The 72,089-nt window shown below is 39.5% G+C and overlaps 1 protein-coding gene across 1 annotated transcript; it reads right to left on the bottom strand.

Moving 5' to 3' along the window:
• Positions 1-36,422: 36,422 nt before the first annotated feature.
• Positions 36,423-71,856, bottom strand: LOC108711598 (serine/threonine-protein phosphatase 2A 55 kDa regulatory subunit B alpha isoform). Its single transcript, XM_018253483.2, has 10 exons — positions 71,672-71,856; positions 63,441-63,515; positions 55,301-55,392; positions 49,099-49,261; positions 44,549-44,661; positions 42,685-42,862; positions 42,174-42,338; positions 40,544-40,713; positions 38,973-39,064; positions 36,423-37,785 (listed from the first exon to the last, which is right to left on the bottom strand). The coding sequence occupies exons 1-10, from the start codon at positions 71,676-71,678 to the stop codon at positions 37,506-37,508; spliced, it is 1,335 nt and encodes a 444-aa protein (XP_018108972.1). The 5' UTR covers positions 71,679-71,856; the 3' UTR covers positions 36,423-37,505.
• Positions 71,857-72,089: the final 233 nt, after the last annotated feature.

Raw genomic sequence — 72,089 nt, 5'->3', positions numbered from 1 at the left:
AAAAATCACACGATTTCCCTCCCACCCCTAATTTGCATATGCAAATTAGGATTGGGATTCGGTTCGGCCAGGAATAAGCATTCGGCCCAATCCGAATCCTGCTGAAAAAGGCCGAATCCCGAACCAAATCCTGGATTCGGTGTATCCCTATTGTATACACCGTGGATTAAACCTATAAATTACCTTTAAATTACTAGCAACAATGGCACAATTGTTCAAGGTGTTTTATAATGTAATTTGTTAAATAAAAAAAAGGTTTTATGATATTTTTCATTTCTTTGAATAATATTCCTAAAGGATTGTAAAACAAGACATACCCACTTGCAACATACTAAAATAAGGCAGAGAGTAGACTTATTTCTGTTTGTACATGAGCCTCTGAGAGTACAAAGCAGTGAAGTCATATCAACAAATCACGTCATTACTGCATAACAAATAAATAGAATGCAAGATTTTGCACCCTCTACTTACGTATCTAAACTCTTCAGCGTGAAGGGCTGAGATGAGAAACGGATGAAACTGTGCTTATAGAACCAGATAGTTAACGGGTACCAGTCCGTTATGAGGAAATGCTGACGGAGATCAATTTTGGTTCCATATACAAGAAGTGGCCTCTCTATGTACTTTTGAACCACCCATTGATTTCCAAAGGAACATATTTCATTCAGATCATTTCTGCAATGTATCCCTGTAATAACATATAAAACATGAATCAATATCTTTGTACATCAATATTGTAGTAAACCATTTTGTAACACCTAAAGCAACAAAATAATCATGCGTTGGACCAATAACTAAGGTTGCCACTTTGCTCCTACATCTCACACATCTAATTAGGAATTAATTTATATATATTCTGTATTGTGGCACAGAAATAATCATGACTGTGAATTGGCCATGAAGAATGGGAATTTATTATGTGCCAAAATGTATGAGATGAGATGAAGACCCTCATGAATCCTTCCAAAACCTAAATGGAGGTGAGGTCCCTCACCCTTGTATGGATCATATAGAAATAGCTATTACTACATAAGCCCTTGCATGATTTTCTGCTTCAGTTACTGTATGTGAGTCATTTATAAATGTCCTGTGAGGAGCACCCACCAGTAACCTTATCTTTTGTTTTCTCCCTAAACATCACTTGAGTACCCATTTCACAGATTCTCTTACCTCTTCCTCTAGATAGAGCTCTTGGTTTTAAAATCCAGATGTTTTTTTCTCCATCTATATCTAGTTGTGGGTTCACTCTTCTCAGCTTACATAACAATTGGTGGCAGTAATCAACATACTTGTCTGAATTCTGTATGTGCGCACCATGACTGTAACAATACAAGGGCAGGGATGAGAGACAGTTATACATAATACACATCACACTATTGCAATATAATGTTTATGGAGAATATTATATATGAATAGGTTTATTATACACAACAAATATCTGTTCAATGTGATTTGTATTAGGCCTTTGTATTCATAGATTTTATGGTTTTTACACTAAACTAAAAAATCAAGGATTAACTATAAGAAAAATTCATGAATTTGCACAAAAACTATGATTCGAAGAAACAAACATTCTATGAACATTCATAAATCACCCCATAGAGTGTTCACTGTCATTGTTTTCCTATAATCAAGACAATTTCTTTCTAAATTGAAATTTTTATGAATTGTTTCAGCTGAAATTACTTACTGCATAACCTGATAGTAGTCATCTATGAACTGTTCCCAATTAATTATCCCGGAACATATTAAGTCATCTCCGTCCTCATGTGTTGAGTAATACAGATGAAGCTGGCAAACCACAAGGGCTGTTACTATAATATCTTCTGGAACAGTTCTAGCTTTTTTCTTTTTTTTCCGTCTGGGAATAACGTCATTTTGCAAAGACTTCCCATTGCTTCTCAAAACCCATTTTAGGATACCACAAGCCGCAGTCATGCTAAAGTCATCTAAATAAAGGCACATTTTTTGTTAGAATACTCTACTTAACCAAAAGATGAGACTAACTATAACTGTGAGAACAAACAGGTCCAATATTTTGTTTATAAAAAGAGGTGGAACTTTGAATAATATTTCTAAACAGGCAATACCATGGATTTATTTTCCTTTACATATTAATGTATATAGGCACAACTTATAGTAGATACAGAGAGTTGTCATTAACATGCACTATAATATATTTATGGGAACTTCTAATAGAGCAGGGAAATCACACGCACACTCAGGCCCTTCAAACGAATACCGCTGGTGCCCAAAGCCTAAGGGAGACGGCTCTCCCGTCCAATACGAAGAAACAAGAGGCTGGCACACAAATCGAATTAAACCGGGGTCTTACCCCTGGTGTGTTTATTGTGTCAATAAACACACCAGGGGTAGGACCCCGGTTTAATTTGCTTCATGTGCCAGCCTCTGGTAACTTCTAATAGAGCACATTTTATTTGGGGTGGAACATTATTTCATAGGACAGCTATATAGAACCAATGATCTGAATCACTCTAAAACATTTTAGTGACTAGGTGATAAGTACATCAAGGAAAGGGGAATGACTAGTCATGGCCTGGCCAGTGTTCTATATTGGAATGTGTGTTCTGTTGCCTTAAGACATTTTTCAAATGTTATATAAATACATAAAGCTAAACCATAATAACTATTCCATGAAAAAAACATGCAATATATAAAATAACCTTAGAGTTAAACAAGGGGCCCCAAACTTTTTTACCCGTGAGCCACATTCAAATAAAACAAGTTTGGGAGCAATGCAAAAATGACCTAGGGGTGCCAAATAAGGGCTGTGATTGGCCTTGCAGCATACAGGATTCTCTACATGGCAGTACACCTAGTTTTTATGCAATTTAAACTTGCCTCCAAACCTGGAATTTAAAAATGAGTGCCTGTTTTGAGGCCAATGAGAGAAACATCCAACGAGTTGGTGAGCAACTTGGTGCTCATAAGCCACTGGTTGTGGATCACTGAGTTAAATAATACTTTGGTTTTGAAGGATATAAAGCCCTGATTTTAGATACTATACCCAAGACATAATGATATGCTACATTATTTTATACAAACTTACCAATGAATGCTTGTTTTTCATTTTGCTCACTAAACATGTAGCAACGAGGGAAGAAAGTGTGTGGATTCACATCACAGAACAAACGCCATTGCCTTAATGCCATGCACAGACCAATCTAGAATACAAAGAACATATTTAGTTATCCATTTTATAAAAATAAAAAGTCAAAGAAGATTGTAGCAAATTAATATACAAAAATTCTAGGAATTGGAATGCAACAACATCTAGAGAGCCACTGATTGGCCACATTTCTGGCTTCTATATTCCCACCAGGTCAGAAGAAGTTACACTGTAAGTATGACCAGTAACAAGAGGCATCACATTGTTTTCTCTTGGAAACCCTATGTAAAATAATTTCCACTTCCATTTACTGGAAACCGTCTGTGGGGCAAATTTACTAAAGAGCAAAGTGACTATCGCTAGTGTAAATTCAGTCACCGGCATAACTTCGCTAGCAAAGGAGATAGATTCTAGCGGTCGCTCCCTAATGCCTGGCAAATTTGCGCTCTGGCGAGTGGACGTAAAAACGCAAATTCACTAAGAAGTGAACGTTACCTCTTGCACCAGACTTGCCTTCGCCACCTCAGACCAGGTGAAGTGCAATAGATTAGATAGAGTTAGATTAGAGTTCCTACAAAAATAGTTGAAAGTCCCAAAAAACGCTAGCGTCTTTTCCTTTCTCAGGGTGATAGTCTGAAAAAGAGTGTAAAATGTTTTTGGGGTAACCAGATTCCCCCTACATTTCCTAACATATGGCACATAAACTATACATATGCTACAACATATACGTCCAGTGAACTTTAAATTCCCGCCATATGCAAATTAGGCAACGCTAGCGCAACTTTGCTTCGCCTGGCACAGTAATGCTAGGGCAACTTCGTCAGAGTTTGGCACCCTGGATACAACTTCGGATTTTAGTGAATTAGCATTGCCCTGGCGAATCTACGCCTGGCCAAGTGTTGCTCTCTGATCGAAGCCATCTCTAGCGAATTTTTGGTGGTTAGTAAATGTGCCCCTTTGACTTAGAAATAATGGGTTCCAATCATGTTAACTGGAAGCCATATGATTCAGCTGAAAGAAGCAGGCCTGTACAGGCAGACTGTAGACAGGCAAATGTCAAAATGCCATGCACCAGTATTTATTAATGGGCTAATGTTGGGCTATTTGGGCCTTTACACAGTTTAAATACCAGGGCCTACAGTTCAGACATGGATCAAATTATCTAAATCAAGTTGCATTTTATTTTTTGTTGGGCTATTATAATAAAATGGCAAGTGACAAGGATGTGGGGTTGATTTACTAATACATTTACAAGTTGCATTTAATAAACAATTCATTTTGATCAATCTACTGCAAGATATACATTAAATGTGAGACCTAATTGGTTGATATGGGTCATTGTAAATCACTGCAGTTGTCTCACCTTGCTTGTGAAGGGCACACTGTAAAAGTTATTGGTTATCTGATCCTCTCTCAGAAGACTGGGTTGAATTTCACTGAATGACAGGATGAGGCTGGGTTGTGTATAATAAGGACTGCTAAACTAAAAAAAGGAAATATAAATATAAAAGTTTATTCATGGAAGGCAAGTACACTCAAATGATTAGTAAACTTCTGGAGCATTATATTACTTCTTTATCCACAGAAGAAATAACAACTGGCCTAGTAACTGCTAGTTATGCTGCTACCATACTCTGCAATTAAGTTGCACTAAGTACTGTAGCTTGCTAGCTTGCTTGGCTCCTCTCCACCAGTCACATCATGCACTTTAACTGACTAGTAAATGTAGAACATTTATATTTAAGTCCATAGAAAGAAATATGTTTAGCTATAGGAAAGGGAAAGTCATTGTACACTGTTCTGGGTTGAACAATGACAATGGTGTGAAAATAGAAAACCTATAATAGTAAACATTAACAATATTTATCTTAATGCTCAATTAAATTGGCCATATCCATGAGTGGTTAGATTAAGATTACCCACACATTTCTTACATAGATCTTTGTATTGTACTAACATAGATATGGATTTACCTTATGTCCATATGTTGGGTCACAAAATAAAGTTTCCTTGGGACCAGCATCTATCAAGGAAAAAACATTGCATTAGTATCATTATAGCAGTTTATTAGATTGCTCTGAAAGGTTCCACTAGTAGCAGGTTCTGCCCATATATCTTAGGCACATTAGGGAATATAATATACTCAACTGTATAACAAAACCATGGTTTTTGGTGTCAGGTGCCTGCAGAAAAAGTATCCCTTATAAATACTGGCCTAAGGATGTGTTTGCATGGAAACCTTTCAGATCAAAGAAGCTTATCAATGTACCTTAATTAATCAATCATTGCTGTATCAAAAATCACAAAATTGTTTCTAGAATCTTAATGTCCCAATTGTACCCTAACCTTTACTTTGTAAACTCTAATTTGTAGGGCCCTCTAATCCTATTGTACTCTGTAACCCCTTGTTTGCTATCCTCCATATGTTCCTGTTTGTAACTAAGGTAAAGCACTGCGTATCTTGTCGGCGCTATATAAATAAATGATGATGATGATCAGAAAGTCACTGGAAGATAAAGTTGGATGCAACTTTCATGCAATTGTCGCCTATTCCATGAGGTTGTATTCAACTCTACTTCATCAACGTTGTGCTCATGAAACCCCAGGGCAGACATTTATATGCTAGCATGTCGGGAGCTCTAGGTTCATTTTTATCATTAGCAATTCAATATTACTGAAATCCTTGAACAGATATTTTTTAAGCAGACTTACTGAAGGTGGGGGCAATTTTCTTCACCCATCCTCTACTCATTAAGCTGCTCTTCACGTCAATTAATATTTCATTGTCCATCCAGAAAATTTTCTTTTTCTGTGGGATATTTAAAGAGAAACATATTAGAGATTCCAAATATAGAAATTTCTTAAAAGTGGCTTCTACAGAATAAATTGCTTGCGTGGGATCATGTTTCTTATGTGTGATATTAAGGGACACCAATGTAAAATATTTTTAATATTGTAGTTTGCAAAAATGGCCATTACAGGTAAATTCAGAATTTCTATGTTACTTTAGTGGAGTGTGTCTATCTTAGACCCAGGTGACTCCTTCCAGCCAATTGTGGCTCTCACAACAGGACACATGAAGAGCAGAATGTGGCTTATCTGTTATTCACCTGCCACTTCTAGTGTTCTTAAACTTTTCTATGTAAAGTCTTTATAGCCTTGGGGAAGTCAGGCACCAAACTAAGATTATTTACATATTAAGAGATGGTCTCTCTGTGCAATGTCATTTATAGTTTTTTTCCTCCTAATATACTTATATTCACAACATTGGCTAAAAGAATTCCTGGTGCTGGTACATTACTTACCGCAATTGCTGTTTTAACCTGGTCTTCGAAGCATATCTTCTGTCTGGATACACATTTATCACAGTACAATTTATCCCGTACAGGTGAAACTGCATCTGCAAAAGAGATATAACATACATATATTATATTATAATGATTTATGAATAATGATGTATTATTTTAACAAACCATAAAATGAAGATGGCAATTTACTACAAAATTCCCAGGACTGGAGAAATTCAGAATAAAACCATAAACATGTTTTATGAAGCCACATGATAACACAAGACAGTTCTTTGAAATAATCTTGTAGACCATCATGTAGTAGGACATATACAGGGGCAAATCTATTTACTGACAGTTAGGAAAGTGTTAACTAATCACAACACTTTTTCACAGTTGATAAAGGTGTAGATTAGAAGATGAACACATTCATTAATTTGCACATCTAAATCATGTTCTGCCACTATTATGAAAGAAGTGTTGGACTATAAGGTTAAAGATTGGACATGGAGTAGTAACAGGTACCAACTAATCCATCACTAGTAACAGGTAGCAACCGTTCAGCCAATCAGAAGTTAGCATTTAATGCCCTGCTACATTTACAGCCATATTAGAGGCTCTAGTATTTATGTCCCCCACAGGCACTACAACACTTGCCTATTCTGCTTGGTTTTTACTAAATGTTTACTTACCATTAGGCGTCTCAGCAGTTTCACTTTTACTAGATTTATTAGCCTTCTTTCTTTTCCTCTGAGCTTTTCTTTTGACATTAGCAGGTTTTCTTTTCCTGTTGGCTTCAATAGCTGTTTCAATTTCGCTGTTGGCTTCAATAGCTGTTTCAATTTTGCTATTAGCTTCAATTTTTATTTCACTATTAACTTCAGTAGGTTGTTTTTCTATTGATTCCTGTTTGATCTGTTAATATAAAATATTGCAAGAATAAGAAATTGACAAAAGTAAGGTAAAAGTGTAAAGTAAATGCTACAGTTCCACACGTTAGGCCCATAACCCACTGGTGCAATGGGGAAATGTGTCTAATTTTATAGGAAAAACCAAAGATTCATGAGCAGCCAATGTCCTCTCTTGTTTAACTGTGTATATACAAGTATGGGACCTGTTATCCAGAATGCTCGGGACCTGGGTTTTCTGGATAAGAGATCTTTCTGTAATTTGGATCTTCATACCTTTAGTCTACTAGAAAATTGTGTAAACATTTGGGGGCACATTTTGTTTGCTCAAGTGAAGGAATAGAATAAAAAATACTTCGGATTTGGAAGTATTTTTGTGGCTACTTCGACCATCGAATTGGCTACTTCGACCTTCGACTACGACTTTGACTTTGAATCGAACTAATCGAACTAAAAATCGTTCGACTATTCGACCATTCGATAGTCGAAGTACTGTCTCTTTAAAAAAACTTCGACCCCCTACTTCGCCACCTAAAACTTACCGAGCATCAATGTGGGCCTATGGGGAAGGTCCCCATAGGCTTTCTAGCCAATTTCTGATTGAAGAAGAATCATTCGATCGATGGATTAAAATCCTTCAAATCGTTCGATTCGAAGGATTTAATCATTCGATCAAACGATTATTCCTTAGATCGTTCGATCGAATGAATAGCGCTAAATCCTTCGACTTCGATATTAGAACATGTGCCTTTTCAAGAAGCAGCAATGTAGAAGTTTAATATATATATATATATATACACTTGTTTTTAATTTTTTAAATAAGAAGATGTAATAAGGAGGAAAGGGGATTTTGTCTGCATTGAAGATACGTTTAAAACTCCACTTGCACCTTAAACGTCCATTATATATTAGGTCAGTATGTAGGAAAGTTGCTAAAGTAAATCTGTACTATGAAAGGAAAGGCAGTGTGAAGAAAAAAGAATGTTCTGTTTTAATCTACAAATATCTCCTGCCTACCTCAATTTCTTCATCAGGATTTTCTTTTGGTTTCTGATAAAGAAAGAAAATATATATTATCAGTTTATAGTTAAACGCTTCATTTGACAGTAAAGAATATGCTAATACTGGGTATTTAAACATAGCCCTTTGCCAAATTATCCCTATTAATATGGGCCAGGTGTAGAAAAATGGAGTGTAGAAAAATTGCATTAATAACAGCCGGAGGCAGGGGCAGAACTAGACCTCCCCAGGCCAGTAAAACCCATTTGTAGGTCCCCTGCAGCCCATGATTTCCATATACCCAACATGTATACATCTGGCAGCACAAATCAAAGGGGAGGTATCACTGATTCTTAACAGACCCCTGCTGCCTGAAATGCTACACATTGGATATCTGAGGTATACACTGAACATACATATCAACTGTAGCATATTAAAGTATGTTCATGTACCTACATTCTTCACAATATGTGGCCCAATCTGGAGTGGGTGCCAACCAGACCCGGACTGGCAATCTGTGGGTTCTGGCAAATGCCAGAGGGGCTGCTATAAGGTCCCATAGAAAGTCAGTATTTAGGGGGCTGGTGGGAGCTGTTTGGGCCTCTTTGTGGGCTGATTGGGCCTCTGTGTACCTGAAATGCCAGGGCCTATTTTAATTCTCAGTCCAAACCTGGTGCCCACTGGCAAATACCTGAATCCAAATTTTATATGGACTTTGGCTTTTATTTTTAATTATTCATGAATAAACAATATGGCTTATTTACTAACACTAGGGAAATCTGCACCTGTGGCCATAAAAAATAGCAGCCAGTCAGTGACTATATTTGTTCTGCCAGCTACAAGTACAACAATGAAGCAAAAACTCTATTGGATACGGCCCAGGCACAACAATTCCTTGTGTTGGTAAATAAACAACAGTGTGTTTATCACACGTATCAAATTAATTCAGAATTGCTTTGATAGTGATGATTGGAGGGTTTAAAATGCACATCTTTTTGACAGAAAATGATTCAAAGCTTTTTGATATTCTTAAAATGATAGTTTAGCTAATATTATGCCGATAACTGAGATTAGCATTTCTATAAAAGGTAAATAAAATATTTGTGAAATTCTGATAAATTGCCACTGCAGATTTTACAACTTTTGAGACTTTTATTGGTGAGCTGATTCTGATAACTTAACAACATATTGCAATTAATTATAGTATTTGAAATCTTACCTTTTTACAATATGTGAAACAATAAGAAATAGATTTCCAAAGTCTTTTAGTTAAGGTGTTCATTGTAGAATCTAGATGTTATTTGATTTTCTATAAAGGAAGAAAAAAAGAATATATGTTATACTATATATATAATAATATACAAGACCCATAAATATCCTGTAAATTATATCCTTATAATACACAAAAGCCTTGGATATCTTGTGAATTATATCCTTATAAACGGTGACTAGTGATGTCATCAGTTATAAACGTGAGTAGTAATGTCATTTTTGTCACACAACTCACTAAAACTTGTGTATTATAATAAATAAAGTACGCTTTGTTGAAAAATATGAGGATATTAGAAGTAACCTTGGAGTTCCATGACCTGTATAAAAGCATTCGGCCTTCAACCTTATATGGTCATTGAATTGATGTCATTGTTGTAATCCGAGCTTAGTGATGTTATTTCTGTCATGACTCACAAACTTGTGTATTATAATAAATAAAGTATCCCCTGTTGCAAAATATAAAGATATTATAACTCACTTCAGAGTTCCATGGCCTGGAACTCCTCGCTAACTTCTAATATGCTTAAATTTTACAAAGGGTACTTTATTCACTATATATACACCTCTCTCTCTCTCTCTATCTTATTTATTTATTTATTTATTTATTTATATATATATTTCTATCCTTAATATCAGTTTTACTAGTTTTAATATACCTATCTCTCTGCCTCTGATACTTACCTCAGCTGGCTGGAAAATCAAATGACAACTTGGATCCTGTTTCCTGTGCTACATGTACAGAAAGCTTAGGGTCAATTATGACATCATAATGGTAACAAAAGAGGTTCATTATGATATCACAATGGTAACCAACGGCAAGCATTGTGAGGTCATCACAATGGTAACCCATGGCAACCATTGTGATGACATCATAATGGTAACCCATGGCAACCATTTTGATGACATCACAATGGTAACCCATGGCAACCATTGTGATGACATCACAATGGTAACCCACGGCAACCATTGTGATGACCTAACAATGGTAACCATTGCAGCCATTGTGATGACCTCTCAAAGTCTAAAGTCTATTTTGTTGTTATTTTTTGCAGTTGTTTTGAATGAAACAGATTATGCACTTTTGTGAATAAAACCAATAGAATGTTAAGGTCCAGAAATATAGTCAGATAAATATAAATCAGATCCTGATTTAAAATATTTCCAAGAAATACATATAACGCTGTCTGTACTGTATTTCACTGACTCTTCACTTTGTAACCTTTTTAAACCCAATGAAATCTATAGATAGCATTATCTTTGTTCTAATATACACATAAATTACTCATGCTCAATGGAGCACATGGGAATTAAATATATCAACAAATGAGTGATTCGATTTTTCTAGCAAACTCCAGGTAGTACATGAAAGCAAAACTTTAATGGTTGCCATGGGTTACTGCTAGGGTTTCCACCTTTTACCAGGCAGGAGGCACTGGGATGTTGGAGGATGATGGTATAAATAGGCTGGCCAGTGATTTAAAGGGGCAGATCAATGATGTAATGGGGCAATCCTTGCAAATGTATTGACAGGTATATTGTTGTTAAATTTGAAATTCAAGTCCCATTTTGACTGGGCTACTAAAATACCAGCCAGGTGGCAACCCTAGTTACAGCCCAGGTGCAAATTTGCCCATTGAGTTCAAATCATTTATAATCCAGTTTGTGTGCAAGATGTGCAGGGACATTAACAATTCCAATGGAAGCCAGCATTGTTTTGCAGTTATATGTGTAAATATCTAAGGGGTCAGTTGGAATGTAGACTTCCAGATATCTGAGTTATCTCCCAATTAACTTCAAGTTATGGGGAAGAAACACTGGAAGCACTTCTGATTTGTCCATATTGATTGTATAGTTGAAGGGAGCTTTCTAGGAGAAGTAGTCATTGGCCTAGAGGTTAAATGATCAGCCTTGAGGTGGGATCTCATATTAGAGACACTGGTTTGATTCCCTGTTACAACTCCTTAGACCAGTAACTCAATCTCCTGGTGTCCCGGCTTACTCTGTGCACCTATAATGGCTGCATTGCTTGCTATAAAAAGTACTTTGAGGCCAATAGGAGAAAATTGCCATATAAATGATTCCCTTGTGTTTCTGTAGGAAGGAGGGTAATGACTCCAGTAAGTTGGGCATTACAAAGATCAAATCATCAGCAAATACTCTTGTCTGGATACTGGTCAACCATGATAACAACTTAACCCAACTGTGAAGCCTGTTCCATTGGTAATAGCAGGTGGACTTAATTCTTCTCCGGTATAGTGGGCAGTTTGCAGCATACACCAATAATAATTTTCTGTAACCTTAAGTCCAGGTGATTTCTCGACCAAAAAGGATTCTACACCCTCCCCAATTCCATTCTTTTAAATTCATTTTAGTGCATGGCCTTAATTCTGGCTTTACATAAAGATGAACTCCTCTGCCATTCTTTTCTTGTAATAATATAATATCCTCCTTATTTCCTCCACAATAAAGTGATTACTTCTTATATTCTTATTCTTCTCATGAATATTCAGTCTAGTCGTATCAAGTGGAATCTTTTCAGGTCATCCATTATACAGTTCTATCTGTAAGTATGCCGAAAACACCAAGAGGCCTATTTACTAACATTCAGATTTCCTTTATTTACTAATCATGTTTTTTTTGCTAAATATTTGAGTTTTTAAAATTTCTCTAATACTCTACTGAGATTTATTAAGTGTAAAAAACACGACAAACTCTGATACAATACTTTATTTATTATAATACACAAGTTTTAGTGAGTTGTGTGACAAAAATGACATCACTACTCACCGTTTATAACTGATATTTTTAAGGATATAATTTACAGGATATTTATGGCTCTTGTATATTATTATATATATATAGTATAACATATATATATTTTTTTCTTCCTTTATAGAAAATCAAATAACAAAATCAAATAACAAAATCAAATAACATCTACATTCTACAATGAACACTTTAACAGTTAAGTAAAAGCAGTTAAGGTCCCATAGAAGTGAATGGGAGCTGTGCTGATCATATTGGACTTTTTTGGATTTTTTTTTGCTATTAATTATCTGAAAAACTAAAAATTGTTATAGGCTTTAGAGGTATTAATATTTTTCTGCACTTTTCTCCATTCCTATTTTTTATTTTCAGATCTTTAAATTATGTTCATCGCATTCATCATTTGAGAGAAATAGAGGGATAGTTTTGTAATAGATCAGCATCATAATATAACAAAGGAATTGTTCAGTGTAAAAATAAAAACTGGGTACATTTATAGGTTTTGCAAAATAAAAAAAATGTTTTTAATATAGTTAGTTAGGCAAAAATGTTATCTACAAAGGCTGGAGTGATTGAATGTGTAACATAATAGCCAGAACACTACTTCCTGCATTTCTGCTCTCTTGGTTTACACTGACTGGTTACCAGGCAGTAACCAATCAGAGAATTAAGGGAAGGGCCACATGGGTCATACCCGTTGCTTTTGAATCTGAGCTGAATGCTTAGGATCAATTGCAAACTCACTGAACAGATATGTACCATGTGGCCCCCCTTCAAGTCGCTGACTAATTTAGAGTTAGAGAGCTGAAAACGGGAAGTAGTGTTCTGGCTATTATGTTACACATCCAATCACTCCAGCCTTTATACATTACATTTTTGGCTAACTAACTATATTAGAAACATTTTTTATTTTGCACAGCTTATCTATTTATTCAGTTTTTATTGTCACACTGAACTATAAATACGTAATACTAAGCTTTCAGTGTACCACTGCAGTCCCTTTCAGTTGAAGTTAATTAAAAGCCCCCTATACTTCCACCTCCCCAACAGTTATTGGGTCTATTGTCTCCATTGTTACACCTCTGTGTGCTCCCCAGCAGCCCACAGCAGCAGGCAGAAGGAATCCTCCCGGTGCCAGGAGGGTTGAAATAATGCAGGGGGTTCTGGGTTACCCTTGCTATGTTACAGTGGGGACAGGCATAATAACACCGCTGTGGCCTTCTGAAGAGCTGGAGGAGATTGACACGCTGAATTTTTTTTTTAAATTTTTTTGATGTTACTGGTCCTTTAATTTGGTAAAATGAGAGTGTTTTTATCCCTCCTACAACTAACAAGGCAAATCCATAAGCATGGGTAGACAGGAAAGCCAATGATAAGAAGGAAACTAGGTTCAGAATAGCCATTTTAGAGAGGTATTCTAGAGGTTCAAAAATCATTCTCAAGTTGCATGCGACAAAAATAATGTAAGAGATAGAAATGTTGCATGAAGTCGCAGTGTTGATCCGACGTGACGCGACTGTTGGATGCCAATGCTGCACGTAGTGTCTGCATCTGACAGTTGTTTTGTCGCATGCGTTTTGTCACAGTGTGTCGGATCGCGCCAAAAACATTCATGTAGTCCTACCCTAAATGGGTCAGTATGTCGCTTTTGTGTCGCAAATTTACTTGTACTCAGCCTCCAGAGAAAAGAGGGACTCAAAAAGCAGCCCACAGGTAATTATGGCACTCACTAGTGATTTCACTGTAAACGTGCAAACACCAACATTTTTATCTAATAATTGCTGTAATATGCTTTAAACCCTACACTTTCCAAAGACAATTATAACAAGCACTTTGCTTCTTATATTTCCATTGTTCTATACTACAATGATCATTGTGATCACACAGTCCTGTATACAACAGTTCTAAAGTATAGCATTGGGATTCCTATTACTGAGGATCATTTTCTTGATTCAGCATATTATTCTCAACAACAGTTGCCCCTGTGACAGTATTGCCCTAAATCTGCTTCAAATGACAAACCAGACATTTGCTACACAATTAAGTAATACAGTTTAATATGAAGAATTTCCATGTCTGTTTAGTAATGAAGATTATTAAGTTTGAGAACATTGTTCTTAGAAAAGTAATAGGAAAAGCAATAGCCTACCTAACTGAAAATTCTACCTTTCAATTTGTAATTTTCGTTATTTTTGGTGTAAACACGGCGAGAAAATAATCTTTGGAATAATTAAGACTGAAACCAAGACTGTTGCATTGCTTTTCTTAAATGCTTGCAAATTGTGCTGTAAAGTGGCAAGTGGTAAATGCTGGCAACCCTCCACCGCCCAAGATTAAGGGGCATAGGTGTGAAAGGGAACAGACACTTTATACTTATTTTTTTTTTTTTTGTTTAATTGCTGCATACAATTAAGGGTCAGGGCACAGAAGCAGATTCAGGGACAAATTCGGCAACAAATCTCTTCTTCTTCTTCTTGATTTAAAAAGATTAAAATGTCAAATGAGATAGCAGGTGGAGTTGTTCTCTTAGTTTCTATCTAGATGTTTTCTAATCCCTGGAAACACCACAAAGAGGGAGACGACAGAAGCCAGAGGGCTGCAGTCTTAAATTTTAGCTTCTATAAACTTAATGAAGGAGAGGCTATCTTATTCTGAAAAACTGCAAACCCAAAGGTTCTTAGAGGGAACACAGATCAATTAAGAGCAAAGAAATTAGTACCTAAAATTATAAAACCGAAAGTCGCTGTATCACACGTGGTGAATTCCAGCATTACAAAGTTAAAAACAATGAATAGATCTATTAGATTGAAGGGCAATCTAATTCAAATTCCTGTAGCAGGAGGCCATTTACGGGGATGGTATCAGGGGTATATTGTAGCATGAGCTCTGCATATTTTTTCCCAGCAGGTACAGAGATCTCAACACAGATATTAGGGTGCCCCAGACAAATTATTTGCCCTCCCAGATACACTCCCAGGTGTAAAGTATTCTTTATATTTCAAGCTTAAAGGAATAGTTCAGTGTGAAAATAAAAACTGGGTAAATAGATAGACTGTACAAAATAAAAAATGTTTCTAATATAGTTAGTTAGCCAAAAATTTAATATATAAAGACTGGAGTGAACAGATGTCTAATAAAACAACCAGAATCCAACTTCCTGCTTTTCAGCTCTATAACTCTGAGTTAGTCAGCGACTTGAAGGGGGGCCACATGGTACATTTCTGTTCAGTGAGTTTCTAATTGATCCTCAGCATTCAGCTCAGATTCAAAAGCAACAGATATGACCCATGTGGCTCCCCCCCCAAGTGTCTGATTGGTTACAGCCTGGTAACTAGGGTAACCAGTTAGTGTAAACCAAGAGAGCTGAAAAGCAGGAAGTAGTGTTCTGGCTATTATATTACACATGCACTCACTCCAGCCTTTATACATTACATTTTTGCCTAACTAACTGGCCATCCCGCCAGTGACTTACATTCTAGCTGGCGGGAGGCAATTAGGGGAGATTAGTTGCCCCAAAGAAGAGGAGATTTGTTGCTGGGCGACGAATCTCCTGGAATCTGAGTGGGTACTGTCCCTTTAAACTAGCGTTGCCACCTTTATGTCTGGCTGAGACCGGGCGGGGGCGGGTCTGTGATGTCAGTGGGCGAGTCTGTGACATCAGTGGGCGGACCCGTGACATCAGTGGACGGGGCTATGACATCAGTGGGCGGACCCATGATGTCAGTGGGTGGGGCTATGGCACGACGATCTGCGATTGGTCGATCGCTGTGTCAATCAAGGGAATCCCGTCCGGTTTTCCTTATTTGGAAAACCGGGCAGGAAGTATAGACCCGGGCAGCCCCTGAAAATACCGGGCTGTCCGGGTCAAAACCGGACAGGTGGCAACCCTACTTTTAACCGAATACTCATTTCAAAAGTCTCTTTGGATGATTCACACAGATCATTTAGGTGAGTCCAGCACTTCCAGCAATAAAGTGCCACTACCAGCCCCTTTGGATATTCAGATGGAAATCCCCTACTGATACTGGTTTCTCCAAACTGGATTTCTTTCACACTCTATTTCACTCCATGCACAGAGTCTAGAGTCCCTGTGGCAGCCTGATCTGAATGTCTGTTGGTGGGGCCTTCCAGCTCTCTGTGCCCACCATTAGTTCCTCTTTCTCTCTCTCTATACACTGCATGGTTCTCTGTGCAAGGCTTTTCTCTTGTGCCAGGTTCTGCTACTTCCTCTTCAGCCATTCACTAGCTGCTGTGTAATTTCCTGTAGCACTGAGATTGCTGTACAGCTAGTTGCTAGGTAACAGCTTACAGCACACACACAGGCTCTGTGCCTGCTCCTTTACAGGGATAACTATTCCTTTAATTTCTTATGTCCCCTTAAAATTAACTTAACATAAACAGCAATAGTGTTCTAGGCACTGGGTAAATATTTTTTTAATAAAACATATAAATAAGATGGAGCCTTTTAATTCCCAAAGATCTAATTTCTCACAACATTCTCAGATGGCTTTCTTGGGAGAACAGGAGCCCTATGGGGAACTCTATATTTATCTGTCTGTATAAATCTCTTATGTACAAAATCAGTAAACTATTATATAAACACTGCAGAAAGGTTCATTCCAGCATCACTTGCATCACTTTTATTCCAAATGGTTGTGGCCTAAAATACATTTACATGAAGTAGTTATATTGCTTTACTCATGCTAGTTCTTTTCTTTAACAACAATTTCTTTATTTCCTATTTCGTTACTTCCTAGCTCTTTCCTTCAATAACAATTTCCTTTAAATGGCTTTATATGAACTAGTTTTCAGTGTCAGATTTAATAAAACTGAAGCAGTTCATTGAAATCATCTTAAAAAGTGTGCAAGGTAGGTTTTATGATGCAACTGTGCAACTGTCCTACAACTGATATTGGGTTTATTCTAAATGTTCATCTCATTTTGGATATTTTTACCTTTTTGTGAGTACATATGGCCACCCCATTTTATAGCCAGAATACAGCCCAGACTGTAAAGATGGATATTGTTGAATACTACAGTCTTCTTTTCCCTCAACCGCAGAAGATTTCTATCAAATAGATTAATTTATTAACTTGTACTTAAATGCTAGTACAGATCAACACATGTAAAGGTGCAGTTTTAATGATTGAATTCAATGATTTAACTTTTTTACATTTTAGAAAGTATTCTGTCTTTTTTTCTGGATGTTCTCAATCACCAAGTGGCCAATTTATTGAAATTTGAATGCATTTTTCAAGAAATTTATGACAAGAAAATGTGATCTCAAATTCAAGTTTTCCAAACCCACATTGGACACCATAGAAAAAGGGTCAGAAGTTTGAAGGAAAACATTTGACAGTTAAATTCTGGTGAGTTTATTTGTAATTTACCTGGTAATTATACACTCAAGGGCAGTGTATGCTATATCCTATCTATGCCCACTGGTGCTCCGTCTCAACATTATATATTCCAACAAGTAACGCAGATAAGGGGGACAAAGGACAGGATGCAGGATTACTTCCACATTGCAATTTTATAGCGATCCACACGACATGTTTCAGGCATCACAGGTACTTTTTCAAGAGTTGAAAAATGGCCTGTGATGCCTGAACATGTTGTGTGGCAGTAATCCTGCATCCTGTCCCTTTGTTCCCTTTATCTACGTAATTTAGTGGAGGATAAAAAGTTTTTTTATTTTGAGTTTTTTTTTGAACAGGCAGATTTGTAAAAATAACTGGAACAATATTATTTCTATTGCAATCCAGTTTTTCCCCATGAATGAACATGACCAAGTTTTCCAAATTGAGTTCTTCACGAACATGCAGCAAACGAAAAACAAACAACAGACAACTCAGATTTGGAAATCAATACATCTGCATCCCTGTGATGGAAAGAGACTCTTCTAGCTGACCCAAATTATTTATGGGGCTCTGAAAAATAAGCATCAGCAATGTTACCTCTGTGACAAGCTTGCTGCCTCTACACTTTGTTTATGGGGGAAGTTAGCAATGGTAGGCAGGTTTAGCAGAGGATTAGGAGCAAAAGACACGGACACTATATCTTCAGGCAATACACAGGTTTATTTCTTTAAGTCTTTCTCAACATACACACACAGGGATACAACATCACACATTCAAACTTTTCCCCCTCTCTTTGGTGTTCACCATTCAGGGTGGCTTCCACACTGGCTTCTCAATAAACCCTTCTGACTTCCCCCCAGGGACACAAATTCATCAGTTTCTGGCCTGGCTCACCTTCTGACAGCACCACACCTCCCTCCAACACAAGGAGACAAGTAGGTGACCACGCGGCCTCACACCTTCCTCCAGCAAAAGGAGGTCTCCAGGGGCCTCACACCCTCTTTTATTTGCTGCTCACCTGTAGCCCAATCAGACAACTACCTCTAGCTGGGCAGCTGCAAAACCCTAAATGGAGTATGGAATGGAGGGCCCACACTGCTCTCCTCTATTCAGCCCTTTTATCTGGCTCACCAACATCTTCGATGTTGCTCTCAGTGGCCTCAAACCAGGTGCTTATTTTTGAATTCTAGGCTTGGCAGCATGTTTTAATTGCATAAAAATGTTTCACAGGTAGCCCGCACTGTATACAAATCTGTGATTGGGATATCTTGAATAAACCTTGTCTAATGTACAGCAGCACTATAGATATAATTTTAATGGATTACCTGACTCATGGATAACATGATGACCTTGTGCCTATTAATTATCACAACAGTAACCATAATGGATAAAGGTTAGTTTCTTTATTATGATGATTCATTTTTTCACACTTCAAATAATTACAAGGTAAAATATATCAAGAAAACAATATAAATAAAATGGTCGGTGCTTTTCTTAATCCCAACTACTGGCCTAAATTTAAAAAGCATGGCAAACCACATTTCCGTAAACATTTGTCCCCCTTCAAAGTTCAACAGGAGTAACTGGTCTGAACCAGGTATAAACTGAAAGGCTGGGAGTAAAGTTTATTTTTTTCAAGATGTCCACCCTGTGCACACCTTAAAGATACTGTGCACCCCTCAAAGAATGCATATTAAACATGATGGGTTTTGAAGGATTTAGCGCAAATGTTATGATCGAAGTAAAAAACGTTCAAACGATTCGAACGATTCGAACGATCAAAGGATTTTTCTTTGATCAAAAAAAAAAGCTTAGAAAAGTGATGGGGAAGGTCCCCTAACATTGTACCTCGGTAGGTTTAAAGTGCCGAAGTATATAGTCAAAGTTTTTTTTAAAAGAGACAGTACCTCGACTATCAAATGGTCGAATACTCGTCCGAAGGTCGTAGTAGCCTATTCGATGGTCCAAGTACCCCTTAAAAAAACATCGAAATTCAAAGTTTTTTTCATTCGAATCCTTTACTTGAGCTTAGTAAATGTGCCCCCTAGTGTACTGACTCTAGGCAGTCTAGATGCACTTTCAATCTATAGGTTTGAAAAACAAATCAGGCCAAAAGGATTAATTATAATTAATTTTATCGCCTTTGCATGGTCAGTCACATGTCAACATCATTGTGCTGTCTCCAAGGACTCAAAAATGACAAAGAATGAAGTAAGAAACATCACATTACAGACAAAATTCCACCTCCTTGTGTTTCTGAGTCATGAACAATTACAGCTTCTGATCTTCCTTTGGGTGTTATTGATGTACATTCTAACTGTATGTGCAAATCTTATTACTATTGCCCTTGTATGTTTGATGCCCAGACTGCACACTCCAATGTACTTTTTCCTGTGCAACTTGTCAGCCCAAGGCATTCTATATGTCACTACCATCTTGCCAAATTTTCTGGCCATCACTATAACAGGTGACAACAGCATTTCTTTCCTGGGTTGTATTGTTCAGTTAAATTTGTATGCATTATGTGTTACAGTGGAATTTCTGCTCCTGACCTCTATGGCTTATGATCGCTATGTAGCCATCTGTATCCCCATGCGCTACTCTCTCATCATGAAGAAAAGTGTATGTGTTCTTCTTGCCTCTGTTTCTTGGGTCATCAGTGCTACAAATTCATTCATGTTTTCTTGGCTCATTTCTAATTTGCAATTCTGTGATTGTCAGGAAATGAATCATTTTTTCTGTGAACTTAAATCCATTCTGGAGCTTTCTTGCAGTAACACAGAACAAATTACAATTTTAATAATTGTGCTTTGCTTAGTTCTAGGGTTCCTGCCCTTTACTTTAGTTCTGATCTCCTATGGAAACATTATATCTTCTGCCTTAAAGATCCGTACTTCAGCAGGAAAACGCAAGATCTTCTCCAGCTGCTGCTCCCATCTCACAGTTGTGGTTCTGTTCTGTGGAACATCTTTAAGTTTGTACATGAAGCCAGATTCTGAGAATTCCCACGAAATAGATAAGCTGCTGTCTCTACTGTATGTGGCTGTCACTCCACTGCTAAATCCTTTAGTGTATAGCTTGAGGAACAAAGATATTATTAATGCGATTAAAAATATTATGAATGTATTATTCTGACAATCTACAATGTAATTATTAGGGTTTCTATCTAGTACTTTAGTTCTGATTTCCTATGGAAACATTATATATTCTGTCTTAAAGATCTGTACTTTAGCAGGAAAAATCAAGATCTTCCTTAGCTGCTGCTCCCATCTCACAGTTGTGGTTCTGTTCTACGGGACATCTTTAAGTTTGTACATAAAGCCAGAGTCTGAGAATTCTCACAAAATCAATAAGCTGCTGTCTTTAGTTACTATGGCTGCCACCACACTGTTAAATTGTTTAATATGTAGCTTATGGAACAAATATATTACTATTTGCATAAAGAAATCGATGAAGCTATATTTTTGATGTAAGCGTTATCTAATCGAATTTCTTCAAATAAATTAATAGAAACATAGGTAACAAAATCCTATATAATTTGAAATACAAATAATAGGGTCTATTCCAATATAGACACAATTCGTTTGTATGCATAGTGAGTCCCTGCCTTAAAGCCTTAACAATCAACAAGTATAATTTAGAAATACAAGGCCAAGTATTAAATTGCTTTAATGAAAACACAATTTATAAAGGTACATGTACAGTTGGCCTTGTATTTCTAAATTATCCTTGTTGATTGTTATTTACCATTTACAGGAATCCCTTTCTACTAGGAATGCATTACTCACATATCATGTATATGACTATGACTATGTGTTCATGGTCATATACATGATATGTGAGTAATACATGCCTAGTAGAAAGACAGTTTCCTAGGAAGCTTGCACTCTAAATGACACCCAAAGCTAAATCACAATATCAAAGGGATTCCTGTAAATGGTAACTCATCTGTTTGTTTGTTACAGCAGCGATAAATCTCATTTCTGAACGCAAGAGACATGCTCATCCTCATCTGAACAGTCTGGGCATGTTAGCTAGAACTGGGAGCAGGTGCTGTAAACCAGCATAACATTGCACAATAGTGAGGGTGTGCATATGAGGATGACATGTGACTGTAGTGACAATAGCATAATGAGCCAACAGATGATCCAGAGGGAAGGCCTGATGGACCTGCTGGAGAAAGGACAAATAACCTCATTAATTTCATCCATTCTATTACTTCAATGGTAATAATAATGTAGACTGCATAATGAATCTTTCACTGTAAATAATGCAAATATTTATTATGTATTGGTGATATTGTGGCTTTAATAAGGGTAAGTTTCATGCATGCACAATTTCCCCCTTGCCACTCGGACACTGTAAATTTGCTAGTGTAACCCTATTTTGTATGTGTGAAGGTGTCTGTTACTGCATGTAGGGGTCTCTGCCATAACTGGAATGAAATAGCAGGCACATTGTGTGGGAGTAAATATTGGAATGCAATGGAATGCAGTAGTAGTAAGTGTATAGGTGTCCCTTATTTCAAAGGAGGTGACACTATAGCAGTATACATACACAGAATGTGTATCTGGTTCTCTGTCAGGTTTATTGTACTTTGATCCAGGGACTGGTCTGATTGCTCTCCTAGAATCAGGGAGAGATTTTTTCTCCTTTAAGACCACAGTTGTTCACCTTTCTTTGGTTTAACTAGCAGAGCAGTTAGATTAATTTCACTTAGACAAATGTCTTGAATTGATGGTTGGATGTGTGTCTTTCTTTTAACCTCATCTACTTTTAAACTATGTTACTAAAAAAAAAAGGCGTTGTGCTGTGCCCAAATATATACAGACCTAAACTGGCTAAATATTGGAGAGAATGTAATGAGTTATTGACTGAACATACACATTGTTTTCTTTGCAAATATTTGCTTAGCACATATAGGCATTTTTGTATTCGTTTTAAAAGTCTGCTGTTAATGAAAAAAAAGTGCAGTAAAAATCACAATTTTTCACCAAAAAACGACTTGTAAAGCATATCTTAAAGGAACAGTAACATCAACAAAAAAGAAGCATCAAAGTCGCTGAAAGATAAAAAATGTCATTCTAAATTTTGCACATTTTTATTCTACACTTGTATTACAATCCTACACTAGAGGAGCTCTGGCCTAGCATCTGAGGTTAGCAGCTATAATGATTGGGGTGGTGCCTAACAAATTGGCTAGATGTTGGAATATTGTTGCTGGGATTTGTTTCCAATGGTGAGGTTGTGCATCAGGCCTGGCTTACAGTCAGCGTTCTAGTTCATCCCGCAGAGGTTCAGTTATTGATTTCATGGTTCTCTGCAGTCAGGTTCTTCCCATCTCAGCAAGCCCATTCTGTACAGACCCGGCTCTGTGCATGGGGGCATTATTATGCTGAAACAGGAAATAGATAGATATAGATAGATATAGAATCTGACATCACAGTTGCCCCAGTTGCTCTTTCTAAGCAAAAATGCAGCTACTATTTTTGGGCCAAAATATATCTGAACTGTTCTCTCTGTATGTAAGATCCTTTCTATTTGCATATTCATGGTGTTTTATGTGAATGTAGACCAATAAACAAGCATTAGTCCTGGTTTACAGTAATGTTGATGAACAGAATTATTTTTTTATATAATTTTAACATGACACTGCTATACATATTGTTTTCAAAATAGGCTGGACTTTGTCCATGTGGAGTGACAAATGACTCATCCACCCTGTGGGCCCATCTGTTGGTTGCTCTTAAGTGGGGCAAATTTCAGCCTGATAATGCTGGAGTGCACATTAAGATAAAATCCACCACGTGTGTGTGCTCAGTGACAGGTGAATAACAGCTTTTGTCCGTGCCACATAATATGGAGTGAACCAGTTGTTTCTTTGCACCAGGGGCAAAGCAAAACATTAATTGCACCAAAAGGCGCAGTGTGGCACATTAATAGCAGCATTAAGTGTAGGGGTATAATATAGCTACAGCTGATGGATATAGAAGTACACCCTATATTGAATTTTATGTTTGATGAGGTCCGTGATATTCTGATTTGCAATGTGTCTTTATGTAAGATGGGTGTGAAGCATTTGAATTCATATTGTACCTCTTTCCGGCCAGCAGTTCTTTCACACTAAAACTGTGATGTTCAGTCAACTTATCCTCCTAAAGTCCTAGACATACTGGGGAAATTTACTAAAGGACGAAGTGGCTAAGGCTGGCGAAAACTCGCCAGCGTGACGTTATTTCGTCACTTAGCTGATTTACTAATGGAGATAGACTCTGGCGTAACTTCACCCTCTAACGCCAGGCAAATTTTTAGTAGTGTTACTACGCAAATTCACTACGTTTTTGATGTTACTGAACGTTACCTCTATCGCCAGACTTGCCTTCCCCACCTCAGACCAGGCGAAGTGCTATAGAGTAGATGCTAACATATGGCACCTAAACTATACTGTGGGCACATGTGTTGCGCATTATAACAACTTTATATAATTTTATTAAGGTTCCCAGGCTTGTGTAGTGTAATGTATTTGCTGCAGCATATACGGTCATTGTAATTTAACTGCATGTCTTATGCTAATTAGCCATCGGTAGCGTAACTTCAAACTGCTGAGCGTAATTTCGCCAGCGTTCGTTACCCTATGCGCAACCGGATCTTCGTCAATTAGCGTTGTCCAGGCAAATTTACGCCTGACGAAGCGTTGCCTATGTGCGCAAAGCCAGGGCTGGCGAATTTTCGCCGGTTAGTGAATTTGCCCCACTGTATCCAGGAAAGTGATGGAGTTAGCTGGGATAGCAAAAACCCTTCTGGCTCCAAGCTTACTGTATATCTATCTATCTACCTAATATATATATATATATATATATATATATATATATATATATATATATATATATATATATATATATATATATCTCTGTAATATATATAAGATGTATGTATAGGAAATGAAATAATTAAACATCTGCCCTACCTGATCCAACTCCCACCCTCCAGGACAATTTGTTACCCTGTTCTGCTTTGTACCTGGAAAATATAAGTGCATAAGTACAAGGTGTTACACTCCGGCAGTGAAGTCATACATTCTGAGAATAAGGAGATCACTAAGAGAACTATTAGGAACTGCTGTGAGGAACAATTTGTGTGATTTATTGATATGGAAATGTATCAAGTTTGCAGATTCCCAATTATTTATTTCCTGGGAATTTTTAGGTCTTGTCGTACAGATATCTATTGGATAATGTTTCTCACAATTAAAAAATAAACTTTTGCAGAATAAGTTATTAGAGCCATAAAGATGATCAACCATGCAGCTTGTCATTTGATTTATTGGAAACGTAATGTCAGGCAGTTCAGAAAAATGACGGGCTGTGCCATCTGGTTTGGGCACTTCTCTACTGGTGTAGAATTTACCTGAACCTAAACAGGAAAATAGAAAATAAACAAGTCTTAGTGTAACAAACAAATCTTAGTATAAAAAGGCTACAGGACTATATAAATGCAGGGGACATATGTATATTTGTCTCTCCTCTGTGTTGTTTCTGTGCAAAGAGGGGGAGTAGTCTCCACCCCTGTGAGCTGACAGGAAGGAAGTGCTACACAGAAAGGGCTGTGAGAGAGAGAAGCAGCAGAGGGAAAGAAAAGTGTTCTAAGATCCCAGATATTACTGTGTGTGAAAAGTCAGTTGGGAACCCCAGTGGCAGAATAGTGCACTCTGTTTAGGGTGTGGAAGGAAAGGGGGTCCTTGTCAGGGCTCTGAAGAGCAAAGTGTGCTCTTCTCAGGGCACGGAAAGCCAAAGGGAGTCCTTGTCAGGACTTTGAAGAAACTGCCTCATAAGTGGGGATTCCCCTCCGCAGCTCAGAGTTAACACCAGTTAAACAGAGTTAACTGTATCATTCTATGAAGTTGCTCCTAGTTGGCAGGCTGTATGTTTCACAATTATTTAGATAAAGTGATACAGATAAAGTGTCCTGCAATTAAACCCATCAACCTTTCCTGTGTGTGTGATTGTAGATCAGTGAAGTTCCCACAGAGGGATAATACCAGGGCTGGATTTCCTGGACGGGCACCCCTAGGCCGTGCAGTTCTAGTCCTGACCACACGTTCCTAACACCCGCCTGCACTACTCCCCCCATGTGAGCGCACTCACCAGGCACCGAAGTGCTGGGGTAGTGCAGCTCACCATAAAGAGGCCCAGATGTTTGCACTCCATTTAGAAAGCATGTGTCTGGGTGCTAGAATCTTTTACATATATATATATATATATATATATATATATATATATATATATATATATATATATATAAATATAAAATTCCTTCAGTGCATTAACATTTTAACTTTCCTTTTAACTTGAGATGAGTGGAAAAATGAGGGAAGTCTTAAAGTTCTACATATTTCAGTTGACTTTTTAGAGAAAAGAGGTCCCCAAACACCAATAACAGTTGAGGAATTGGTGACATGGGGCAAATTCACTAAGATTCGTAGTTGCGCCAGCGTCCGCTTCGCCGCACTTTGCCAGGCGTATTTTATCCAGCGCTACGCAAATTCACTAAAATCCAAAGTTGCGCTCAGGGGAAGCATAAGGTGGGGGGAAAAATTTCTCGATCTTTTCCAGCCTATCACCCATAAAAAAAGAAAAAACGCCAGTGTTTTTTGGGAATGGTGTCAGCCTATTAATGTGCCCTCTGTAATCTTTTCTGTGCCATTTTAAACCAAGTAATCTGGAAACATATTTGCCTGGAACGAAGTGGTTTATAGCTCATCTTTCCTGCCCTGTATTTATATGGCACAAGACCGAATCTGTTTATTAGGATCAGTGGCCACCAAAAATCTAATTAAATTTCATCTTTCGTTACTTCCAAGCTGCCTCCTGTTTGCTGTGGTAATTAAACCCTGGCAACCAGATAACAATCTGAAGTCTTTACGTCTGAGAGTTTGAAGACTGTAACAATTAGAAACAAATAATCCATTTGGGCTGAAAAAGAAAAAAAATCACAAAAAGCAAAAGGGGTGGTTTACTCATGGTCAGCCTGGCCCATCAGGGTATCAGAAGAAAAATCCTGGTGGGCCCCCAGTTCTGTCGGGCTCCAGTCACCCCAGGTTTGTCCCGCTTACTGCCACCAGTTCTTTGGTAGGCAGGAATCCCTAAAGGTCTGGTTCTTCAGTTGGCCCAAATTACATTGGGTTGGTTGTAGAAATTAGGCTCCAGTACAATGCCCGTCTGGCCAAATTGGGCTGGCCAAGTTCCATTGGATCAGTAAGGGATTCTTTAGAACAGACTAGGACTTCAAGAGTGGTCCTGCTTAGTTTGTCTATCATGCATTTTTTAATTGAGAATCCTTTCACTATCATGTTTTTTCAATTATAATTAAAGGGCCAGTAACATAATTTTTGTAAAAAAAAAATTGTTTCTACTTAACCAAAAAAAAAACACCAAGACAGTTTTAACTTTAAAGTCTTTATTAAGCAAAGTCTTTATTAAGAAATTACTTACCGATTCTCTGCTTGCACTCCTCTTCAGAAACGGCGACAGGGTGATGATCCATCTTGCAGCGCTCGATATCTCCTCCCTGCCTTGTATAGGAGATAGCCAGGGAGGAGAAATTGAGCGCCGCATGATGGATCGTTGCCCTGTTGCCGTTTCTGAAGAGGAGCGCAAGCAGAGAATTGGTAAGCAGTTTCTTAATAAAGACTTTGCAAATTTAAAGTTAAAACTGTCTTGGTGGTTTTTTTTTTCATTAAGTAGAAACATATTTTTTATTAAAAAATTAAGGGTTTCAATTTCAGCCTGGATGTTTATAATATTAAAAAGTTTTTAGAATTAAAATATATCAGTCTACCAGCATGCCCATAAATGCTCTCTGCAATATGTCCCACAAAAATGTTTGATTTGTTTTATAAAATCTGACCTTTAAAAAAATCACAAATTTTTCGGAATTTATTAAACCCAGAGGATGGAAAAGTCTGAATCTTAAAATCCAGCATCTCAAGGTCGAGGTTCCATATAAGTCAATGGGAAAGAAAATTTTCAGGAAAATGTAATAATAAATAAGCGTAAAAAACCCGAGCGGATTTGATCGGAGTTTGTAGCAGAAAATATTGAGATAAATTCGGACTTTGATAAATAACCCCCCTAAAAGCCACAAGAGACATCATATTATATCCCCACTTATATCTATGGCATCACTTGGAAATCCTATGTAAAATGATTTCCAGGTTAGCATATATAATGGAAAATGTATTTTACTTAATGGGTTCCAATCAAGTTAACTGCAAATGATATGATACAGCTGATCTGCACTAGCAATCTAAACATTGGCAGGTGTCAGAAGAGATACTATAAGAAGCCAATGTAAATGAGAATTTATAAATGAAAGCAAAGATCTGATTGGTTACTATGGGGCTGATTTATTTAACAGTGGCTTTTCAGGTCAGGCTTTTTGTTGCCAAGAACCCAAAAAAGTCACAGAAAAAAAACATAACTTTTCCAGGATTTATTTTGTGACAAAACTGCGACAATTCCAAATACAAAAAATACTGCAACTAAAATCTGTCTGAATCATGTAGAAGTCAATGGTAGATGTCTGTTTTACAACTGGAAGATCTTTTTTTGCTTTGTGGTTTTTGAGGTTTTTGTGTGTTTTTGATACTGGCTTTTGTATTACAATATGAATAAGGTGTAGTTACTGTGTGTGAATCAAAATAGCTGTGCCTTTCTCCAATTCCTGCTTTTTCAGTTTGGATTTTTTGATAAATGACTGGCATTAGTGGAAATTAGTTTATATGTGGTTTCAAAAACCTCTAAAACCACTTAAAAATTTGACCTTTTATAAATAGGTCTCCACAAGGCACTGTATGAAACTGTAGAAGTTAGTTGTGAAGTACGTAGTATTTTAAAAACCATCACCATTTCATCCTCTTTCAGCAAACTGTAGTCAATAGTTTGCTTGACCAAAAGAGGCTTGGTTGTACAATATAACAGCATAACGTATGGTATCCAAAAACCCAGAACAAACCCCAAGGTCCGAGTCTCGGTTCACACTTCTGACTCTAACAACCACATTTTGCTTCGGGACGAGCCCTCTGATACTCCGACTTCTCCGGGTCTTTAAGTGAGAGGACCAAGGGGGAAGATCTGGGCAGGCAAGGGAACTGTAATGTATACAGGAACGACAGGAAACAGAGAGCATAGTCATGGAACAGGCCAGGTCAGTACCAATCAGCACAGAATCAGGAACGAGTAGTGTAATCAAGATAAACAGGCTGGGCTCAAAACCAACCGGTGACACAGTACAGAGTCGAGATTCAGAAAAGTGGTCAAAAACAGGCAAGGGTAAACTGTTAATCAGATGATCACACCCAGGAATTATCTGAAATAGACTTAAGATAGGCCATGCGTCAGTGAAGAGTGGGGGGTTTATAACCGGTGCTTAGTGATGTAATTTGTTACATGATTCACGTAAATGTATGTATTATAAAAAAAAAAAACACCTGTTGTAAAATATGAGGATATCAGAAGTCCCACTCTTTCTTGTATAAGTATTGAGGCACCCATGGGGTGTTTGGCTTGCTTGCAGTTGCACCACCAGCTGTCATGGTATTTATAGTACTGCTATCATGGTAAGGGTTCCTTGAGACATCAGCAGTCATGTGACGGCTCAGGATACCACCACCATGTAGTTACACAACATTTAGAGGCCCATTTACTAAAAGTCAAATGTTAGTGGTATTGGAGCTTTTTGAAACAATGATCAAAATGTATTTCCATGAAAGATATTAAAAGATCAGAATAAAAAGAGTATGAATGAAAATAGCTGTTGGAAAAATTAGTTCATCCTCAAATTTTTCACGAACAACGTGAAAAATTTGCAGGAGTGTTTTGCATCTTCTAAAGCCTCTAAAACCAAGAATGAAAGACTGGTCTTTGGAACAAAAGAAAGGGAACTTTCACTGACTTCTAAATGACATCGACAGCTTTTACTTGCCATACTTTTGTATTTATAGATGTTATGGTTTTTACACTGGATAAATTAAGAAAAATCGTGGCTTAAGTAACTGTATGACAATTTTCTTCGTTTGTGCTAAAAAGTACAAATTGGAGAAATGAACGTTTTACGAACTTTCATAAATTGCCCATTTCTTTACTATAGTCTGCTTCTCAAGAAAGCAATGTCAATTTTAAAGCACTAACAAAGCATTTATTAAAAGTACATTAAACTTCATTGATTTACCATTGGAAAAATAACATGGTACACAAGCCCAGACTCCTGGACTAATAAGCCAATTGCTTACTTTCTGATTGGACTGAAATACTGGTTTATTCTCCATTTATTATACATTATAATTAAAAAAAACTTCTTATAAAAGTCTAAAAGTTACAAATATTTCCACATACAATCTAGACGTATGTTTTTAATCAAAAACAACAATATTGGGAGCAGAGAGACTCTTTATTGTCCCCAATGGGACATGGGTATAGACAAAATAATACCATAGAAAACTCCAGATTTGGAATATATTTAAACCTTCCAAAAGTTTATTTTGGGGTATGGCTTTATTATCTAGTAACTGTACCAAGAACACATTCCTATAGTAGAAGGCCATTTCTGGAGATGTTATTGTGGATCTGTTGTACAGCATGGTAGCTCCCAGTAGCTACAGAGATTTCAGGGTGCTCCAAGCAAATTATTAGCACTTATGGCTGTAAAATATTTTTCTTAATTAAACCTGAACCTAGGTATTCTATAACACCTCAATTGCATGATCACCCACTAGTGACCTTACTCAGTTTCCTTTATTAATAGAATTCGAAATAATGGAATTCTCAGTTGTATTAAAATATGGATCTTGTGTTGATTTAATATGTCAAAGTGCAAGTATTAACAATAGTTAAAGACTATAGACTAGAAAAGACAACCCCTACACTGGCAAATTTAAAAGTGGAATGTGCTTGCACAGATTTGAAAGTATAAAGTGTATTGTGCTTTTTAATTATAACAGTAAATAGTGAATTGATTAATTATGTATTGTTATGAATGAATTGATAGCACATTTAAAAAAGGTTTTTCACTTTTAAATTAGTATAATGTTGAGAGCAATTTACCATTAGTTTTAATTTTTTTATTATTTTTGGTTTTTGAGTGGTTTTAGCTTTTTATTCAGCGGCTCTATAGTTTGCAACTTCAGCAATCTGGTTGCTAGGGCCCAAATTAGTTATTATATAACATACTAAAAGTTAACTTATAAGGAAACAAACCCTTTACATTAAAAAAAACCCCACAGGAACCTACAATAAGACCTGCTGCCGAAATCATTACTTCTTTGGCATCACTTAAAAATGGCTCTCATAATTATAAAATTATTTAAAAAAATGTAAAATGTGCTTTTATGTGTGTTTTGCCCAATCTTTATCTGAGCACATCCACATTCAACTAATGTTGTTACATGGGGTTACTGACATAATTATACATATGTGTGCCCATATGAGAAGCCGAGACACAGCCAAATGCTATTTCACGATAAATATCTACAACTGGAATTTAATTGTAAGTCAAAATTGTAAGGTGTAGGAAGTTTTAGGTGGTGTATTTTTGGATTTCAGCTATTTCCAGGGTTGAGGTATAAAAAAAAAACACATCTCACAATTGTGGTTCTGTTCTACGGGACATCTTTAAGTTTTTACAAAAAGCCAAATTCTGAGAATTCCCACAAGATCAATAAGCTGTTGTCTATAGTGTCTGTGGCTGTCATCCCACTGTTAAATGCGTTAGTATATAGCTTAAAGAATAAAGACATTATTATTTTATAAAGAAATTAAAGCCATATTTTTGATGTAAGTATTATCCTAAAAATATAATCTAATCCAAAAGACATAGGTCATAAAGATCCTGTATAATTTGAAATGCAAATAATAGGGTACATTCTAGCAAAAATCTTCTGGCAACCAAAATGTCTAGAGGTTGACCTGTTTCACCAATATTTATTGAAATTGTATATGTAATAGGGCCTCATGGGGTTCCAATACCTCCTGGGCCACCCTCTGTATTTACACCCCTGATTACAGGCAAATCTGTCCCTTTTTGCTTCATGGAAAAATTTGTGAAACAGTGGCAATTTGAAAAAGGCGTATTTTTACATATATTAATTTATTTTGGACTGGTTTTGAAAATTAGACCTGGCAATTCTGTTCCCCAGGGCAGACAACAAACCCTGGTGGTAAAGGACTACATGGTGTTGCTTGTGGCTAACGAAAACCTCAAAAGCAGCTAATTGAACAGTTGTTTATATTGATTCTATATTTAACAGGCTAGTGGTTCATTTAAGGAAGAATTTATGAATTCTTAGTTGTGTTTGGGCAGAGGAAGCAGCATATGAACAGAAAAGGCTGCATTAAAGACTTACAACTCCCAACACCCTCCAGCAGTAGGATACCAGTTGGTGCAGATCAACATCATTTGTTGGGTCCTTTACTGGGTGGGTTAGTAAAGGAGTTGACAGCCGATGGGACTGAATGCTGACAAGAACAAAATAAAGGAAGTTTGTTTTCACTTTCACGTTAGTTTTCCTGGGTGAAAAGATTGGAGGGCTCCATGTATTATCTTCAATGCAGAGCCAGGGATAGGGTTGCCACCTTTTCTGGAAAAGAAATACCTATATTTTTATGGTTCTTCCCTATAAATAAGATTGACACCAAGCAACATTTTTACGAGCCAGGTGGCAACCCTAGCCAGGGACTCAATATGAATACTCAATAGTAACAGTGGGATAATAGTCTCTGGGAAGGGAGTGTGACTGTGGGATAGCAGGTATAATAGGGAGAGATGGTGCCTATAGTAACAGTGGATAATAGTCTCTGGGAAGGGAGTGTGACAGCAGGTATAGTAGGGAGAGATGGTGCCTATAGTAACAGTGGGATAATAGTCTCTGGGAAGGGAGTGTGACTGTGGGATAGCAGGTATAGTAGGGAGAGATGGTGCCTATAGTAACAGTGGATAATAGTCTCTGGGAAGGGAGTGTGACTGTGGGATAGCAGGTATAGTAGGGAGAGATGGTGCCTATAGTAACAGTGGGATAATAGTCTCTGGGAAGGGAGTGTGACTGTGGGATAGCAGGTATAGTAGGGAGAGATGGTGCCTATAGTAACAGTGGATAATAGTCTCTGGGAAGGGAGTGTGACTGTGGGATAGCAGGTATAGTAGGGAGAGATGGTGCCTATAGTAACAGTGGGATAATAGTCTCTGGGAAGGGGACTGTGGGATAGCAGGTATAGTAGGGAGAGATGGTGCCTATAGTAACAGTGGATAATAGTCTCTGGGAAGGGAGTGTGACTGTGCGATAGCAGGTATAGTAGGGAGAGATGGTGCCTATAGTAACAGTGGGATAATAGTCTCTGGGAAGGGGACTGTGGGATAGCAGGTATAGTAGGGCGAGATGGTGTCTATAGTAACAGTGGGATAATAGTCTCTGGGAAGGGAGTGTGACTGTGGGATAGCAGGTATAGTAGGGAGAGATGGTGCCTATAGTAACAGTGGATAATAGTCTCTGGGAAGGGAGTGTGACTGTGGGATAGCAGGTATAATAGGGAGAGATGGTGCCTATAGTAACAGTGGATAATAGTCTCTGGGAAGGGAGTGTGACAGCAGGTATAGTAGGGAGAGATGGTGCCTATAGTAACAGTGGGATAATAGTCTCTGGGAAGGGAGTGTGACTGTGGGATAGCAGGTATAGTAGGGAGAGATGGTGCCTATAGTAACAGTGGGATAATAGTCTCTGGGAAGGGAGTGTGACTGTGGGATAGCAGGTATAGTAGGGAGAGATGGTGCCTATAGTAACAGTGGATAATAGTCTCTGGGAAGGGAGTGTGACTGTGGGATAGCAGGTATAGTAGGGAGAGATGGTGCCTATAGTAACAGTGGGATAATAGTCTCTGGGAAGGGGACTGTGGGATAGCAGGTATAGTAGGGAGAGATGGTGCCTATAGTAACAGTGGATAATAGTCTCTGGGAAGGGAGTGTGACTGTGCGATAGCAGGTATAGTAGGGAGAGATGGTGCCTATAGTAACAGTGGGATAATAGTCTCTGGGAAGGGGACTGTGGGATAGCAGGTATAGTAGGGCGAGATGGTGTCTATAGTAACAGTGGGATAATAGTCTCTGGGAAGGGAGTGTGACTGTGGGATAGCAGGTATAGTAGGGAGAGATGGTGCCTATAGTAACAGTGGATAATAGTCTCTGGGAAGGGAGTGTGACTGTGGGATAGCAGATATAGTAGGGAGAGATGGTGTCTATAGTAACAGTGGATAATAGTCTCTGGGAAGGGAGTGTGACTGTGGGATAGCAGGTATAGTAGGGAGAGATGGTGCCTATAGTAAGAGTGGTATAATAGTCTCTGGAAAGGATAACAGTACAGTAGGGAGGGAGAGCTAATAAGCATGACTCTTGCAGGGTGCTGCCCTGGGTGAAACCACAAAGCTGATGTGATAATTTCATTACTGTGCACAGCTGCCTGGGTGTGAGATCAGAAGCAGAGCTGGTTGAAGAAACCTTTACAACAGGGATAAGACTCAGTGTTTCATGAAGTGGTGCCCATCCCACACCAACTATACAGAGTTTGTGTGGCTTTTTGCTGAGCTTTCCTCCAGACACTGGCTTAAAACACAGGAGAAAGTCTGCACAAACCCTGCTATAAAAGCCTATGAGCAAGGCACCTGAAACATGGCAAATTAAAGGAGTACTCCAGCCAAATAACTCATAAAAACTACATTTATTATTGTGCAATGAAAGAAAATGTTAGTCTAAGCATCTTTTCTGTATACGTGGCAGTGATCTTAACCTTATTTTACAAATTTGTGTAATTATCATATACTTAGAATTACATTTTCTTTCATCATGCAAAAATGTGTTTAAAGGGTATGTAAAGTCTAAAATAGAATAAGGCTAGAAATGCTGTATTTTTTATACTAAACATAAACATGAACTTACTGCACCACAAGCCTAATCAAACAAATAATTTATGCTTTCAAAGTTGGCTACAGGGGGTCACCATCTTGTAACTTTGTTAAACATCTTTGCAAGACTAAGACTGTGCACATGCTCAGTGTGGTCTGGGCTGCTTAGGGATCATCATAAACAAAGCTGCTTGAGTTCTGCATGGCTGGGAAGGCGGGGGCTCCCCCTGCTGTACATAAGTATGATTGTTTCCCTACTCAGCAGTTAGGGACCGTCTGACAATTCCTATCCACAGCAGTAAATGAAGGGAGAATTTCACTGCATACAGTCAGGTTTCTTATAAAAACGGTACACATTTTTTAATTAAAGTATATTGGAGATCGGTTTCTTGTTCATTAAAGAAAGTAAAAATGGGATTTTATTTTTTTGCCTTTACATGTCCTTTAAATACATGAGTGGAGTTTGCCTTTAAACTCGTGTGATGATGTGTAATACAAGATTTCTTATTCAATTTCACAGACTGGAAATGTTTATGAATTGGGATTTCTATCATCAGTTGTCTACCCTGTTGTGGACGTGTAGAAGTGAATTTATGCGGATTAGAAGCGACACAAACAGGCAGTAAATGATAAAGCAATGCTGGCGTGGCCCCAAAATACAGACCCAATTGTCCAGGGTTTGCTGCTGGTTATTCTCTATGGGAGCACATGGCAAGCTGACAGCTTAAAGGGTGATTCACATTTAAGGTAAGACTAATCTACTCAATTTTTCAATTGGCCTTCATTTTTTCTTTATAATTATTTGCCTTCTTATGGCTGTTTCCAGCTTTCAAATGGGGGGGGGTAATTGACCCCCATCTAAAAACAAATGCTCTGTAAGGCTACACATTTATAGTTATTTCTACTGTTTATTACTCATCTTCCTATTCATATTCCAGTCTCTCATTCAAGTCCATGCATTGTTGCTAGGGTAATTTGGAAAACTCATGAATAAGCAGCTTAAACTGAAAAACCATAAATAATAAAGGCAAATTGTCTCAGAATATCACGCTCTACATCATACTAAAATTAATTTAAAGGCGAACGACCCCCTTTAAAACCAATATCTCATGCTTTATGAGCTAAATAAGGCTGTATGAGTGGCCAGTATAAGAACTAATAATAAATGAAGGGGAGCATTTAAAGGAGAACTAAAGCTTAACTAAGGAAGTAGCTAGTAATGTACATTATGTTTTGTGCTTCTGTACCAGCCCAAGGCAACCACAGTCCTTTAGGAAGGAAGATCTGTGTCTCCAAAGATGCCCCAGTAGCTCCCCATTTTCTTTTCTGCTGATTCACTGCACATGCTCTGTGCTGCTGTCACTTACTGAGCTCAGGGACCCACTCACAATATACAGTACACATAGAATAGAAATGTCACAATATAAGGCTGATTAGTAATTAATACAGATAATTACTACATGGCAGCACAGAAACCAGTGCAATTAACATCAGAATTTAATAATCAGCCCTGTAACATCAGTTTATATTACAATTGGAGATGTGACAGCCACCCCCCCTACTTCTAACTACTAATACATTTCTACTTTTTTGATGAATAGACACTGGATTTTTTTGGTGCTCCGTGTTCTTCAAATTGTGTTAAAAAGTAAAATGTTCCCTTTAAATAGAGTAAAGGGCCACGCATACCTGGTTCATCATTCCATTGGCAAGCCAGAGAAACACACACACTTAAAATACTAATTACACACGTCGCATTTCTCCATGGTTTTTATTCAGTAGTTTTTATCCTTCGTTTTTTGGCTTTTTATTATTTTTGTTTGTTTTTTTTTTCTCCTTAAATCCTTTTGTCCCACCCCCTTTCAGTGCCCAGAGAAGGCAAGAAGTGAATACAGTCAGGTTGTCATTAAAAAGTGTGACCGATGCACAACTTTCTGCCATAGAACTTCCCCTCCCACCAATCCCATCAACCCTGCCAAGGTCAACCCAATTCCCTGTGTGCTTTATAGCTGTTGGATTTATACCAGCGCAGGAAGAGGGAAGGGCAGGAGACGAACAAAAGTAGAACAGAGCGAGAGAGAAAGAGAGGGGTATATTTAGCAAAGAGTGAAGTTAGAGATCACCACAGTCCACTAGAGTGAAATTCCGCCACTCTCTTCATTTCTATGGGATGTTGAAAGGCCTATTTATCAAAGGATGAACTTTCACCCATTGATAGTCTTTTAAAAAACCGATAGAAATGAATGGAGAGTTCGGAATTTCACACTAGTGGACTGGTGATCTCTAACTTCACTCTTTGATCAATATGCCCCAGAGAGAGAGAAAGGACAAAAAAAGGGGGTGGCAAATGAACCTGATAAAGCTATAGAATGAAAAAAAATCTAGTGGATAAAAAATTAAACAAAGACACCTTTGTACGGGGAAAAAAATAATATAAGAAAGTAACAAAATTCTTTTCATTAGTACTGCAGGGGGCACCCTACCCCGCCCTACAGGTACAATCCTAAACTATAAAGGCCTGTACTGCATTTGACATCACAAAATAAAAAAAAAATACATATTAAATCTACAAGTCAGGCGAGATGGTTAAAAAGAAAAAAATAATAGAGATACAGTAAACCCAGCGTTAATCCGGCTGGGCAAGAAAATGACAGGAGCAGGGGGGTCTCCCCGCGCAGCTATAAAAAGAATATCGATGGCACCTTAAACACTGGAAAAGTCACACCAGGAGGGACTGGCAAAAAAACGTTTCCGTACTGTTGGAAATTCTCCTCAGATTTGGAACAGGGTTATGAATTCTAGGCTGGACTATTGGAACTAGGCGGAACTAGGGGCCAGTGCTAATTGACTCGGTCCTGGAATATGTACAGGTTATTGGTAGTAGCCACGGCGATGATGTTCTCCTTAGGGTGCCAGGCCGTGTGCAAGATCTTCTTGTTGAAATCGAGACTGTCCACCGTGATCTCGTCCTTCTTCCGCTTGCCGCTGGCGCACACCTTGCGGGGTTTCAGCACCGTGCGGGGTTTGCTGTTCTCCCGTGACGCCTCCAGGGTGATGTCGCGTTTGGTGTTGCGGTCGAACATCCGGAAGAAGTTGTTGTAGGAGCCGGTCATGACAACGCTGCAGAGATAGTGAGGAAGGCAGAGGTGAATACTCCAACAGCGGGCGAATGTGCTACATCTGCATTAAATCTGCTAAAAGGAGACAAAAAGCCCTTCACAAGCAATTAGATGCAAAATGAAGCTGTCTGAAATCAGGCGGTATTTACTGGTCTCATGCCATACACATAGCACTGACTTTTTATTCCATAAGGCATTTAGGGGTGGAGACATGCAAATCACTCCCTTTATGTCCCTTTGGCCAACTATGCATCCAGAACAGCCTATAATACAGTGCCTACTGGCACAAAACGCGTAAGGCTATGTGTTAATCTACTTTCTGGCCTAAAAAAAGTTATTTTACAAGCCTGTTTGTGGGATCTCTGAGTGCCTGCTGTTTTCTCCTTTAGTTGGATACCTCGAACTGTAGGTCAGGGGCATGAGCACCCTGGCCCCACAGATTACTGGTGTGACAATAACCTTTCTAGGTTTTTACATTGGGACTTTTTCTTAAAGTGCATTTACTGGTCTCATGCCATACACATAGCACTGCCTAAATACCAAGTTTAATTCTCCCATAAGGCATTGTGAAGCACTTTTTGGCTCCTTTTAGCCAAGGTTCAGTTTTCTATATCGCTAGTCTCCAAGTCCTATCCGCCATGTTCCAATATGTTGCACTGATGAGATTTAACAAGATGCAAGTTTAGATATAAGGCCCTGAACCATGATTAGGCTGTTTCTGTGCTATAAAACCAGTTCTGGATTCATAGTTGGCCAAAGGGACATAAAGGAGTGATTTGCTTGTTTCCGCCCCTAAATGCCTTATGTGAGAGTTAAAACTCATTGTTGGTATTTAGGCACTGCTGTGTTTATGTAATGAGACAAGTAAATACCTTCTGATTTCAGACAGCTTCGCTTTGCATGATCAATGGCTAACCTTAGATCTAGAAAATCTCCTGTAGCCCTTAGGGTAATGGTACAGGAGACTTGTTGACACCTGTGATATATCTTGGCTGCCGCAGTCTAACATCCCTTGTTTCCTTCCCACAGGCTAAAATGCATATGCGTCTACTTTCTCAAGTAATCGGCATGAAACAAAAAAAGTCAGATGGCACTCACAATAGCATGTGTGCTAAATCCTTTGTGTTTCATTGAGATCTTCACTGTGTGATGTAGCTGTAATGTATTTCTGTATAAAGCAATACTTACTTGTCAGGCCCATTCCAACAGCACTCAAACTTGTCGAAGATGCAATCGTTTTCATATAAGGAGCAAAGCTTACTCCTGAGGTATTCATGTACCTAATTAAAAAGGACAGTCACTTTAGCAAAGTGAAGCAAAGCAAAGTATTTAAACAAGACGCCAGAGGGGGCTTCTCACTGTGTATTGTTGCTGCAGGGTGTTCTAAAAACACAAGTAAAGTAGTGATGAGGAATAGTGAGCAGCGTAGAGATCCAGCCCACCTGTTGTGCCAGTGCAGTTATTAATGTATTTAATGACAAACCCCACTGTAACAGACATTAAGAGGCACATTTATCAAGGGTCAAATTTATGCGAGTTTCTTTAAAACTCCAATGAATTTGAAATCCGACTTGGGGAAATGTATTAATAAAATTTAATTTTTTTAAACTCAGACTAATCGATGCAAAAACTCGAATCAAATTCAATCAAACTCGATTTGAGTCAGGAAGGCTGCAAACATCTCCAAATTGATCCCTGCACCTCTCCCATTGACTTAATAATAGTAATTCGGCAGGTTTAAGGTGGTGAATAGTCGAATTTAAATTCTTAAAGGGCCAGAGTATGAAAAATATCGAGAACCTAATTTGAATTAAAAAAAAAAAAACAAACAAAAAAACTTGAACCGGGTTTGGATAATTCCCTATTCAAATTTGAGAGTTCTGACCATAACGAAAATTTGAATTTCAATTGACCCTTCATAAATCTGCCCCTAAATGACATGTCTGATCTTATTTTAGATTATACGGATTATATTGCATTTGTAAAAAATTCACACCTTAAAAATAACAATATAAATATGATAAATCTTTAAAGAAGAACTACCCCCCCCCCCCCCAGCCCTTATAACTGCTTATCCAGATACACCAGGCCCATGCTCATGTAAGCAGATCATCTACCAGATCATCTAGGCGCATGTGCAGTAAAGTGAGAAATCCAGCTGCCCCTCTAAGACCGGCTTTTACTTTACTGCGCATGTACCTGCCTGGACCGGAAACAGAAAGAAATGGAAAAAGCTGCCAGTGGTGGGCTTCTGCAGCAATACCCTTGAGTTTTCTGCCAAGTATCAGGTAAGTGAACTTTTCCCTGTTATAAAATCTACACATAGAACTTGGGGAATGCCATTGAGAACTATTAGCCTGTACGACGATAATAAGCTAAGCAACAAGAGCACTAAGGTGCAAAGAAGGAATTTTAATGTGGAATTATAAGGGAAATTTAGCATTGTTTCATTTTCTCCAACAGCACCCGATTATGTGCTTACTCAATGTAACTTGGGAAGTACCTTAGTTTACCTAGTTACGGATGGCGGAATAGGAATAAGCACTCTCTGGCAGTCAGCTCTTGCCAACTTCATAAGCAGAACATACAGGGAATTGCAGTTTTGCAACCTCTGTAGCACCAAAGTCTGTCTAGCCCTCCCCTACAGTGAGTGAACTGAATAGTGATTCAAAAATGCACCAGTCAAACCTGCTAAGTGTGCCTCTGCCTAAAATACGTGCACCTACCATCTGGGTGGTAAGCTTAAGGCATAGGCTGACCTGATAAGTTTCCACTGGCCTGTTCTCCATATTCAGGTCCCAGATCTTGACTGACAGATAGTCCCTAGTCATCATGTATCGACCGTTGTGGCTGAATTTCACATCGGATATGGAAGAGATGATCTCTGAGAAGAATGACCTATTGCTGGGATCCTCTGGCTCCTCAAATACTGTTAATAAAGAATATTCAAGAGAGAATCTTAACCCATCGTTTAGTATCAGACTTTAAGCTGTAACTCTGCCTTAAAGGAATTGTTCAGTGTAAAAATAAAAACTGGGTAAATATGTTTCTAATATAGTTAGTTAGCCAAAAATGTAATGTATAACGGCTGGAGTGACTGGATGTGTAACATAATAGCCAGAACACTACTTTTCAGCTCTCTTGGTTTACACTGATTGGTTACCAGGCAGTAACCAATCAGTGACGTGAGGGGGAGCCAAATGGATCATATCTGTTGCTTTTGAACCTGAGCTGAATGCTGAGGATCAATTGCAAACTCACTGAACAGTTATGTCCCATGTGGCCCCCCCTACAAGTCACTAACTCAGTGTTAGCTGAAAGCAGGAAGTAGTGTTCTGTTATGTTGTGTAAGACATCCAGTCACTCCAGCCTTTATACATTACATTTTTGGCTGACTATATTACAAACATTCAGCTTATTTATTTAGCCAGTTTTTATTTTTACACTGAACTGTTCACTGGGTTGTTCACTTTCCGAACACTTTTTACAATTCAGCCGTGATCAGACTGTTCACCAGAAAGACTTTTTTTCAGTTGCTTTCCATCTTTTACTTTTACCATTATTCCCAAAACTGAAGTTTAATGCTCCTGTCTCTAATGTTTCAGTCTGGCAGCTCAGTAATCCTGGAGCAGATTCTGAACAGTTACAATTGCTACATTAGTTGATATGTTTTTTTAAAAAGTAAACATAATTTAAAGCAATTTTGCAATATACATCAATTAAAAAATATGCATGTTTTCATGTTTTTTTTCGGACTACTTTACTGAGTCGTCTGACTACTGTTACTTTGTATCAGCAGCCATCTGTCCTCAGCCTGCATCCTCCAAACCCCACAATTCCCTGCACACACGATGAAGGAAAGGAACATCCCAGTGCAATGCATTGTGGGTTAAGTGCTGTCTGTAAGCTGTGGAGAAGTTATTACAATTTGTAACATCAGTGTTTAGATCTCCCTTTCCCTACCAGGATTTCAAATGATGCAGCATAGAAAATTGCATCTATTCATACTTTTTGAAGAAACAGGTACGGTAACTGTGATGGGTAAATTAAGTGTTTCTGTGTTATGTGGGCCTCTATCAAATTTTGGTTTGGAATCCGGAGTTCCCCTTTAATAAAACTCAGGGATTCTGCTCAGCAGGGATAAGAAATGTATCAACTAAATGTATCAATTTAGAACGGTTTAAAGAGTCGGCAACCCCCCACCCCCAGAGCTGCTTTAGTAGGCGAAAAATTACACTTTAATATTAGAAAAACGGTCACAAATAGAAAGTGATTGAAAAAAGTCTTTATTTCTGCTGAGCAATCTGAAAAGTGTGAACAAGCCCTATGAAAACACTAATTGTAAGCAGGCTGTGGGGGAATTATATATATTACCTGAATGCTACTTACACTTGGAGTGGCGATCACACAAGGCCGACTCTCGCATGTCACACAGGCGGATTGTGCCCTTGCTGCTGCTGTATACAAAAGTGTTACAGTGGTGAGGGTGGAACTCGGCAGCTGTGATAACTTCCGTCAGCTCCTCCATGTTGGCAGGTTTAATATCTACAATATCTGTGACAGGGAGTGAAGGAAACGTATGTAGAAAGCATCAATAAGCATCAGAGTAGTAAGGCTGAAACCAGTGGCGTAACTAGATATTACTGGGCCCCACAGCAAATTATTTTTCAGGCCCCCAAAATGTTTAGAGGTTGACTTGTTTCTCCAATATTTATTGAAATTGTATATGAATTAGGGCCTCATGGGGCCCCTATACCTCCTGGGCCCCCCTGCAGCTGCAGGGTCTGCTTCCTCTATAGTTACGCCCCTGGCTGAAACAAGACTCCCTGCTTACGACTCTTTCCACAAAGTGGGATTAAACATAGTGCAAATGATTTTAACTCCGTGCAACAAAGGATACTAAAGCTCCGATCCGTTATTTCCAGGTGCCACAAGTTGACTCTAAGGTCGTCTGCTGACAGGTAAGTCTCATAGTCACTGTTGACAGAGATGGAGTTGATGTGATACGTGTGGGCATTGGCGAATATCCGTCGTGGACTCGCTTCAACCATCAAGTCCATGGGGCGGAATACTGGCACCTGCGGGGGAAATCGGAATTAAGCAATCATTAGCAGACAGGCGGAGGGCATTGATTTTGGAGAGCTATGTATAGAGTCCACTCACACCTATTTCACACAACTAGAGAATCCAGGATTCGGTTCGGGATTCTGCCTTTTCAAGCAGGATTCGGCTGAATCCTTGTGTGTGGCCGAACCAAATCCGAATCCTAATTTGCACATGTAAACTAGGTGTGGGAAGGGAAATCACTCAACTTTTTGTCTCAAAACAAGGAAGTAAAACATTCTTTCCACGTTTTGCTTTCCCGCCTCTAATTTGCATATGCAAATTAGGATTCGGTTCGGTATTTGGCCAAATCTTTCACAAAGGATTCGGGGATTCGTCTGAATCCCAAATAGTGGATTCGGTGCATCCCTACACAGAACCAAAATAGAAGCCAATGGGTGCCAGAGATAAATGCACCATGTAGGAGATGAACTTCCACAAAAGTAGGGATGCACCAAATCCACAGCCTTTTTCAGCAGGATTCGGATTCAGCCGAATCCTTCTGCCCGGCCGAACCTGAATCCTAATTTGCAGAATCTTTTGTGAAGGATTTGAGGGTTCAGCTAAATCCAAAATAGTGGATTCGGTGCATCCCTACAAAAAAGCACAAATGTTTAGAACCAATGTGCCAGCCCTCATCAGGATAACAAGGACAATGTTTGGATTATACAGCAGGGCCGATGGAGATCCATGGGGAAAAGACAATGTTACTATGTGCTGGTGGGGCCCTTGCCCAAAAGTATTTTTTATGCCCGTTATATAGCTAGTATTTGTATCTAGAATCATCTATTTTCAGCTAGATATCAGAAGGGCAAAACATTGCGAAAGCCCTGTTCAGGTATGGGATCCGTTATCCCCCGAAAACCCATTATTCAAAAAGCTCCGAATTAACAGAATGGCTGTCTTCCATAGACTCCATTTTATCCAAAATAAATAAATATTCCTTTTATCTGTAATAATAAAACAGTAGCTTGTACTTGATCCCAACTAAGATATAATTAATCCTTATTGGAAACAAAACCAGCCTATTGGGTTTATTTAATGGTTAAAGGATTTTCTAAGGTATGAAGATCCAAATTATGGAAAAATCCGTTATCTGGAAGTCCCCAGGTCCCGAGCATACTGGATAACAGGTCCCATACCTGTACCAATAAATCAGCTTTACAGAAGTTAGTTTACAGAAGGCCAAATGGCTGCCTTGATCTAATGGTGCAACTGGAAAGTCAATGGAGGTCATTTATCAACACTGGGCAAATCTGTCCATGGGCTGTAACCCATGGCAACCAATCAGATTGTTGCATTCATTGTTCTACTTGCAGCTGGCTTTATAAAGTTAATCACTGATTGGTTGCTATAGGTAACTGCCCATTGTGTCAGATTATCTGTAGACCTTCGGCCCAGACAGCTCACCCTGTCCATTTAGGTTATCCCACTAAAACGGATACTGTGATATAGTCGGCTCCATCTGTACAAGCCACTAATTGCTACATGCAACTTTGAAGCAATTTGCTGTAACTCCTTGTAATCAATTCACGCTAAACAACCCATTAGGCTCAGTATTTTATCTACAACGCAGAACATCACTTTCAATGAAATCCGCTGCCCCCAATACAGAGGCGAGGTTGTCAAAAAGAACAAGTGTGTTGGCTTTGGGAACTCACCCTTAGTGTGGTCACAGTGGTTGGATCCCTATACCTCCCATTTTCTTCCTTTAGGTTGTAACCCTCTGGTCTCTTGTCACGTTCACTGATTTTCCACAGCTTAATAGTTTTATCTGGAGAGAAATGACAGACACATTAGGCTCAGGAATGACAATACTGCTGCTCATAAAGCCGGGGAACATTGCACATACCCCGAGGCTGAACACAAGAGAGCACTTTTTTCTCTCAGACAGTTAGAATTGTTTGTATAATGTAAATCATCAGCTCACTATTCCTTCTGCAAGATCTCCCCTATCTCCCCTGCAGTTCTAGCTGAGGCAGCCATCTTGGATTTCACTGGCTCCTCCTACCTATATCTTCCCAGCCAACTGCAGCTCTGAAATCTCGCACATGCTCAGTTGAAATTCCTTGTTGCTTATCAACCCTTCTAAGCTATTTTCAAATCAACCAAACCTGTGTGTTAGCTGCTGTTCAGTAGTGCTGCCACCTGCTGGAAGTTAGTGTGTGCCCTTCATTTGCATAATGACTTTACCAGCAGGGGACAAGATAGGGAAATCTCCTGATACTTCTAGTGGAGGAGTTTACTTAAACAAGGCATTCTGGGTAGAATACTCAAAGCAGTGTTACTATCTGAGCATGCTCCTGAAATTTGCATATTAGCGTCTCTGTTATAGTCATAGTATGGCCTCCCTCAGTGAAAGAACCCATTTGACAAAGTAAGGGATTTTTTTTAAAACCTGCAGTTTTTTCAAAAAACTATATATGTAGTTTGATTAAACGTGTTTAGCTTGTACTGGTCAGATTGTTAATATGTGTTTGATTTTGGCTGTGATAGGTGCCCTTTAAGAAAACTTTTCGTATGTAATAGAACGACCAATTCTAAGCAACTTTACAATTGGTTTACATTATGTGTTATAATTTTATAATTATTTGCCTTTTCTTCTGACTCTTTCCAGCTTTCAAATGGGCATTGCTGTCCCCATCTAAAAAGCAAAGGCTCTGTAAGGCTACAAATGTATTGTTATTGCTAATTTGTATTTCTCATCTTTCTAGTAAGGTCCTCTCCTCTCTAGTGTCAGGGGCATGGCACTAGTGCTAACATTTCCTAAGATGATCTTGCCCACTCCCACATCTTGTGTCTTATTCCCTTCCCTTTAGAGTGTAAGCTTGTTTATAACGGGCCTTTCTTGAGTTATTTAGTTTAGCTTTTTATTCAGCAGCTCTCCAGTTTGTATTATAAACAATCTGGTAGCTTGGGTCCAAATTCCCCTAGCAACCATGCATTGATTTGAATAAGAGACTGGAACATGAATAGGAGAGGCCCTGAATAGAAATATGAGAAATAAAAATTAGCAATAACAATATATTTCTAGCCTTACAGAGCATTTGATTATTAGATGGGGTCAGTGACCCCCATTTGAAATCTGGAAAGAGTCAACAGAAAAAAAAATAATTATAAGACTATAAAAAACATAATAAAACCAATTGAAAAGTTGCTTAGAATAGGCCATTCTATTACATACTAAAAGTTTATTCATCCAAATGAGAATTCAACCCTAATTTTTTTTTTTACTTACCTCTCCAGGCAGATTCTGGCCATGGGATTTCACGGACGCCATCTTCTTTCTTCTTTGGAAATTTCAGCACATGCGCAGTTGGAGTAAATTTCCGGTCTAGAACCACTGCGTATGCACCAACATTTTCCTGACTATCAGTACCTGCGCAGAGGGGCCGGAAATTTACTACAACTGCGCATGCCCCGAAAATGCCGTCAATACACAAAGATCACGGGAGAAGGAGATGGCTGCCGTGAGAGGCCTGAATCTGCCGCAAGGGGTGAGTAGAAAATTAGGGGCACTTGCTCGGGCGGGGGTAGGTATTCTGGGGGGGGGGGGGGAGAAGGAGTAAATGGGGTTTTCCCATGGGTAGGGGAGGCTTTTTTTTATAGCGGGTTGAATTCTCCTTTAAAGGTGAACCACCCCTTTAAATTCCAACATCCTTCTAAAATCTAAAAGGCTGCTGAAAGGGCTTTGTGTTAGTTGTCCCCAGGCTTCTTCCTTGCCATGGCCCTTCTAGTCACTAACTTTGGCCCTGTTCCTTAATCAGAACTTGATGAATCTGGGTGCCAGGTCTATGAAAAGCTTTAGCAAACAAGGACTTGCCCACTAGTATTTTTTGACACACCTGAGGGGTTAGGGATCAGACGCAATACCTGACACACACAGATACCCAGGATTTCTAATACCAAATTAAAATGAACCATGTCACAGGTAGTTGCTTTTCAGAATGTACTGAAAATCAGGATAAAGACTTTTTATGCAGATCAAAGCAGATATTTAAAGGAAAACTATACCACCCAAACAATGTAGGTCTCTATAAAAAATATATTGCATAAAACAGCTCATATGTAAAACCCTGCTTCATGTAAATAAACCATTTTCATAATAATATACTTTTTTAGTAGTATGTGCCAGTGGGTAATCATAAATAGAAAATTGCCATTTTAAAAAATAAGGGCCACCTCCTGGGATCGTAGGATTGACTGTGCACACAAACGTACCAAACAAACCATACATGTTAGGTCACATGAGCCAATTAACAGACAGAGTTGTGTCTTTTGCTTCCACACTTCTTCCTGTTACAGTTAGAGCTGTAGTATTTCTGGTCAGGTGATCTCTGAGGCAGCACACAGACCATCATAAAATGGTGGCTCAAGGTAAGAGATGTAAAAGGGCAAGATTTTCTTAAATATATATTCTAGTTTGATAAGATTCTTGAATATGCCACTTAATGTGACGTAAACTGTTGCTTAAGTATTCATTTTGGGGGTAACGTTTTCCTTTAAGTTGTCTGTAAGAGGCACACAACAGTGTTACGACTAAAGGTGGGCCATAGACACACGATTCGTACGATTTTCGGATTGTGTGGCATGTGCCGACATCTTTCGTCCGGCGGAGATTGGTCGTTTGGTCGATCGGTCAGGTTTGATTTTGACCCGACCGATCCCGCCGGAGCTCATGGCACATCGTAATCTGATCATTCGGCCATACGGCCGAACGATCAGATTACCCCCCCCCCCGATATAGCCATGCCTGTTAATGGCATATCGGGGAAAGATCCGCTCGTTTGGCAACATCGCCAAACGAGCGGATCTTTGCATCTATGGCGACCTTTAAGCTGGCCATAGACGCAAAGATTTGATTGTACGTATCGAGGATTTGTACGATTTTTCGTACCGTGTGTGGAGAGTCCCGACATTTTTCGTACCACAGAGATCGGCCGTTTGGTCGATAGGACAGGTTATAAATAAAGCTTTAAATAGATTAAAAAAACGAGCTTTTGTCGGACATAACTTTCGTACGATTGCTGTCAGGAGCAGAACATTGGCCGATTGTTCTTTCTACTTTATTTGATCTGAATGGTTAGTGGCCGGTCGGGAGATTGGGAAGTCCTTGCATCTATGGCCTTTTTAAGGGCAAAGCTCTGCAGCTGCTGAAGAAGCAATTAAAGCTACAGTGCAGTGAGTGATAATGCATGCGCACAGAGAAATAAAGCACTTAAACTCGGGGGGGAGGGGGGGGACTATTTTTACATAATGATATGCAAGTTGCTGTACCAGTACCGAGCTGTATGTACTTTGCATGCAAGGAGTGTGCCAACAGAGCAGATTTCATACATAAACACAGGGGATGTGAAGTGGATTTACAATTCATATTTCTCTTAGACTCTGAAGACTATAAATAGAACCTTGCCCTTCATAATCTACACCTTAGTGATGCCGCAAGAATCTCTACAAGCACACTCCTTGTTCAGCCTTACATAAAAACAAGATGGGTGCATGCCCACAGTGTACACAGTACAGTACATTTATTTAATGTAGCAAGGTGCTTACAATTCAGCAGAAAATTCAGGCATATATTGTATAAAATCACAGTGGCCATTAATCACCATAATATTTTCATTTCTCCAATATAAAAAGTTGCTTGCTATGGGATGACCAATTCCAGCTTTAGACAATGCCACTTTTAAAGGAAAACTATACCCCCCAAACAATGTAGGTCTCTATAAAAAGATATTGCATAAAACAGCTCATATGTAAAACCCTGCTTCATGTAAATAAACCATTTTGATAATATACTTTTCTAGTAGTATGTGCCATTGGGTAATCATAAATAGAAAATTGCCATTTTAAAAAATAAGGGCCACCTCCTGGGATCATAGGATTCACTGTACTCACAAACATACCAACAAACCATACATGTTAAGTCACATGAGCCAATTAACAGACAGAGTTGTGTCTTTTGCTTCCACACTTCTTCCTGTTACAGTTAGAGTTGTAGTATTTCTGTTCAGGTGATCTCTGAGGCAGCACACAGACCATCATAAAATGGTGGCTCAAGGCAAGAGATGTAAAAGGGCAATATTTACTTAAATATATATTCCAGTTTGGTAAGATTCTTTAATATGCCACTTAATATGATATGAACTATCTGTTGCTCAAGTGTTCATTTTGGGGGTATAGTTTTCCTTTAAGTCGCTTTAGAACTCACCATTCGTAGACAACAGGAACTGTGCTGCGTTCTTTTGCGGTAGCCACCGGATCTTGTTGATCTTTTCTTCTATTTCTAAACTTTTCAAGTAATCGAATTCTGGCTCGTGGCTCTGGAAGGTGCTGTAAACACTATACTCCCCCCGGTGATAAGGGCTTTTGCTCTGCAGAAATCATGCATAAAAAAAACCAAAACATTGTTAATTTGTCTGAGTTTCCCCACTGTCTTCACTAGTTCCCCATAACTACGTGCCTGCTGTTCTTAGAACCTGCCACAAGGTGGCACAAACAGTGGGATATGCCAAGAAGGATTCAGAGTATCTCGACAGACTCCAGATTCTGCCCATTCCTACACAGTCTCATATACCCCCTTCTCCTTAGATTGAAAGCTCTTTATCTCCTTTATCAGTATTTGTGCAGTCTGTAAATATTTGAGGTATGCACTCTCTCACACTCTTAGGGGCCCATTCACTAAATTCGAGTGAAGGAATAGAGGAAAAATAGTTCGAATTACGAATGTTTTTTTGGCTACTTCGACCTTCGACTACGACCTTCGAATCGAACGATTCGAACTAAAAATCGTTCGACTATTCGATAGTCGAAGTACTGTCTCTTTAAAAATTTCTTCGACCCCCTAGTATGCGCTTGCTGACAATTTTATGAGCGAAGGATAATCCTTCGATCGATGGATTAAAATCCTTCAAATCATTCGATTCGAAGGATTTAATCGTTTGATCGAACGATTATTCCTTTGATCGAAGGAATTGCGCAAAATCCTTCGACTTCGATATTCGAAAGGATTTTAATTCGGCAGTCGAATATCGAGGGTTAATTAACCCTTGATACATCTGCCCCTCACAGTACTGTGCAGCAGAATATTTGGTGGATTATTTTTGAATCTGTGATAATACCTGCGTCTAGCCTAAAGACCACATAAAACATCCACTATCATTAGCCAATCAACCGGCCCGCATGGTTTGGATTAGATATATAAACTCTTCTTCATGAATACTGCTCTGAAGAAGGTTCCAGTTTAGACAGCGGAAAGGTGCCACCCCTCAAACTTATTTGCATGATATGTGCCTTAACCAGTTGTTTAACAGGACAAATTAGTGACTTAATAGTATAACTCTTCCCCATGTGTCAGATCAAAGCTAAAATAACTTGATCTGCTTTGGTTCAGCCAATCTTTCACACCTTGTAGGTGCCCCATTGGGGAATTATTATCATAGTAATAGGGATTTGAATCTTACAGTCAGGGCACAAATTTCTGCCTAACCCTATCGGTGTAAAAGTCTCATTATAAAAACAAGTAAAACACAGATTAAACAACAAAAAAAAAAGTGTATTTTATACATTTTTATATGTACAAAGTTTTTAACAAAACTTGTGTTGTTTTACTAGTTTTAGTGAGGCAATATTAGCATTTTGAGTGAATGTATTATCTAAAGGAAAAGTAAAGCCTCGCAGGCAGTTTAATTTTAGGGTTAGTTCACATGAGGAGATTTGGGGAGATTTTGTCGCCTGGAGATGAATCGCCTCGTCTTCTCACGGAGGCAACTTCGGGTGACTATGGAAAACACATTGCCACGCGTGCTTTAGCGCAGGCGACTTTTCATTATAGCCTATGGGAAAACACGATGAGGCAGTTCGGGGAGATTGTTGCTCAGAAGACGACAATTAGTCGAAAGGTGACAAATTTTCCCCGAATCTCCTTGTGTGAACTAACCATTAGCAGCACTGAGACACTTGACTTAAGATAATAAAAGATTTCTGATAGAAAACCCTAATTTATACAAAATAGCATTTTTTGTAAAAGCCTTAAGCCTTAAAGGAATCGTATAAAAGTTATATAAAAGTATAAAAAAAAAAAACAAATTAAATAGGCTGTGCAAACTAAAAATTGTTTTTATTATAGTTAGTTAGCCAAAAATGTAATGTATAAAGGCTGGATGTGTAACATAATAGCCAGAACAGTACTTCCTGCTTTTCAGCTCTCTTTGCTTTCCACGGATTGGTTACAAGGCCACATGGCCCATAACTGCTGCTTTCGAATCTGAGCTGAATACGGAGGATCAATTGCAAACTCACTGAACAGTTATGTCCCATGTGCCCCCCCCCCTTTCAGGTCACTGACTAACTCAGAGTTAGAGAGCTGAAAAGCAGGAAGTAGTGTTCTGTTATGTTAGACATCCAGTCACTCCAGCCTTTATACATTACATTTATATAAGAGACATTTTTTTAATTTGTACAGGCTATTTGGCAAGTATTTATTTTTACACTGAACTGTTCCTTTAAAGCAGGTGTCCCCAACCTTTTTTTTACCTGTGAGCCACATTCAAATGTAGAAAGCGTTGGGGAGCAACACAAGCATATAAAAGTCCCATGTGATGCCAAATAAGGGTGGTGATTGGCTGTTGGTAGCCCCTATATGGACTGGCAGCCTACAGGAGGCTCTACTTGGCACTATACTTGGTTTTTATGCAATTAAACCTTGCCTCCAAGCCTGGAATTCAGAAATAATCAACTGCTTTGAGGACACTGAGAGCAACATCCAAGGGGTTGGAGAGCAACATGTTGCTCACGAGCTACTGGCACCAATACCTACATTGTAAGATCTTGCTGAGTCAGAATAATCCTAAATTCTATATACATTTAGATGGGTCACGTGTGTGTGTGTGTGTGTGTGTGTGTGTGTGTGTGTGTGTGTGTGTATACACACAAGGTAAAATAACCTCTTAGGTAACCTGTGATAGTGGGGGAGGCAGCAGGCTTGGAGAGAAGCACGCTAGCGGAATACTAAACTTTACAAAGAAAAATGTGGTCTGTATTTTTATATCAAGTGCCCAGGAAGCTATGCTCATTGTCTACAGTACTTGGTATAAAATAGAAGGAAGGGTGTGTTACACTGTGATACACTGACTAGAGCCACAGTATTTAGGTACAGCCCACATTTTACGCAAATGCCTTTTTAAAATCGAGATATTGCGGGAAGCTCAAGGACCGGCTTCATGTTCTGCATATAACTGCAGCCCTCTTATAGGGAGTATTTCAAGGGGTTGCTCACCTTCCAACACTTTTTTCAGTTCAGTTGGTTTCAGATAGGTCAGCAGTTTTCCAATTACTTTCTATTTTCTATGTATGACCTTTCTTCTAAAAATATTTTTTCAACTTCTAAAGCAGCTCGTGGTGGGGGGGGGGGGCACCAACTCTCTAAACTATTCTAAATTGATACATTTATTTAATACATTTCTTTCTCCCTGCTGAGCAGAATCGCTGAGTTTCATTAAAGGGAAACTCCCCAAAAACATAACAGGCTTTTTGAAAAGTAAACAATTTGAAGCAATATACAATTAAAAAACATGCAGACTTTACATGATTTTTAATAGTTCCCTAAGCCTAGCCCCCTACTGATCTGTCCGACTACTTTGCTGAGCTAACTGACTACTGTTAAGTTGGCCATACACAGGCCGATAAAAGCTGCCGACAGACATAGTCAACAGTTTATCGGTCCGTGCATGTGGCCCTCCGATGGGTTTCCCCAAACAATATCGGGCCCACCTCAATGTGGGCATATCGGGGAGAGATCCACTTGTTCGCTGAAATCGCCAAATGTATGGCCACCTTTACTTTGTATCAGCAGCCATCTGTCCTCAGCCTGCATCCTCCAAACCCCACAATTCCCTGCACAAACGATGAAGGAAAGGAACATCACAGTGCAATGCATTGTGGGTTATGTAGTTCCTGCATGCTGTCTGTAAGCTGTGGAGACGTTGTTACAATTTGTAACATCAGTGTTTAGTCCCTCCTTCCCTGCCAGGATTTCCAGGATTTCAAATGATGCAGAAAGAGAAGAACTTTTAAACAGCTGCATTACTGCATAGAAAATGGCATTTATTCATACCTTTAAAGGAGAAGGAAAGTCTGTTTGCACAAAGTGATTGTATTGACTTACCTGAAACCCAGGGCCGGTGCTCCTATCAGCAGAAAACTGCACCAGCCCAGGGTTATACCAGTGAGCATCACGGAGCAATACATTTCCGTCTTCTTCTTTCTTCAAATTTCCCAGGGCAGACGCATTTAGAGTTGAACGAAATAGCCGACTTTTTAGTTAAAGTTCAGCTTTTCTCTGTTCCTATGCATGCTCAGCCACGCAAAGAAAGTAGAAGCCGGAAGAAGATCATTCCATGGTGCTCACTGGTATAACCCCGGGCCGGTGCACTTTTCTGCTGATAGGAGCACCGACCCAGGGTTTCAGGTAAGTCAATACAACATTTGGCACCCCCAAGTACAAACAGACTTTCCTTCTCCTAATTCCCAAAGATTTGTAAGCAGAATGGCAAGTATCCAGGTGCACATGCAAATACCAGAGCTGATTTCTGTACTGTTGCACATGCACTGGTTGCACCATACCAAGACAAAAGAAAAAAAAAAAAAAATTGCTTAAAAGCAATGCATTGTTCTTCTGTAATTATATACAAGCCACACCTAAACTGACGGTATACTTTGCCATCCAGCTGTTCTGCCTGCAGATCTGGACACCCATGGGGCCAATGTTCAGCTCATACTGTGGATTTACAAAGAACCTTCACACAACGGCTGCATCAATGCGACACTTCACTTCTCATTTTGGGTAGGTTGTATCCAGAATACACAGGACAATTTGCACGGAGAAGGGACAGCTGTTGGCCTGTGTATGGCCACCTTAACAGCACTTACACCTATCTCTCAGTGGAGCTTGCAATCTAAGATCTCTTACCATACACAAACTAGCGTCAAGTTCATCTAGGGAGCACCAAATCCACTATTTGCCAATCAGCCAAATCCTTCATTAAAGATTCAGCCGAATACCAAACCAAATCCAAATTTGCACAAGTAAAATAGGGACAGAAAGGAGACTTTTTTTTTAATTAAAAAGTTATGGGATTCCCTTCACGCCCCTAATTTGCATATGCAAATTGTGATTTGGTCTGGCCAGGCTGAATCCTGCTAAAAAAAGCCAAATACTAGCAGCATACCGAACAGATTCCTGGATTCAGTGGATCTAGAATTTCATCAATAGCCAATGAACTGCATGTTTTTGGATTGTTGTAGGGAACTAAATAGGGAAAAACACATTAAAGGGATACTATCGTGGGAAAACATGTTTTTCTTCCAAAACAAATCAGTTAATAGTGCTGCTCCAGCAGAATTCTGCACTGAAATTAATTTTTAACGGAACAGATATTTTATATTTAATTTTGAAAATCTGACATGGGGCTAGACATATTGTCAGTTTCCCAGCTGCCCCAGTCATGTGACTTGTGCTCTGATAAACTTCAGTCACTCTTTACTGCTGTACTGCACGCTGGAGTGTTATCACCCCCCCCCTAGCAACCACAACAGAACAATGGGAAGTTAACCAGATAGCAGCTCCCTAACACAAGATAACAGCTGCCTGGTAGATATAAGAGAAGCACTCAATAGTAAAATTCAGGTCCCACTGTGACACATTCAGTTACATTGAGTAGGAGAAACAACAGCCTGTCAGAAAGCAGTTCCATCCTAAACTGCTGGCTCTTTCTAAAAGCACATGATCAGGCAAAATGACCTGAGATGGTGCCTACACACCAATATTACAACTAAAAAAATACACTTGTTGGTTCAGGAATTAAATTTTATATTGTAAAGTGAATTATTTACAGTGTAAACAGTGTAATTTAGAAATTAAAACTACACCATTACCAGTGCTTCAAACAATCCCATTCACTGCGCCACGTGTGCCCCATGTGTATATATAGTTTCATGAACGAGAGTAGAATTAATATATTTGCAGGTAGCCATAGGCCTCCCTACATTTCCCCAATGCTGTGACCTAGCTTAATCTCACGGGTCCCCAGTACTTGCAGCGATCTATATAAGGAGGGTTAGAATTCTATACATGAGGTATACAAATATTTGGAAACGCAAAGTGTCAGTATATACATAATCTAAGTAACTAAACATTTACTAAATGAATTCCCAAAATGAAAAATATGAAAATGCCATTTTTCATTTTGGTAATGTATACATGCACCAATAGACTGGGGTGAACGGAGTATTTTTTCACTTTTTACTACATCCACTATTTTTCATTACTTGGTAGTGCCACTAATTGGCTTTCCACAACCTCTTTTTTTTATTCATGGACTAAATGAACACCAGAGTATTCCACCACCACTGACCTCTTGCTGGAAAATGACCACTCTTCCTCCTTTATCTCCAGTAGCAAGCAACTCGCCAGAATGATTGAATTCTACCGTAGAGATAATATCCGCTGCAACAGAGAAGAAAGTGCGACATTTTCAGATAGTAAAATATAAAATGATGTGGATTAACTCATTTTCCTTATCTGTTAGTATTAACTTTTATAAGCATTTGTAGAAGTGTATGTGTGATGCAGGACATGGCCAAAGACTTGGATGGATCAGCATATCTACAAGGCTGGCTGATTACTAGAAATACGGTAGATTGCGGATACAGCACCAGTAAGCAGATGGCACGTTGACAGAATTCTGTGCTGTGTGTGAAGCTGAAGGATGGGATTTGCCTTGTTCAAGACAGAGAGATTTCATTGATGATAAATGATCCCATTTCCATGCAGTCAGCAGCAGATCTGAGCTCAGCAAAAAACTCATCTACAGCACAAAATCATGGATTTGCACCCAACTTTATTTTGTCTGAATTGTTTTGTATACGGACCTCAAACATGTCCTCCTTGATCATGATCTGTTCAGGGTCAAGAAACACTTTGTATTATTAGACTGATGGCACATGGGGAGATTTGTTGGCCACTGTTAAAGCTGCTCTACAGCAGGCAAAATCTGCCAAAAGATCTTTTTCAAAAGAGTTTATTTATCCGCAGGAGTCAAATCTCCCAATATGCCATGGCCCTTAAAGGGATACTGTCGCAGGAAACATTCTTCATAACGCATCCGTTAATGGTGCTGCTCCAGCAGAATTCATCACTAAAATTAATTTTTCAAAAGAACTGATTTTTTTTATATTTAATTTTGAAATCTGACATGGGGCTAGACATATTGTCAGTTTCCCAGCTGCCCCCAGTCACGTAACTTGTGCTCTGATGAACTTCAGTCACTCTTTACTGCAAGTTGGCAGTGATATCACCCCCTCCCCAGCAGCCTATCAACAGAACAACGGGCACCTAACCAGATAGCAGCTTCCAGACATCTGCTGAAGGATTTGTTTGCATTTGTTTGCTAAAGCCCCTGGCCCCACCTAGTGAGACATGAGTATAGCACCACAATGTGGTTTGTGGTTAAAGGAGAACTAAACCCTAAAAACGAACGTGGCTAAAAATGCCACATTTTATATACTGAACTTTATTGCACCAGCCTAAAGTTTCAATAGCAGCAATGATCCAGGACGTCAAACTTGTCACAAGGGGTCACCATTTTGGAAAGTGTCTGTGACACTCACATGCTCAGTGGGCTCTGAGCAGCTGTTGAGAAGCTAAGCTTAGGGGTTGTTGCCAATTATGAAGCAGAAAATGAGGTTGGTCTGTAATATAATCTGATGCTACAGGGCTGATTAAATTAAATTCTGATGCTAGTTGCAATGGTTTCTGTACTGCCATGTAGTAATTATCTGTATTAATTACTAATATATTGAGACATTTCTATTCTATGTGTACTGTATATTGTGAGTGGGTCCCTAAGCTCAGTAAGTGACAGCAGCACAGATCATGTGCAGTGAATCAGCAGAAAAGAACATGGGGAGCTACTGGGGCATCTTTGAAGACAGACAGAGTTCTTTACTGCTAAAGTGCTGTGGTTGCTTTGGGCTGGTACATAAGCACAAAACAATGTACAACATTTATAGCTACATTTTTAGTTAAGCTTTAGTTCTCCTTTAAATGCAGTGGGAAGGGGCGAAACAAAAACTGTTTCAAAGCTGTTCCATCCTGAAGTACTGACTCCTTCTCAAAGCTCAGGCACAATGTACTGAGATGGCTGCATCCACACCAATATTACAGCTAAAAAAAAACATTTGTTGGTTCAAGAATAAAATTTTGAATAATAGTGTGAATAATTAGTGTAATTTAGAAATAAAAAGTAGACCATAAAAATAATGACAGAATCCCTTTAAGGATTTAACTGGTTGCCCAAGTTCCTGATGAAATGTAGTCACTAGCCTGAACATTTGAATGTTTTGATAATTGTGCAGATTGGGCTCTGTAGGTTTGGCCAACTTTAGTCCTCTTTATGGGTGAAAGCAGCAACAAGAATTCAAAGCTCCAAATTAAGCATGCTGGGTAGAAGACTGCTTGAATAGTTTTGTTTTATGCAGCACCTTAATCACAGTTGAAGCTGTTACGTAGGTAAAAAAATCAACAGTACTTCAAACTTTTCAACCGGCTGCATTCAATTAATACCACTTCCAAGTGTAAGCAGACAGAAAATTTGGGGAGCTTAGCGCCCTTAAGATAAAGGTTTGTGGTGTTCCCTGACAATACAAGAATACCTGAATTGGCAGATTGCAAAGTGAAAATGGACATGTTCTTAAAGGGGTTATTTCCCTTCCAACACTACATTTCATTTCATTTGTATTCAGATAATTCACCTGAAATAAAGACTTTTTTCAATTACTTTTTATTAGTGACCATTTTTTTCGAATATTAAACTTTCATTTTTCACCTTATGGTTTTCTAGAGCAGCTCTGGGAAGGGGGTCACCAACTCTATAAACTGGATACATACTATGCAATCTGAAAGGGGTTGTCCGCCTTCCAAACATGTACCTTTAAGTAAAAGGGGCAATAAGATTTCAAATTCATTGATTCCATTCTTATTAGCTGGGGCTCGGGCCTTAGACTTTACATGCAATGCACTAACATCTGGATATGAGTTGCATCTCCAGTTCTGGTGCACTGCACCTCATTGTTCCCTTCGGTTAGTTACTATCCAGGCCCTGCTGCAGATTTCGAGCATACAGTATCCAGTGAGCTGAACTTGTTTTTTTAAAAAAAATTTTGTGCGTGCAGCACGTGGTTCTCTTTCCCCCTTATTTACATATGCAAATTAGGGTTCAGATTCGGCTGAATCTTTCACAAAGGATTCGGCGGAAGTCTAAAATAGTGAATTCAGTGCATCCCTAGTAGTGATATGCGGGTCAGGATTTCTCCGACCCGCACCAGACCCTAACCTGCCCTAGGCCTGCAATTCTGGGTTGCTTTTATAGACCCGACAATGATGTCACAAAAGGGGCAGGGCGAGCAGGCGCATCGTCTATAAAAAACGAACCCCGAAGTGGGAAGCCAGGATTTAACAGTGGCAGGCAGGGAGAGCAGGAGAAGAGCTCAACCCGCACCCAGCATGTCTGCATAAAGACCATGTGAAACTTGCTTACTACAGCAAAAAGTTGGTCGGCAACTTGTCATCGGCCTAGCAAAGCAACCGTCAAATAACAGTGGGCATCCTGCTTCCAGGTGGCATTGTACCGTGTGAATCTACTCAACAGACTCTTCTAGAAAACAATGGTTACTTTTTATTCCCCTATCCATCTGACCAAGACCTGAACAGTGCACACATTGATAGGAGAATTGCACATTTGTAAGGCATGAAAAGATGGGGGAACTGTTGGTTCCGTTTCCAAAATATAGTCCTTCCGCTGCAATGCTCTTTTGTAAATAACTGGTCGAGAAAGACTCGAGAACAAAAGGTGTCTTTTAAACGAAGTGTGTTCAGATCCCAAAAGTCATGGAAGTCAAGGGAATCAGAACTGCTAAAAGCCTGGTACACATAAGGGGTCATTTTCAGCACAGTGAGTTGCATATTGACCCACATTCATTCGATGTACTTGCATCTTTGCACTTCTGTATAGTTGCACTCTGCACTCCTTCCTGTCTTCTGTTCCAAATTGAGCGTGGCTGTTCTTATTGATGCTGTGCATGAAGGGAAGCCTGGAGCTAGAGTTCTGCCGTGGGTCGGGTACCCGCAAAAAAAGCAGACACCCTGGAAAATGAGGGTTGGATTTTCAGGTGCCATCACTTGCTGTTTGATGGTGGTCGGCGGGTTGCGGATAAGGCAGTTGCGGGTCCGGGTGGGTAGCGGATCAAAGAAGGTAGGAACAACACACTTGTGCCTAAAGAATGGGGCGGAATAACACCAGACTGACTTCTGCACAATTGCTTCTGATTTACGTAGTTGCATTAAACATATTGGATAAATGTAAAAACACTAATTTTGTAGGCAATTTGGAGTAATATATGGTGTTGCTTTTACATGGTATTAAAAATATTTAATTACATCAAGTACTATGTCCCCTTGTGACTGCAATGACGCTGGATTTCTGGGAGGGGGGGACATGGTGACTGAGCTCAAAAACTGCACTTGCTTAGCTGCACTTGCGGACACAATAACCCTCTATAGCAGTGATCCCCAACCAGTAGCTCGTGAGCAACATGTTGCTCTCCAACCCCTTGGATGTTGCTCTTAGGGTCCTCAAAGAAGGGGCTTATTTTTGAATTCCAAGCTTGAAAGCAAGTTTTAATTGCATAAAAACTAATTATAGTCCCAAGTACAGCTGTCCACATAGGGGATACCAAATAGCTAATCATAGCCCTTATTTGGCACCCCAAGGGACTTCATGCTTGTGTTGCTCCCCAAATCTTTTTACATTTGAATGTGGCTCACGGGTTAAAAAGGTTGGGGACCCCTGCTCTATAGCGTTGCTTATGTACCAGGAAAAAGGCAAGTGGCAAAGATGAAAGCCAAAACATTTAAGAGAATAAAAAAAACAGCGCTAAGTAGTGGTACGCCTCAGTATCGGTACAGCGATTGCCAACAAAGCAGTCAGCAGGTCGCCACTTGGAGTGAAAATGACACCACTCCAGATTTTGCGTTCAGAACAAGAGCATCTCAATACACCGTCATTATGACTAGTGAGAGACAGGAGACGTAAGATGCCACAATAAAACGGTTTCTATTATGTTGGCTATGCAACCAGAGGTGTGGGGCAGGGAGTGTACTGGCGGAAAAGTGCCCAGAATACTGAATCTGCATAACTATATGTCTCTTTAAGGAAAAGGTCATCACTGGGGGTGCCGAAATTCTTATATTTTAGCACTAATGTAGCCTGTCCTCACGCACCAACTGGTGGACAATTTGTTTGGAAACTAGGAACGGCTCTGCTGTAAAGCAACAAAGCACCCTTGATTTTGTAGTACTAATTAAACACTATAGAGAAATAATGCAAATTAAACAGGGTTATTCCACCCTAAATTATATTAACTGTCATGGGAAAACAATGTTTCCAAAATGCTATAGTACTCCAGCAGACTTTTTTTCAAATGAGCCAACCAATATATTTAATTTTGAAATCTGGCATGTGGCTAGACATGTTGATAGTTTTTCAGGTGCCTTCAGTCGTGTGACTTGTGCTCTAATAAACTTCAGTAACTCTTTACTGCTGTGCTGCAAGTTGGAGAGATATCAAGCCCCCCCACTTCCCCCAGCAGCCGATCACCAGAAAAATGGGAAGGTAATAATATAAGAGCTCACTGGAACTAGATAATAGCCCCCTGGTAGATATAAGAACAAAATTCAATAGTAAAAATCCAAGTCCAACTGCGACTTCAATTACATTGAGTAGGAGAAACAGTAGCTTATATGAAAGCAGTTCCATCATGAAGTGCTGGTTCTTTCTGAAAGCACATGACCAGTAGAATGACCAGAGATGGTTGCTTACACACCAATATTACAACTAAAAAATAAACTTGTTGGTTCAGGAAAATGGTAGAGTGAACTATTTGCAGTGTAAACTGCACCATAAAAAACATGATGTAATCCCTTTAATGTCTTACCCATATACAGGAAAATATGGTCCCATTATGTCTATTGGCTCTGCTGACCTCTGTGACACGAACAAACCTCAAATAACTTACATAAAAATTCTTTGTTAATTATACTTCGTAAATTAACTGATCAGAACTGCTAAGTCTTACCTCAAGAGAATATATCGAGCCAGCAATGCAGATTCCTTGCTTTAATACCTGGGCTGGGCTGTCAATGATTAACTACCTGCTTTTTCTATGTCAGGAAGAATGTATGACGAATACCAGGAAATAAACTGCCACACAAGCATTAAAAAAAAACTCAAAGTACACTTTATCCAACACTATGCAAATATTTCAAGTACGGTATTAAAATATACAGGAGAAATATAAATGTACATCATATTAAATGTGATGCAATGTGTATACGTGTCTAAAGGTGGCTATATACGGGCTGACCAGTACACTATTGGCCCACAAGGAGAATGGACGGAGAGAGTACAAGGGGCCACACATGTTATGACCTCCATCCTATTGTTCCAATTGTACTTGCAGAGAACACAAACGATCAGCAGGAAGTGCAAGGGGAACTGCATCTCCTGTTTGCTTCCTCCTCTACAGATGGACCATGAGCAGGCAGAAATGCTGCATCAGCAGATGACATTTTCAAAAATGCCCAATTCCTGAATCAACTAAGCCATAGTATTTTAATATCAGAAGGGACCATGCACATACTAATAATCTGGTGCACTGGGAGAACACTGCATTAGGCATCATCATTTAACAAATCCTACAGCTATCGGATATCTCAAAGCACTGAAAATCAAATTTAGTTTTACTATTTTAGCTAGAAACCTTTACAAAAACTGAAATCTGATGTGTGCATGAGTACCCCCCCAACACGAATATTTTAATATATTGTAGACCCACCTTTTAGAGCCATTACAGCTTTTCTAGTTAACCTGTTATCCAGAATGCTCGGGACCTGGGGTTTTCTGGATAACGTATCTTTCTGTAATTTGGGACTTCGTACCTTAAGTCTACTTGAAAACCATGTAAACATTAAATAAATCTAAAACTTATTTGGCTTAAGTACAAGGTACAGTTTTATTATTACAGAGAAAAAGGAAATCATTTTTAAAAATTTGGATTATTGGATTACAATGAAGTCTATGGGAGACGAACTTTCCATAATTCTGAGCTTTCTGGATAACAGATACCTGCACCGGGATTAGGCCTGTTACAGGGTCATGGCAAGACATTAGTATTTTTTGTTCATTAAGTGATATGGACACTAAAGATTTTCGTTGATAGGTCTGCTTCTGTAAGTAATTGTTACTTGAAGTTCCTGGGCCAACCCGACTGTCCTGTCAGAATTTCTAATGATAATGGCCGACCACTCCACAAATATGGCAGACCTCTCATAGAGGAGCATGGGGGATCAGATAGGTAACATAAAAAAAGCATCGGGCAAATAGGTTTATGGAAAATGTATAAATAGCATGCAAAGTCTATGTTACGATACATGTAAAAAAAAATAATAAAGGTTTAATTTCTATGTCAGTATTTCTTTAGGGTGGTGGCACACGAAGATTTGTGGGAGATTAGTCACCCAGGGACAAATCTCTTCTTCAGAAAACTAATCTCCACAAATGCCTTCCCGCCGGCAAGAATAAGAATCGTGGTGGGATGGCATACATTTCTGAAGTTGCCTCACGAGGAAACTTCGGAAAGCCGAATCGATTCAAAGACTAGAAGATTTGTTGCCGGACAACTAATTTCATTCACGTGTGCCACTACCCTAAAGTGACTCTAGTGCTACTTTTCCTTGTATTAAAGATCAGAGTGTCAATGAAAGGTCTATTTTCCCCAAGGTTCAACTTATTACCAGGCCAAACAGGTTCTCCTGCAATATTTTTTGACCTGTACTTCGCCCCATCCATTATTCCTGGCCCGTGCTGATAAGCAGCCGCCACAATATGATTAATGCTTCAACTAGCCCTTTCTTCCATCCCCATTTCCAGCAAGTAAAGGTGGCCATAGACGTAACAATTACGATCTTTCTTGGAAAAGATGTTTCCAAGAAAGATTGTTCGTTTCAATACACACGTGTAGAGCTGAATCGTCAGATATACAGGTAGATATACGGGAAGAAACAATAGAATTCTACCTGTATCTGACGATTCAGCACTAACAATGGCCGATGTTTGGGTCCCTTCAAAGGCACCCGATCAAAATTTTCCGTCCAGCCCGATCGACGAGCCGACCGATATCCAAGTCTTCTGCCGATATCGGTCAGCTCTTTTTCCACCATACACGCAACGAATATCGGACGAAAATTCGTTTCGTACGATATTATCTGTGCATCTATGGCCACCTTAAGGATTGCTGTATAAGCGCTCAGTGGAGCAGTGGGCCAATATAAGCCAAGAAAGGTCACCGATGCCTGTACAGGAAATGTTTTAGTGAGAAGTGTGCTGAAAGGCCTCACTCTTTAAAGGCTTCTCAACAAGGTTTAAAAGAAAGACTTACCTTCAGATACATCTTCCTCCACTGCTCCTTTGACCTGAGAAAAACACCACTGAATATCATTGCCTCCACCAGCTCCTGCAAGATAGAATAGAAATGACGATGAGACATTCATATAATCACCTCCATAGACACAGGCAAGCACAGTCCAGCCATCACTCTTGCAGGCACTATTCAAAATAAATCGGGGTCTAAGGAGATAACATTCGGAGATGTTGAGCTTGAAGATGCTGAGCACAAACCAAAGAACCCCCAGCTATCAACAGCTCTCCCACATCTGCTAGTCACTGGTTTTCTATCAGAGAAAGAAAAGCAAAGACAATGCAGGAATTAGTGGACTAGAAATGTGTTTGGAGCTTGTAGCATTTGCTGATATAATGGATGAGACAGATAAAGGGAAGGGGCATTGATTTAGTATTTTCTTCTTGGTAGAGGTCAGAGGAGTGCCTGCAGAGCATGTTTATGCAGGACTAAAAGAAAACTAAATGCAGTAAGCTGAGGGACAATGGCGAGGTATTATTTATATGCATATTGGAGTTCCATTATATTTACTGGAAGCAGTATTAGCAGAGACATAAAAAGAAACATGACAGCACCCAGAAGCTTAACCACGTGAAGAGAGATCACAGGAGCACAAAACACCACAGACAGACCGGCAAATGAACTGCCAAAAAAAAGTGGCACATATATACGATCACAAAGGAAGGTCAGGTTTCAAAAACATCAACACATAAAAGGCACAATGGGGCCACAACATGATTTACAAACTACATGTATGATCCACTTTGACTTTGCCGTTGCCTAGAAAACAAGTTTGTCACAGCACCTTTTTGGGCTGGTAAGCAAGAATTAGAAATGTCAGGCCCATTAATCGCAGTTGTTTACCAGCAGGTTCCACAAAGATGCTGGAGAAAATAAAAATTGCAAGATATAGAGGAGATCAAAGACAATAGTATTATACACCAAGAGGTCACTCCATCTCTCTGTGGGCCACAAAACAAGTTTAATACAGAAACAAAAGTGACAGCAGAGCTGAACTGCATGCCTGCTTGAGGCTTTTCAGCATAACGAATTTGGACATGAACATGTTCTTGCATGGCTGGGACTCCAACATCTATGTTACAACCTGCCTACACCCCAGTCAAATTTTACACAAAGTGAAACGCCTCAAATCAAAAAAGACACCCAACTATCGAAAAAAATCTCCAAACACCACTGGCTTCTTAATACGTAACCAATATCAACAATACCAGAATTAAAAAGGACTTTTTAGACTCTGATTTTAAAAATAAATAAAGACACCCTCTAATGATCTGCAAAAATGTGACAGCGTGATCATATTGGTGGGGAGGGAGAAGAAAAGAAAAGTTTAGAGAGAAGACATAGAAATGATAAAACACTACAGCTGCCTTATCCCTTTCCCTAGGCACTAAGGTCCAGAGTGCTAAAGGCTACCCAGAAAGCCAGCTCGGGGCGAAAACTTCAGGAACATTGCTCCTGGGAAAACACAGCCGCACTTCACACAGATCCTGCACCACCCTCACAATGACTGCTTCTAGTTCCACCCACACAGGAAGAGCTCACGCTCACAACTCCGACAGCCTCTGGAAAGAGCAAGGAGGTGCATCGCATGGAACAACGGCTGCATGTTCACAACTGAATCTGCACTCTGCCAACATGCAGCAGAGGAATTCCACATTCACTTCTAGCTAATGCGTGCTTCCTTCAAAACTTTTAGATATTAAAACGAATCATGCATTACAAGATGATTTAAAGGGGTCTCAGCAAAAACTACACTCTAAAGGTGGCCACATACCAAGATTTGCCTGTTTGGCTAGGTCACCATACAAACTAATCTTCCCTCCAACAGGCTAACCTTAGGTGGGCAATATTGTGGCAATTAGATCGTTTGGCAGGAACAATCACATTAGAATGAAGGGGATATGAAAAGTCAGAGCAAGGACTGCATCAATGAGCCAACGCGGTCCTACATCCATCAGAAAAATCAAGCCTACCCGATCAAGATCGGGCCGATTTTTGTAAGATATCAATCAGGGAGGCCTGTTGGAGAGCCCCATACACATGCAGATAAGCTGCCGAATCTAAAGGACCCAAATCAGCAGCTTAAAGCGTTCAAATAAAACAAAAAATCAGAGGAACATGTCCATATCTAGGAGCTGCTGCACTCCAACTAAAAGCACCCCCCAGCCCCGCGAACCTTCGTAAACCCTACTCTGGTGACCTTCTGTGTTGTTTCAGCGATGCTGAATTGTGCCGGCGCAATCCTTCCATAGGCTAATTACAAATGAAAAACGGACTGCAGCCTATGGAAGGATTGCTCCGCCCCCAGCCCGTCAATGAAGCAACTCGGAAGATCAGTAAGCGGTGTCAGAGGGTCGGGTTAATGAAGGTTCGCGGGGCTGGGGCAGCTTTTACTTGAAAATATTCGGCATGCAGCAGCTCCTAGATATGGACATGGTCCTATGATTTTTATAGGAACGCATCTGTATCACTTTAAATCTGTCCGTGTATAGCTACCTTAAAGGAGGCCATACAGAGAGATCCGCTTGTTTCGCACAACTATCAGATCACAACGGCGGTCGGACCACGAGACTGCATCAACAAACATATGCAGTCTGCGATCCGATGGGATTTTTACCCCTGCCCGATCGACATGCCGACTCTCGGCCAGACATCCCAGGAAGCCCGTCGGAGGGCCCCACACACAGACCAATAAGCTGCCGACTATCTGTCGCCAGCTTTTATCAACCCAAGTATGGCCACCTTAAGGCAGTGGATTTCCAGACTTTTCGGTGGAAGTCAAACCTGAGACAACACTTGGCTGCAGCCCCTTTAGCTTATGAAAAAAGGTTACAAACGTAAACATCACATGTATCAGCCATGTCACCTGTCCCGATCTGAGATCATTTTAAGAGCCCATCCATAAACACTAAATCTCAAAGTTCAGCTGGATATGGAGCAAGCTGCACAGAAAGAATAAACATGTGGACATACAGCGCCAAATAAAACATTTTATACTGTATTTACTATAGAATTTAAAAAAGTTCAAGCCAACAACTTGCCTTTTGCTGGCTCTTTTGCAAGAGAAGGTGGCACTTAGTAGGATGCCAACGAAGCCCCATTTCTGAATGGGCAGCCATTGATTAGGAGGACCTGAGGGGGGGACAAAGACATAACTGGCCCTGGAACACCATGACCCTATTGTGTTTCCACAGAATAAGAGTTGGGATCCATGGGGAGCTTAAATAATGGTGTAATAGTCACACAACTATTGCGGTCACATAAAATGTCACAGAGTCCATGTATTCTTTGTCATGGACTCGGTGACAAGGGTAATTTTAAATGTCCCCTTAGAGTGATAGCAGATGGGGAGATTTGTTGTACCCAGTAATCTGCGCTACTGCGGGCAACAGCTTTCACAAAAATGCTTTCAAACACAGAATAAAGTAAATCACCAGTGAGAAGTTGGGGACATTATGTGGGGCTTTGTCTTCCGAAGTCACCAGAGGTTCTCATGACAACTGTTGGGACTTTCAAAAACAAAGCACCTCGTATGTTTTCCCGCCAGGGAATTACTTTATTGTAGGTGGGAAAGCATTTTTGCGAGATGTGTCGCCCTCTGTAGCGCGCAGATTCAACCGCTGCAATTCTCCCGGCCTGCTGTGAATCTAAAAGTGTAAAATGCACAGGTTAAGGTGGCCATAGATGCAAAGATCTGCTCGTTTGGCAACATCGCCAAACGAGCGGATCTTTCCCCGATATGCCATTAACAAACATGGCTATATCGGGTGTAATCTGATTGTTTGGCCGCATGGCCGAACGATCCGATTACGATGTGCCCTGGGTTCCGGCGGGATCGGTCGGGTCAAAATCAAACCTGACCGATCGACCAAACGACCGATCTCCGCCGGACGAAAGAAGTCGGGACACGCCACACACGATCCGAAAATCGTACGAATCCTCGATTCGTACGATCGGATCTGTGTGTCTATGGCCACCTTTAGGTGCGGGTCTTCTTCAAAAGGTATAGAAGGTGGCATTTAGTTGTCTGCGTTACTCACACAAAGGGAGGAAACTGAATTGTCAGATAAGGAAGAGAAAACAGCATTTGTCTGGATAAGCAAATAGCTGGAAGCAAGGCGCATCTGGGAGAGAAATCTGCACTGACGGGCCAACGGTTGCATCTCCTGTTAGTACACATGGGAACAGGATGTCCAACTGCCATCTGGGGGCCTCCTATATAGGGTTTGCAAAGAGGATGGTGCGCCAACTGATAAAAATTAACATTTGCTTTTCAATCGTGAAAATGAATTCTGGCAACGTTACTTTTAAACCAAATTTAGTTCAGAGAAAAAAAATCTATGGCTTCTTACTTATAAAATAATCAGATTTAGCTGAATAGCATTAGCTGTCAGTCTATTTCCTAGAGTACTTTTCCGTGTTAGAAACAGCAAATATAACTTGTGTAATGTGTTAACACTTTTATTTAAGGTGTTGTCAGCTTCATACTACCGCCCCCCCCCAAGCAAAATTATTTTAGGACCCTCCTAATATTTGGGTACAGTCACATGCACAACCAAAAGCAAAAGCAATAAGTGATTGGTGCAGGACTGTATAATGGGCAGACTAATTGGAAGTGACTATTTACAGGCAGAACCATGGCAAAATATACATCTGGTCAGTATTTTAAACCTCTCTATTACACAAATAATTCATAGAGGAAAAAAAAGCAGTATTTGGGTACATTAGGTCAAAATTTTGATGTAAAATCCGGGAAAGCATTACTTAAAGGGGTGGTTTCCCTTTAAGGTAACTTTTAGTAAGTTATAGAATGGCCAATTCTAAGCAACTCCAATTGGTTTTCATTATTTTTTATAGTTTTATTCGTCTTTGGACTCTTTGCAGCTTTCAAATGGGCGTCGCTGACCCCATCTAAAAAGCACATTCTCTGTAAGGCTACAAATGTATTGTTACTTTTTATTACTCATTTTTCAGGTCTCTCCTATTCATTTTCTAGTCTCTAATTCAAATCAATGCATGGTTGCCAGGGTAATTTGACCGCTAGCAACCAGATTGCTTAAAATGCAAATTGGATAGCTGCTGAATAAAAAGTTGAATTACTCAAAACCCTTAAATAATAAAAAATGGAAACCAATCGTAAATCAGAATATCACTCTCTACATCATACTAAAAGGCGAACAACCCCTTTAAAATCAGAGAAATGCACCCATTGGAATGCACTGTAATTGGTGGGACCACTAATAAAAAATGTAAAATGTGGGTAAACAAAATCTGGGTACTTAAAATCGAGGTTTCACTATATAATGAAACTCAGTCAGTGCCCCACTGAGCCCTACTTACACATTCAGCTGCAGTATCTGCTTCTTCTATTACACCCCTGCTTACCTGAATTCATGCCTATTGCTGCTAAAACCTAGTGGCCCGCAGTGAATCTTAGTTGCCCAGTGCAGAACGACAGAACCGACTTTATTTAGGTGCTGAGAGTTGCTTTAATCAATGCCGATAAGACACTGTTATCCTTAAGTTCTTAGTGCTTCTCTACCAGTGCAAATATGCCCAATACCTCTCTATGCCCAATGGCAGAGACATGAATGTCCATTACGAAGCCAAAGGCTGTCTGGACCTAGCAGTGAAAGGCAGTTCAACTGGCACAGGAAGATATTGTATAGCAGCAGCTTTGTGGTGTGTGAGCTACATGGTGGCAATAAATAAGGGCTGGGCAACTTTTCCATGTAAAGGAGGCCATTTACATTGAGAGGTTTGGTTAAATTGAAATGAGGACATCATACAAAGCATCTATGGAGCCCTTGAAGAACTATATCTGGTTGGATAGCTCTGCCTTAAACAATCCAATCAGAGTGCACAGGAGTGTATCCTTCAGCTAATATTTATGAGCACGTCCCATACACATTCACTGGACACAAACTGGGAGATTTCTTACCACCGGAAAGCCAACCCAAGTGGCTCAAAGCTTCCACTGGAAAACTCTCAACCAGAATGCACTAACGTACCTGATGGAACATATGCCTCAAATATAAGGTTCAACAGGAAGGCTTCTCTCCGACGTACGCATGAGTTTATGTTTATTCAACAACACGCCAAGAAAATTTGCTTTCTTTCTGTTGTGACACGTGAATGTTTGCATACATACATACACCCTGGTAAATACATACATTACTATGTGGAACACTCACAGTAATTCATGTACTAATCACATGACTAAACGTTACAGAACAAGCACATCGTGTGCCAGCCTGGCCCATAACACAAATATTTCCTTAACAACATTGTGCAAGCGGATTGCTATTGTGCATTGTATCCAATAGGCATTAAATATATATATAATTCACAAGAGCCATGACTATTCTGTAAATTATATCCTATAAACGGTGCTTAGTGATGTCATAGGTTATAATTGGAGCTTAGTGATGTAATTTGTCACATTACTCACTGAAACGTATTATAATAAATAAAGTATCCCCTGTTGCTAAATATGAGGATATTAGAAGTCACCTTGGAGTTCCATGACCTGTATAAAAACAGGTCATGCAACTCCTCTGTAACTTATAATATATATATATATATATATATATATATATATATATATATATATATATATATATATATATATATAATATATATATATATATATATATATATATATATATATATTCCATGCACTCTCGATATAAGTCTTTAGTATGCCTGGGTGCAGGGTCATCAAGTAATCTCCATCCCTTTAGAAAGATCTGCACTCTCAGGACTTAAAATTAAACAAATTACTTTATTAGGCCTGGGTTTGAAAGTCAGTGTTCTACTTTATAATAAAGTAATTTGTTTAATTTTAAGTCCTGAGAGTGCAGATCTTTCTAAAGGGATATATATAGATAGATATGTATATATATATATATATATATATATTGCTTCAGGACCAATAGAAAATCTCCCAAAACAGGTTCTGCCAAGAACCGAACATTGGCATTCAAATCTGAGCAAAATTGACTTAAAAATTGACTTAAAAATGCTAAATCCCATGACACAAGAAATTCAGTAGAATTCAAATCTTGCAAGAAGTGCGGGGGGGGGGGATATTGTTGTCCCTATTGTTTGAATGAAAGTGCAGCAATGAAAGAGCCAGTGTGGCTTGTACGTACCTCCCACACAGACCAGAAAGCTGCAGGGACGCCGGGGGGCACAGATCTGTATGTACAAAGAGGGCAGTATACTCACATGGCGATGGCTCCCACCACTGCTCACAGAGGACGCCCAACCTGTGGCACATCCTCAGCAGCTGGATGGAGGCAAATGGAGCCGGTTTTAAGGCAACGGCGCATGGAGTGACTTGCAGTAGGTCGCAGTCTATGCCATTTCCACCTTTAACAGGCAGCTAAGTGCCCTCCATTGACCTGAATTGTATCCAGAGCCAAATTGCCCTCTACACCCAACTGCCGCCTTGCCCAAAGCAAACCCTGCATCGCCCGCTTATACTGCAAACAAGAGGCGACCGGGCGGGCTGCAGATCTGACAGCTGTTTGAATCTACCACCCGGCAGCCATGTTTGCAACAGCATCAGGCCGGCAAAGTTTTGGCGAATATGGGGGTGCCCGTAGCCTTTGTGGCCCTTCCAGAATGCAGACCTGATGGAAATGCCTGGAGCTCTCACATGTCTGGGGATGAGAAAGGCATTTGCCTGGGACCCAGGGGGTGGGTGGGAAAGGCCAGACAGAATGACAAGGGATAGATTATAATGTTACTTATTGCCATTAAATGCTGAGCCACAGAGCTGCCCTCCAGCTGTTACATTGCGACTCCCCAGCCGGCAGCTGACAGGGGGAAAAGCAGTAGAAAAAAAGCAGCTGGAGGTGCTGAGCATCCCTGATTCCTCTCATTACTGAGCATCCCTGATTCCTCTCAATACTGAGCATCCCTGATTCCTCTCAGTCCCTCTCTCAGCAATGCCAACTCATAGCCGGCCCCACTGAAACAGGCTGAGCATCCGCGCTGCAGAGAACAGGCCGGCGCCACACCGCTCTGTACAGTCCTCGCCCTCTCTCTCACACACACCGCTCTGCACAGTCCTCTTTCTCTCTCTCACACACACACACAGAGCGCTGCAGCCAAACAGTGGCTAATTACAAGCGAGCATTAGAAATAAGCCCCTCCATGCATCCCCGCCATTCAATGTATCTCACCCGCCATGCTGCCCCTGGCCACTGTTGGTCCCGGGCTCCGGATGGAGGCGGATACCGGGGGAGGCCGTTGCCCGGGGCGGGAGGACCGGACACTCAGACCACGGCTTCAAGATGGAGGCCGCTGGTACGGTGACGTCACAGGATAGAGCCAAACGGGAGGAGCGGCCGAAAGGGCGGGTCAACACGTCACGTTGCCCCCTTGATTGACGCGACGCCTCTTCCTTTCTCTGTGGCGGTGTGTGTGTGTGTGTGTGAGAGAGTCTCTCACGCTCAGTGAATGGGAAAGGGCGTTGTGTCAGAGACTCGGAGAACAATAACTGGCAACTAGCCCAGGTCCAGAAATCTGCTCGCTTGTGTTCTAGTACCAAACCACATACAAAAATAATTAGTGCAAGCTCAGGGGTAGGAACCTGACAAT

Source organism: Xenopus laevis, chromosome 3L, assembly GCF_017654675.1.
Source record: "Xenopus laevis strain J_2021 chromosome 3L, Xenopus_laevis_v10.1, whole genome shotgun sequence".
Classification (NCBI taxonomy): Eukaryota; Metazoa; Chordata; class Amphibia; order Anura; family Pipidae; genus Xenopus; species Xenopus laevis.
This window is presented reverse-complemented; position numbering and strand designations above follow the sequence as displayed.

Bases quoted from the DNA above. Each gene is read 5' to 3' on its own strand.
- LOC108711598 (XM_018253483.2), bottom strand. The intron at 42,339-42,684 runs GTATCCTTTGTT...TCCCTGTCACAG, and splicing joins AATAACGGATCGGAGCTTTA to ATATTGTAGATATTAAACCT. The intron at 39,065-40,543 runs GTCAGCCTATGC...CTTTTTAATTAG, and splicing joins GGCCAGTGGAAACTTATCAG to GTACATGAATACCTCAGGAG.